Source organism: Clytia hemisphaerica, unplaced genomic scaffold (genome assembly GCF_902728285.1).
Source record: "Clytia hemisphaerica strain Z4C2 unplaced genomic scaffold, Clytia hemisphaerica genome assembly, whole genome shotgun sequence".
Lineage (NCBI taxonomy): Eukaryota > Metazoa > Cnidaria > Hydrozoa > Leptothecata > Clytiidae > Clytia > Clytia hemisphaerica.
The window spans coordinates 485,186-546,649 of record NW_027103510.1 but is presented as its reverse complement, the minus strand read 5'-3'; the positions used below and the strand labels follow the sequence as shown (position 1 = coordinate 546,649).

General features: G+C 35.8%; 3 protein-coding genes across 5 annotated transcripts; 2 read left to right on the top strand and 1 right to left on the bottom strand.

Annotated features, from left to right (window-relative positions):
• Positions 1-6,848: 6,848 nt before the first annotated feature.
• Positions 6,849-8,456, bottom strand: LOC136799076 (protein Tob1-like). The gene has a single exon (XM_067055758.1). The coding sequence runs from the start codon at positions 8,209-8,211 to the stop codon at positions 7,222-7,224; it is 990 nt and encodes a 329-aa protein (XP_066911859.1). The 5' UTR covers positions 8,212-8,456; the 3' UTR covers positions 6,849-7,221.
• A 234-nt stretch (positions 8,457-8,690) lies between these two features.
• On the top strand, positions 8,691-51,851 carry LOC136799075 (intraflagellar transport protein 46 homolog). Of its 3 annotated transcripts, none has more exons than XM_067055757.1 (11): positions 8,691-8,710; positions 20,247-20,376; positions 22,677-22,759; positions 23,748-23,932; positions 24,935-25,009; positions 26,463-26,556; positions 44,595-44,676; positions 47,992-48,044; positions 49,613-49,853; positions 50,413-50,498; positions 51,430-51,848. In XM_067055757.1, exons 2-11 carry the CDS (start codon positions 20,358-20,360, stop codon positions 51,526-51,528), a joined length of 1,017 nt encoding a protein of 338 aa, XP_066911858.1. In that variant the 5' UTR covers positions 8,691-8,710; positions 20,247-20,357; the 3' UTR covers positions 51,529-51,848. The 3 variants fall into 3 exon arrangements, with proteins under 3 accessions (XP_066911858.1, XP_066911855.1, XP_066911856.1); XM_067055754.1 differs by lacking the exon at positions 8,691-8,710 and adding an exon at positions 8,766-8,937 and having other exon boundaries at positions 51,430-51,851; XM_067055755.1 differs by lacking the exon at positions 8,691-8,710 and adding an exon at positions 8,910-9,012 and having other exon boundaries at positions 51,430-51,847.
• LOC136799074 (interaptin-like) lies at positions 27,728-32,142 on the top strand. The gene is made up of 3 exons (XM_067055753.1): positions 27,728-28,083; positions 28,492-30,860; positions 31,881-32,142. The coding sequence occupies exons 1-3, from the start codon at positions 27,901-27,903 to the stop codon at positions 32,107-32,109; spliced, it is 2,781 nt and encodes a 926-aa protein (XP_066911854.1). The 5' UTR covers positions 27,728-27,900; the 3' UTR covers positions 32,110-32,142.
• Positions 51,852-61,464: the final 9,613 nt, after the last annotated feature.

Here is a 61,464-nt window from a genome sequence, read left to right as displayed (position 1 = left end):
GATATCTTTCCTGTGTAGACACCCTATAAATAAATATGCTCATTTCTTATTTATATATCCTTTGATAAGCGACAGATTGCATTAAATTGATTTCTTTGATTTCACAGGCTGACCGACAAACGGGCAAATGACTTCCTGCTCTAAAAATTGTTGATGACCCTTTAGATCATTGACGATGAATCTAGAATCATCTGCGTTTCCGCTTTGTCCTTCCAATTGAATAAAAAATTGTTGTTGAACTGGAGAATTTTGTGTTTGTTGTCTGCTTTTCTTCTACGAACCTACACGGTTTAAGACCATGTCGAAATTATATCAGAGGAAGAAATTTGTTATTGTAATTTCATTGTCTTTTAACGCACGTTGCACTCCTTCGCATGTTTCCAACGTACTTGCTCTATTGTCTTAAACCCGCCAGTGATTGGTGGATAAAATACCATATAATTGCATTATTCAGTAATAATCTTTTGCCATTTTTCAGTAATGATTTTTTGGGCCATTTGGGGGGGGGGGGGGGTCGGGGGGGGGGGGGGGGGGGGGGGGGGGGGGGGGGGGGGGGGGGGGGGGGGGGGGGGGGGGGGGGGGGGGGGAATCAAGCCTATAAAAGGTGTAAAAGCTTCTCTTGTCCCAATTATTAAGTAATCACCTTTCAAAGCCTTCAAAAGTAAAAGAAAAAAAGTCTTCTTCTAAGAGTGACCCTGGAGAATAAGGGTCTATTTGTCAAACGGTCAACGGTGTACAGTAGTCACCAGAAAAATGAATTTGCCGGGCTGCTTAAAAATCAAGGGGAAATGCATCATTAAAGAATCGTAAACATACAGTTATCTGATATTCAAGAAATGGTCAATATAAATTTGTGGTCAATACGAAACTATAGGAAGTTATGCGGACTATTATTTATAAATCTCCTTGACTCAAGTGTTATGTTTCTATTCCTGTACCAAGCGACTAAAATATATGCAAGATTGCACCATCAATTTATATCCATCCAGATTTTTCTATTGGTCAGTAAAATATACGCGCTTGCTAGTATAAAACATCATTTCGAACATGATAAGGTTATGATCATATTGATAAGATGCGTGGGTGTTCCCGTTAACTACCCACAAAGTACAATTCTCCAGAGTTTCATGCATAACTTGATATGTAGGCAGAATTTTGTGCTTGAGAAGGGAAGTTTTTTACTCACTCAAACTATGCATTTCAAAACAACTACCGTTTGCAAAATTGCACCATTTTAGAATTTGCAAAAAAAAAGATGTAAGTGTGTGTGAAGTTACATGAAAATAAACATGCTTAACCAGCTATTTACAAAAGAATAGCGATGTTTGTAATTACCAGTGCAATTTAGTTTGTGTTTTTATTTTGATGCTCGAAACATCGCTACACAGAAATATAGTATCGAAAATATGAAAAATTACAAATTATGAATCTTGCTATTCCATTTACTTCCTTCGGTTCCTGCCTTGAAAATTTTGGCTAAAAATTGGGGAAAAAGGCTCTTACAGGGTCGTAATAACGTCAAAAAGGGGTAAATATTTTCGAAATTCGGTTTCTCACATTCTCAAACTTTGGCTTTGACATACCCTTCACCTCGCAAACCTGTTTTCCTCGGGTCGTTTTTTCACTCGACTAAGACAAGTACTTTGGGTCCCTTTTTTGGGTGTCTGGTTTTCCTTATCAGCTAATGATATTCTGTTCATTTTTCCTTAGCATTGGATAACTTTGTTCACGATTTTAAGGCACGTAACTCCTTTTCAGCAACACGAAGGAGAGTGCTAGCTTCTACATAAGGAACATAGAACAAAGCTCATTTACCTCTTCCATAGATTTTAAAATATCTATTTGTTAAGTATTGATACGACAAAATATGAAGGGTCATGTCAAAATAATAAACTTTTGGCACAAACAGATACCATTTGGTAATACGATCAAATAATTTTTTCGCACATAAAACCAAATATGGATTGTGTTATGAATCAGTACGTTAGAAATTTTATTTCAAGCTCTCTCTTATGTGTGTAGGGAACTCTTTTGTTATTGTGAAATTTGACTAGTTTTTTCCCTTATTCTTTTCAGCTCTCGCCAACACAGAAGCTTTGCTTTTTTTTCCTTTGCTTTTAAGAACTTTACTTGTAGAAACATCAACTTTAGGGTAACTGATTGCATTCTCAGAGCTAGATAGTTCATCCTAAGATCGCCATTATTATTTTTCGCCTTATTCTTAGTCATAACATATTTATAACAGACTTCTCCTAAAAACATTTAGCGAAATCTTACCATATCATCCCCCAACTTATACTAAATTCAAATAGTTCTTAAAACGTTACAAAAATGTACAATAAGGAAAACCTTCAATAACAGGAGATAACAGCTCAAGAGGATGACGTTTATCACAGCTCAATTTCTTGAGAAAAAAAAGGATCCTCAAGAAAAAGTAGGGAAACACTTGTTTTGACAGACAAAAAGTTCAAAATTTAAGGCAATGTACTAGCTTAGTTCGTCTATAAGGAGATATTTAATTTGCCTAATTCTATTTGTTATTAGAAGTTAAATCCGTGTCCCTCATCGCACCATCATACACCCCCTTCTCACAGACCTGCTATGACCCCTTCCCACTGGAAAAATTGGCCAAAAATATCGTCCCCTGCGGAAAATTATACTCAAATTTTTGTCCCCGCTGAAAATAATCAGATATGCAAATCCTCACTAAAAAATATTTGTTCTATTTTTTCTGTCCCCAATGAAATTTCTGGCTCGAAATCAATGGAATTCAAATCCCCAACCATTAAAAAATAGGAATATCAATCTTGTCCGTTGTTTTTACCCCAACTGGCGCTGAAGAAATCTCAACGGGTCTGTGAGAAGGGGGTGTCATCATACCCACAATGTCAACCACCTCCGTCACGAGCTTACCACCGCTTTCAAATTTATCTGGTTTCTTGAATTATTCCCTTTTTAGTAACCTTGTGTAGACCTTTCTTTCTTCACGATTACGAAAATGGAAAATATTGGCTCATCACACAAACATAGTGAAGAAATAGCACAAATCGTGCACCCTACCTCAAATTTCTCCGTATTGCGCGTAACGCCAAAAGTTGAAATCGCACCACGCGCAAGAAAAAACACCATATTCATGTAATCATGCAAACTGCTAGGATGGGACGTGAGTTCTGTCTGGAATAGCCAAACATTGGCTTTAATTAACAATCAAGTTAAAAGTTGTACCTGCAATAATAAATACCTTCCCAGTTGTCCTCTCGAAGGCCTCAAAGGCATATTTGTACATTATTTAGCACTGATAAATAGCATTAGCCGTTTGTTTACCTTTTGATTTCCTTTCACACTTTTATCGATATGCGTTGCTCAAATATCGGGTTTTTCCAATTTTTTCAAAGAACTTCAAAAGATAACGTTCTGATCTTAGGCTAATCAGGAAGTTTTGACTGTGTCCTTAAACTTCCGAGTTAAAAAATGAAATTCGTACATATATCTTCGAAATATACATTTCTACTTGCAGTACCTTATTGACTGCGGGGGTGTTATAATTTTTCAAAAGAGCTACGCATGTTTGTTTTGTCAATATTACTCAGGAAATATATTTACGTGGATCTAAACGGTTTTACACTAATCAAAACAAACTCTTCAGTCAAACCTTTTGCCCTATCTTCGACTTTCTCATGCTGTGAGATGACTTGACGAAATGAGAAATCTATAATCCTAAACAAGACAAAAATTTACCAAATCTTTGGTGTCACAATTAGCATCACAGTTCGTAATTCTTCATTGGCTGCACGGGATGGGGTACTAGGGTTGGTGGATTAGGGGTATGTGCGGATGGGACCTCCAAAAACCGACCCTTAGAGAGAAAAGCTGAAAAGTCGAGACTTTTTAGAGAGACTTTTAGAACAATTTTCTTCCATTTTTGATAAATAAGTCCTACCCTTAGGGAGATTTTGAAGGTTGAGAAAAACCCGACCGTTACCTTCCGCACATACCCAGCACCCATTTTTGCCTAAGTGTCCCCCCCCCCAGGATTGGCTACTCTTTGAATAGTAATAACATGTGCGGTAGAACATGCACTTTGTCCTCACAGGTTTGATATTCAAAGAAAGCCAAACTGTGGTGATGCTCACGGTAAGATGTTGGGTATGAGGGTTTTTTCTGGTAGAAACATCTTAGGCGAGTTTGCTGTTAGTGAGAATGAAGCTAGGTGGTAAGTAGCCTGTAGAGCCTAATCTAAAATCTAGAATGTTTTCAATATTTCCCCTGTTAGTTGTATTTTTCCCTCCGTGCGATGAGTAAGAGGATTTTCATCTGGTGTCTAATTATGTATAGATTTCAAGCTAAGTCATCAAAAATAAAAATCTAAAAATTCTTTAGGTCACATAGCGTTTGTCTAAATTTGGTATTTGATAAAAGGCATCCTGCTTTGATTGACAAATTGTTTTGATGAAAAATTACAGTATTCAGTCCTCTCTCATAAACTCTAGGCACACTAAGGGGTAGTCAACGAGCAACAAGCTGTGGGGGTACAAATGACATCTTTCGAGCTTTGTGAAGGAGATTGCTGATTACCTAAATAAGGTATATTATATTGGAGGGAAACCCTCCTTCGGGGATTCGGAATATACGTATTGTTGATCATGTGTGTCCGGTTATGACGCTGTTTCGACGTTATCCCGCAGCTTTACATTATTGTAAAATATTTTTATCATAGTACATACGTAGTATTTGATTATAGCCATTCATCGATTTTTGAAAATTACGTGCCTAAGAATCGCATTTTATTTTCATACGCCTACATTCTATAAATCAGTCAGTGTCATAAATTTTTCTCATCAAAGTTTTTTCTCTCTACTTTAGATACTTTACAGAAAAAAACTCAACCAACGGGATATCAAAAAGTCGAAACCTTCAGTAAAACCACAAATGACAGATTAAAAACAGTGACGTCACACACAAGTTTGAAGTGCATTTTGGCATGTCTTGTTGCGAATCGATCGCCCACTGTTGAATACAAACGGTGGAGTTCACTACTTTTGGACGGTGGAGTCCTCTCCCCATTATTTTATGATATTGACCACCAAAGCAAGCTATGTTTTGGCATGACATTTTTTTTGTAAAATGCTTTTTATATGTAATCTATATAGTAAAACTTACTTAGGAAAAAATCGTCTTGCCAAGTTTTTAGCCACCTATCTTGTGACGCCTGGCACTATAAGTTTTTAAGGCCAAAAAATGTTTCCGGCGGGAAAAATAATTATCCGTACTGATTACATATTACAGCAAAGCGCTCCTCAAAAGCGGACCCCCGAGCGGGGGCACTAGTTTTGCGAGATGATGGGTATGTCCTATATAGAGACTGTATTTTAGCATTTTTGCGACCCTTTGAGACTATTTCTCCAAAATTTCAGGCAAGATTTTCAAATTCTAGTCCAGTATTTCAACCTTGAGGGATTTCATTTTTGATTTTCGTAATTTTGGAACCCTTACTTTACAGAGAATGGATTGCTTCTTAATAGTTTTTGTACCCCTTTGAGGGACTTTTGAGAGTGTGGGACCCTTATGTGGATGGTAAACGCGGACGCAACTCCACAAAAGGCGACAAACTAATGAAAGGCCCGATGATGGGTCAACTTCTGGCAATGGTTATCATTCAAAAGATCTTTATCGAGAAGATTCTTTATAGAATAGAGTATACATTTTATCAAAGAAATAACTTCATAAGTTTTCCAATTTTTCATAGTTGTGTGCTTTATCTTTATGAATAATAACAGCAAATCTCTATCAAAATTGAATGCCTTTGAACAATGGGGAGAGGAAATAATATTACAGTAGATGCTAAAAACCAAAAAATGCCTCGTTTATTCAAAGTAATTTGACGACTAAGTTCATTTTTAATAACTTTGTAGTCAGGAAGCGAAACCGGAAGCATGAATAATCATCTTGCTTTTGTTAAATCGCTTTTGTTGACAGAAAAACAGGTATTAGTTGATAATACTGAACACTCCTTTAATTAGTAAGCAAAGGAATTTGAATGTTTTTGTTTCGTTAGTCTTTGCACAAATAGACCCGTTATCTCTGAAATTCTATTATCAATTTTGCTTATCTTAAAAAAAAACCGTTCACCAGCTACTGATGCAAATGAACTTGGCACTACCCCAGAAAAAGATTACTCCAAACTTTACTGTCACGTAGCATAGTCTTAAATCAACAAATTTGTATTTAGACCAGTGAAAAGGATAGGCAAGTACACTTCTAGTTTCATAACTAAGTCCCCTTATAATTTATTCCTGTATTTATACACGTAAAGCGATTTTGTCCGTCTATTTCATCACTATCGAGTATCGACAGCAATTTAATTAATCTCAGAGATCACAGTAAGACAAAATGGAAGCTGAGATAACTGAGAATAACATCTCTAAGAATACACACTGTATAAGAATATTAGAAGGATGATTTTTTTTGGAAAGTGTGTATCCAATCGAAATAATGAAACAAAAATGAAGTGACAATATAATAATTTTTTTTTTTTTGATTTAAAAATGGCATCTATTTCTTCTGTCCACCATAATGGGTAATCATTAAAATGTAATGATAAAACAAAAATATTATACAAAATAAATTGCAGACCCAGAAAATATATAAAAAGGAATAATATTACTACAAGTTACAATTTTTGATAAAAATTTTCAATTTTATTTGTGTTTTGCTGAGACACTTTTTTTAAACTTAAGCTTTACACAATACGATTTCAATTTTATATATTTTACTACTAAAAAGTGCCATATTTATACATATACATAATAGAACGGGGAAAATTAATATACTGTAAAGTCCAAAAAATAAAAAGCTATGTTAAATGTACAATTTGTTGAAAAAACGTTATATAATAAAATTTTGTTACATTCAAACACTATATAGATATGTTTATGTTATGTCTGTGACATTTTTTTTTAAATCCTATTTTAACAATATATACAAAATATAAACAAATTATACTTAATTGCTATCCTTTCAAAAAATGAAAGAGGTCAAACAATAATTATTTGAAAAGACTTTCAAAATTCATTTTTAGACTTGGTCTAATTTCAAGCTTGTTTAGAACACTTAAAAACAAAACGTTTCATGTACTGAATGAGATAGAGGATCAACCAATCTCGAGGCTTAAATTAAATCTAATGTAGATAAAAATTTCTATTTTGAGTGCTTACAGGCTCCTCAACATACTTCCTGCGCATGTCGGGAGTAGCTGCTGTAAGAGTTGAATGCATTAACTGGTGATGCATTACGTTCAGATCGCGACCAATGGTACTTGTTGTAAGTATCGTCATCTTGCCACATTTGTTTTTGCTGTTGTTGTTGTTGTTGTTGCTGCTGTTGTTTGTAATAAGCAGCAGTGTTATAGTTGCTGCTGCTGTTATTATATTTCTTCTTCATAGAAGTAGAGTTGTAAAAGGTACTGTATTGATTGAAGGAATAAACAGTATCCGGTCGTTTTTGTTGTTGCTGCCCATGGTAATGACGTGCAGTAGAAACAGCAGGTGCTTGGTAGATGGACGTGGATGGCACATAGCTGGTGGTGTTGGGAATGGTATCCCAAAGCTTGTGAAGGTTGTCCAAAGAGTGGTTCTTCTTCACTGTTTGCTGATACATTTGTCCAGCATTAGCTTTGGTAAATCCTGGGGGAGTTGTTGATCGTGGGCGTGTTAGTTGTTGGGGCTGGAAGGAGTTATATTGATTGGTACTGGAGAGGGGTGGTGAGATGGATCGTGGACGTTGTTGGGGTCTTCTTTGACCATTGAGAGGGGCAACATTTGGTGTTGGGCTGGCTGATTTTTGTTCAGCAATCTTTCGGAAAATTGGGAAAATAGCACCTTTACCTAGTCGACAACTGACGTCATTTGGGTCAATCCACAAAGCAAGTCCTTTTGGGAAAACAGCCATCATTCCACTTTTTGTGATTCCAATTTCTTCTCCAGCTTTTAGCAAGACAGAGTCGACAGATCCATCGTCAATACTGATGTTCAGACATCGATATGCACTGCCTTTGATTGGCTTGTTCGGGTACCAATGACCATCGATTCTTTCGATCAAGTGTTCTCTCAGACTTTTCTTCAAGGTTTCAGATGTCTCTTCTGGAAACTCTCCAAGCTTTTGTGCAAGTTCATTGACCAAAAATTTGATAGCAGAGTTGATTTCAGTAAACATTTTGATTTAGAATTTTTGAGTTCAACTTGTGTAGTTCTTTCGTGTTTGTTGTGTTTTTGTCTTCAGTGAACCTTCTCGATCTCTCAGCTGTTTTTATAAGTTTTACACAAAGGAAAATATATGAAATATTGCCGGGGGTATGAAAAATTACTATGTACTCAATAAACCTCTTTTCATGATTTTTGACTGTAATAGAATTCTTAATGTATCAAATAAATATTCAAAATTAGAAGAATTAAGCATTGAGTGAAAAAATATCATAAAAACTTTAATTTCTACACCTATTTAACGAAGTTAAACCCCCTGAATTAAATGTGATCTCTTTAATTTCACCATGATTTCATTCTCCACCAATCGCTGCGCGTCGACGTCAGGCCTCTTTTGTCCTTGAGGATCCAATAGATTTCGATTTACGTCATCAAAATAAACGAGAACCGAGTAGACACTCGCCCACGACAAACAATGGAAACTTTTCACAATATTATGAATGGAATGTTAAGTAATAAATTATTTTAATTTTCTATTTTTTCTTTTCAAGAGTCTTTCGTCACACGACCAAATCCATTTTAGGGTACAGAGTAAACTTTCGTAATTATGCAAAATTCGAATCCTACTGGGAGATTCTCTTTTGTTTGCTGTTGCGAAGCAATATTCTATGTGCCTAGAAAGTATAGCTTTTAGTATTCCATTTATCAAACATTCATGGCGGATGCTAGCAGCGACAAGGTTTGTTGATTTCTCAATTTTGCAGTATTTTCGTCTCTAAACCCAACTACTCTGTGCTCCAGATTTCGTCTATAAGTAAGTCCTTTTCAAATATTCTACTGACTCTGATGCTCATGACTGACGCACAAACCACACGTCCACACACTGTATCCATCTATGTCACACCATGATGGTATGGGGGTATGGCCCAAACATAGAGTCCCCTGCCCAGTTGGCGACTGCACCGGTCTAGTTGGCGACAGAACGTCTTTGAACCCAGAAAAGTCATACAAAAACAAACCTCTGAAGAATTTCTTTTGGTAGTTATCTGCCTTGACCTATTTCCCGTACTGTGTAAAAAAAGTTCCAGAAAAGAACAAGTAGAATCCGAAAGATCCAACTTTGCACGGAAGCACAAAAAAACCCGGACTTTTCGAAAAAAATAAAAAATGGCTACCTGTGGACAAAAAAGCTTCGTAAGAAAAAACGGCTTCAACTGCCACCCCAAAAAATACTTGTCCAAAACGATGAGTATGTTCAGAGGAATGTAAAGAGATGGAAAAACAGCTTTTCTGATTACTCAAAGTTCAACGATCACTTCTATTGAAAATTCTATTGTAAAAACGTTGATTCGGTCATTAAATGAAAGTCCAGAAAAGACGGCTCGCCATACAAATCGGACGGTTTCTACATGATTTGACGATAAAAATGAAAATTTGTTTTTCCTTTTTTGCCGATTACTATTTCAATTTTTAAGAATAAAGAGCAATATTTTTACCAATGTATAGCAAAAGAAATTCTTAACGCAATGATATTAAATTGGTTCTTGTAAAACTGTCAGAAGTCGAGTAAAATCAAGATTAAGTTATAATTTTCTCGAGCTCTAGCTTTCCATATTATGGTGCGGTCATGATGCGGTTATATCAGTCAGTAGAGTCGCTAGGAAATTCTGAGCAAGAAGATATAGGTACCTTTTCGTATAGGAGAGGTGTACCCAAAATATAAGCCCTAAAAGTTTGCGCATAATCAGGCTTGAAACAAAAGAGTTTTGTCACAACACGCTAATTATGCAGATTTTTTATAGCGACAACAAAAGAAACCTATTTACTCGACGTATACTCCCTTAAGGGCAAGAGACCTGGTATATGACGAGCCGTTTTTCCATTGTCTTCAAGAAGCTGTTTTTCCATCTCTTTACATTCCTCTGGTATGTTAGAAAGCATTTCTATAAAAATCAGCTCAATACAGTTTCCTTCCCTTCGTCTGAAATATTGATAAAAAAGTTGATGCAATCAGTTTCGAAATTAGACGTCCAGTCTGCGACCGACAAAATCAAAAGTAAGAAAAAGAAGACTCTACATTGCGATCAAAACATTCCAGACGCAGAGAAAAAAAGTCCGGGGTAGACATAGAAAATTCCCGCGTTTTTATCAAATGAAGACTCTCCATAGACCGCCACTTTCAAAACAAAACAAAAACAAACTTTAGAAAAAAATGGCAACTTGAAGAAAAATTCTGAAAAAACATGCCGAAGGGAAATGTAAGTGAGCTATTTTAAAACAAAAGAACGAGTGCAAATAAATTTAATACGCGAAAGCTTATGTGTTTTTTTTATCACCCTGATCAATTAATATGACCTTACCTGCAAGTAGAGCACTGATTTTCTCTTTTTAACAATCGGTCGCAGACTGGTACGTCGGTCGGGAACTGGGAACTAGTACCGCTCGCTTCGAAAGTTTTTTATTCTAAGAAGATCGTCTCAAATAAAAAATCAAAACAAACACAAAGAACATGTTAAAAGTTGTCTAACCGTTGGTTGAAAAGGATTTTCAAAAAAGTTAAAAGTAAGTGAAAAATTTGAATCCAAAAATTTCGGTCGCCAACTGGGCAGGGTACTCTACCCCAAACATTTTCAGGTCATTGAATTTTTGTCCTCGAAAACCCGGCCCAACAACCCATACACACCCACCCACACACAGTCCAGTTCATCATTCAGGTCATGTTCAGGACTTTTCAAGTTAAAAGAAGGGCCATTCCAGAAAGTTTTTGTTACCCCACCATACCAGACGGTACTAAACTAATCGATAAATTTGACAGTTACATCAATATGCCAAAAAAAATTTGTTCAACCACCTTCACTTCAAGATAGGCCACCATAGAATGAACTTCCTTTTATGGGATGAACCATATTCATGTGGCTTTCAGCCTTGCACTCCATCACAGAGCCTATTTGAGATATTTTCACGCGTGTTCCAAAAGACATACAAAACAATGGAAATGCGTCAATCCGTTCAGGTGACCAAAATGACACAAAAATGACAAAATGACCTGTCAAGACGTTCTAATATCTTTTTGTTTGGTAAAGCAACCAATTTCAAATAAAAAGTCTTGACAAGGAATAAATAAGCTTTTCATATAGCCAAACAGAATTACCATAGCTTTTACCAAAAAAAATATATCAAAGATTCAATTTCAGCCATTTTCAGCCAAATCCAACTTTTGTTCTTGCTGGGGCTTCGTGGAAACTTATCCTGTCCATGTGTAAACATTCCCGTATGTTTGTTATGTACTTGACTACCCGTTGTCAAACCGGGATAAGACGGGGGTACTGCAATAAAAAGTTATGCAAGAAAATGATGGCATTTCCACCTCAAAGGGTGACTTTCTTTGCCAATAACTTTTGATAGAATTGTTCCCCTAATTTCCCCTTTTCAGTAGGTTTTCCTCTATCTTATATCACAAGTGTTACGCGTAAGTCAAATCGCGTATTACGAACAACCTCTAAATTGCCGAGTACAGGAGAAAAAAATCGAAATTCAAAATGGCGGCCAAGCCCACGCTGATAACTATCAAAAATCTTCGTTTTTCAATCAGCTATTGCAGCTCAATAAATCAATGAAATAATTTGAAATAAGAAGTAAACAAACCTTGAACCTTTCATGAATCCAAATAAATAAAAGTATTCATCTAAAGTGAAGATTACATTTCAAAATAAAATGATTTCCAAACCAACCTAAAGTCAGTGTCTGCCAACTAAAAATTTCTCTGCGGGGTCACTGGCAAGGAGTTACGACTTCAGACTTTAGATTCCAATTCTTGTATAGGCTGCAACTACACTGCCAAATGATCTGTATTACAAAGACTTCCAAATGGGTCCATAAGTTAAGAAAATAAGATTATCATGTAGCACGGGGGTTTTGTTTTTAAAAACAAACTTCAAAATAAAATTGTTAATGAAATTCTTACTTAAAATATCACTTACTTGCATAATTTATTTATGATATAACACCCCTTTCTTAAATAAATGGCCTCTTTAAAAGTCTTTTATGTTTGCCGCAAGAAGGGAGAAACATTTAATTTGACCCCTGGTTTTTTCTCTCTTTTTCCAGCTAATTCCCGCGTGTTAGTGTAGACACAACTTTAATCCGGGGAATTGAAGCGTTTTCATCTAAAATCACGAATGGTCACGTGACCAGAATTTTTATCCAGGGAAATGCCGTGGCCGCAATGTTTTGCTTTAGTAAGATTGACCATTTTGCTGTTTAGATTTGAGCGGGCAAAATTTCTGTACAAACCAAAATATGGCTTCGTTGGAATACCGGTTGAAACACTCGTGATATGCTTCAGAAAAACCAAATTCTCCTCTAACTCTGAACCATAGTAACTCCCAACAGTACCCTTAAACTCCCTTACCCACAAAAAGAAAAGACACAGTGTTTTCTTTAAATGTTGGTGTTCGGGTTCTTTTGTCAGCACTGAGGATACTCTGGACAGCGAATAAAATACAAGGCGTTTGCACATGAAGTACAGTATAAAAATGTTCTAGCTTGAATGTCATTGTTGTTTCATCAAAATTAATAGTGATTGCAAACCGGCCGGATGCGCCACAAACCCCTTCATGAGAGGAAATACATATTCCTCGTCCCAATGCACGGTGGTGTCCTCGAGGGCTAAGGCACTATTCTTAAGTCTCTTGTTTGTAATTACCAATATCTCAATAGTTTGTTTAGTGGTAATATTGAACATCAATTGTCCACATTCCAGTATATTATTGTATCGTTTGGTTCTTTCCTGGAGTATAAGTTCCAGTGATGACTCACGTATTGTTTGGTCTCGTATATCCGGTTCGCCCAATTGATTGTTAGTCGTTTTCTGGATCGGCTATGGGATTCGTGTCACATCACATGAAAGAAATTATAAAGTATATGTAAGTAAAGTTAATGTCCAGAGTCCTCGACCCGAGATGTTGTTTTGGAAAAAATCTACCATTTTTAAAACCCCGTATGTCTCTTCTAAGCATGCGTACTCGGACCCAGATCTCTCAGACACCCAACCACCCGTTCTTTATCCCGCCCGACGCCCTACTAATTGAGTACGAGATCGAGGAGAAACTAATTTTTGCTCTATCTTCGACTGCGCGAAAATACGCAACATTGCCCTTAAAACTTAGCCTCACGAAGCCCCAGCTAATAATATAACCCCCTGGTTATATCTTTGTATTCTTATCCTATAAATGTAACGGAACAGCCATTCTACGGAAATTGCTGTCAAAATACGAAAATCACGTGACTTTTTTCTACCGCGTGATAGAAATCACGCATTTTCATTGGATGTTGAAAATTTATTTGTTACGTCACAAGAAGTTCCGACTTCACATTTTTAAAAAGCAAAATGGCGAAAGGACATTTTTTTATGTTTATGACTATTGAAAGAATTCAGTTGATTTTAAGGTTTTAATTATTTCTTTTTCTTTTGCCATGTGTACTAAAAGATTCTACAATGTTTGGGGAACTCAAATATCCAAAAGTTTTTCTATTTTTCATGGGAAAATGAGCTATAAAGGCAATTTCTTTGCTTAAGGTTTGTTTTTTCTTCGTGAATGTTCATTTTCAATCTTTCTTTAAAGATTTAATATTTTATCAATTATCTTGGGATTTTCAGGGTTTATTCTAACTATTTGGGAGTAGAGAGCTTTTTACAGATCTTAAAAAGGTTTACTAATTCTTTAGATATAGTCAAAAGTTTAGACATTGGTAAAACTTATTTCTCCGATCGAACTTTGACACACGCATTTCCAAATTAGACACGCGTGTTTTACTAACTAGCCCAGAGGAAAATTTTAAACCTTTATTATTTGAATGCATGCCTTTTTAATACTCAAATATAAAAAAATTAAAATTTTTTAACTTGGTCATTAGTCAAAAAAGTCATTAAAATTGATTAGCCTCTGCGATGGAGTGCAAGGCTGAAAGCCACATGAATATGGTTCATCCTATAAAAGGAAGTTCATTCTATGGTGGCCTATCTTGAAGTGAAGGTGGTTGAACAAAATATTTTTGGCATATTGATATAACTGTTTGTTTATCAAAGTAATCGATAATGATCGAAGTAATCGAACGACCATTTATCGAGTACCAAAATTTCAAATAAATTGTGAGTCTTCGATCACTTTCTTAACAACCCTTCGAAGACTCGATAACCGTCTGAGTACTTTGATTGTTATTGATTACTTTCGATAACTTTAACAACTTCGATAACCAATTGATTACTTTGATAACCAATTACTATGATCTATCTTCACAATCAAACGTTAGATTAGTACTGTCTGGTCCTGTCTGATCCATAGGCTGTCAACTCGCCTGCATTGGGCAGGAGACCCCCTGCATGCCAACGTTTTCCCCCGCGGGAAAAAAATTCAGGCAAATCTCCCGCATTTTCAGGATTTTCTCCCGCATCTCCCACATTTCCAAAAAATTTTCCGAATTCCTGAAAAAAAAAATTCCTGAAATTGGAAAATTGGGACAAAAAATTCCCCTATTTCACCTATTTCCCGAAAAAAATTTCCGATAAAATCGGATTTTGCGGGAAAATTCCCCTGAATTCCCGATTTTCTGATTTAGAAACTTGAAGCTCTCACGCATTTTTGTGAGGCAAAGTTGACAGATATGCCCCTCGTCAGACGACATGCATGTTTTAATTTTTTCTGGCCTCAGAAATAATTTCTTTTCCAGGGGTGGTCTGAAATTCTGATAAAAATCCATGTACTTTTACAAAATGCATAGGAAATTCCATTATTTTTTGCCTTTTTTAATTTTAATTCAATTGCCTTGAAAATTTCGAATTTTGGTGAAAACTTTTGCCCTCAGAAATCCTGTGTTGTCCGCCCCCTGTTACAGACAAATTCTGGAATGGCCCAAAATCTCCAAGTGGCCCAGAAAAGTATAGGCCATATTATGGGTTGTTGACTGACTTTTTCTGGAAAATTTCTGCTATAACCAGATGGAGTCAATGGAAAAACTTTTAAAAAGAGGCACAATCGAATCAATCTAGCATAATTGAACATGATGATCAAATAATTGCTATTAATATGTTTAATTGACTCAAATTGATATTCAATTACGTTTGATTGATTTGCACCCCTGTCAGTTTGAAGGGAGTTCTTTGTTGATTTTGTCTCATGAGCCAGTCGAGGATTATACCCTAAATAAGAGATATACTCTATTTAAGAGAAGGTCTCTTAAGTAGGAGATTTATTTCTCTTAACTAGGAGACTTTTCATTCTTCGTTAATTTTTGGCCTTCCATCATATTGCGCAAGTTTTGAACTTCATAGATCGACTCAGCACGTTTTTTTCTCCCTTCTAGCAAAATTTGGTTGAGTTCTGCTTATGTTTTGTGGACCTAAGATGGTTAGGGACATAGGGTCTATCAATCTTTTGTGAAAAGTAATAATATAGATTGGGCCAAGAAACGCGTTTAGCGCGGTCAATTACGTCATTAAAAATTACGTCAACACATGCAAATGAGGCTATTTATGGTTTTTCAAAGTTTGAAAAAGAATGAAAAGGTATTTTATTTTGGTTTTTGGGTCATCGGAATCACGGAAACATGATCTTTCACGTGATCTTATTTTCATATTGCGCAAATAGTCTGCTCTGAAGTAAATTGGTGAAAGGTACAGAATTCTTTTAGTTTGGGTAACGTTCTCTTAAATAAGAGACTGAAAATCTCCTAAATAAGGGAATACTCTAACTTGGGTATTCTCCTATTTAGGGTATAATCCTCGACTGTGAGCTCTTCTCTCCATCCAAGGGATGTCGTCAAACAAAATTTCTTAATCGAACCATTATCACAATCAATCAATAGGTGTTCAATTACCAAACCGAATTGAACAGTAAAACTTTACCGCGATATGTCTTTACCGTAAGTGGTCCTAAAATTCGACAGCCCTGCCTAAGAAAAAAATTTATGTTTACAAACATTCCCTCTCCAAGTTGAACAATAAACTATATTGCAAGAACTCTCAAAACAAAACATCTAACAAGATGACTAAAATGTCAAGATGTCAATTAATGTGAGGCCGACCCTAAAAAATTTTTTGTTTCCGATCCACCGGCGGGCGGCCGGGAAAAATTTTTTTTGGTCCTTTTCATGATTTCTAATGAAAAAAATTAGGAAGAAAAAAATCATCTCTCTGGCTACGTTAGTGTTGCCCCACATTCTGTCTTTACATTTTTTCTTTCTTTCACTGAAAGGACACTATTTATTTGATCTTTAACGTCGGGAAATCATGCTAAATAAACAAACTTTTTGAAGAGTGTTATATAGGAACGATGTAACAGTTTTGAATGAGTCATGAGTAAAGGTTTTTAAGAAGAAAGTTTCATCTGTTATCTATTCGGCTCTTATGAAAAAAAATGCAGCCGGGTGACGACAAAAAAAATTTCACCCGGTCGGTGGACCGGAAACTTTTTTTCTTTTAGGGTTGGCCTGATAAAAGTGCGATTTGTAAAAGTAATTACCTCTATTATTCTGAATTCGTTGCTCGTGTTTAAAACGTTAACAATTTTGTAATAAAGAATTATGTTTTGTATTAGAAGCAATTAATGTTTTGGTTCAATTGGTTCAGTGTATCAAATCTCTCAGTTTAGTTGACACTTTGGTATCTTCAAAATACAAAAATGAGTTCGATAAGTTTGGTTAGAATTATGTGGCTCGATGTTGTTTGATGTAAGTTTGATTACCGTAGATTTGTCTATTAATGCCATCATGCCTAATGTGTGTGTTTCAAAAGGCAAAACAATGGAAATGGGTCAATCCGTTCAGCTGACCAAAATGACGCAAAAATGACAAAATGGCCCGTCATAACTTTTTGTTTGGTAAAGCAATCAATCTCAAATAAAGAAGTATCTTGACAAGGAATAGATAAGCTTTTCATATAGCCAAATAGAATTACCATAGCTTTTACCAAAAAATTATATTGAAGGTCCAATTTCATCCATTTTCAGCCAAATCCAACTTTAGTTTTTGCTGGTGCTTTGTGGAAACTTATCCTGTCCATGTGTGAACATTCCCGTATGTTTCTGATGTACTTGACTACTGGTTGTCAAACTGGGATAAGACGGGGGTACTGCAATAAAAAGTTATGCAAGAAAATGATGGCATTTCCACCTCAAAGGGTGACTTTCTTTGCCAATAACTTTTGATAGAATTGCTCCCCTAATTTCCCCTTTTCAGTAGGTCTTCCTTTATCTTATTTGCTTTAGAAAAACTAAAAACATTGCCCTAAAAGCTTAGCCTCGTGAAGCCCCAGCTAATAATATAACCCCCTGGTTGAATCTTTGTATTCTTATCCTATGATAGTTGAAGTAGTGAAAATTATTGTTACAATACTGACAGTTTCATGTCTTATTCAAATAATCCTCAGTTGAAAATAAAATTTTTAAAAACTAGAGTTCCGTTGCTCTTACAAAAAATAACATTGCAGGGTCTTCGTCAAAAATTGACGTCATTTTAGTCCTTGGTGTTGTGACTTTTAAAGTGAATTTGTTCACGTGATGGCATTTTGAAATCAGTTCATTCCTAGAATTCAAAAGCTTGTCAGGGTTTGGAAATGTAGCGATTTCAAGTTTCTCCGCGAGACAAAGTGAGCATTTCAGTGACGAACGGTTGAACGGTTTCTTGTTGCATTCAATCACAATTTCCAGTCCGTCCCCGTATTCACGGAACTTCGACTGCAGATCCTTTTTGATTCGTTCGGATTTGTTGCCATTATTCTTATCCTATAAATATAACGAACGGCCATTCTACGGAAATTGCTGTCAAGTGACTTTTTTCTACCACGTGATACAAATGTGCTATAAAGGCAATTTCTTTGCTTAAGTTTGCTTTTTCTTCGTGAATTTTATCTTCAATCTTTATTTAAAGATTGGATATTTGATCAATTATCTTGTTTTTTTCAGGGTTTATTCTAGAACTATTTGGGTATTAAACAGAGCTAAATGCAAAAAAGGGTGTTTTATTTGAGTACAAGTTCTAATTCGCTCCTTCCAGATGTGCCTCGATTGCAAAGTACTTTAGATTGCGAATTTTGAACTTAAATCCCTGCCGAAATTTCAAAAACCGACCATTCACCAAATTAAATCCTCACCAAATTTAACAAAAAGAATATTATGTAAAAGATAACAACTTTTCAGTATATTTTATAGTAATTTTTACCCATTTAAGTGTCTCAAAATTTGCATTTTACCAAATTAAATCCACGTCGAAATTTATCCACTTAAGGTAGTTGTTTGAGGCTGAAGAAATAGTCAAAACACTTTGGGAAGAAGAGTAAAGAGAATTCTTTATTAATATTCACTTTCTTTAAAACGTTCTAAATAAACACTATTATATGGGTGGGTGAGGTTTTGGGGTTTCGATGTAATCCAGAAAGGGGAGGGGGTGTTAAAAGTTTGAATTTTCTAAGGGGTTGCCAGGGGAGGGGGGTTTTCTTACCTAAGGGAGGGAAGTTCTTCATAAAATTATATACAAAATTCTCAAAACTGATTCTTTTTGAAAAAAATTAACCCCAGCGCTATAAAATTGGCTTTTGTTTCCTATAGAATTTCCTAAGGGGTGGTCTGAATTTTCAAATGTATTATTTTCTAAGGAGGGGGGTCTTCCTGCCTAACATGCTCAGGATGAATGTTTATAGAATGGAAATATTTTGTATGATTATGAACAAACGTTCTTGTATATTTGTTTTGTATAAAATTTGTGACATATTTATAACATAACACATGTATAACTTTTGTATTTCTGCTTAAAAAGAAAAATCAAGAGTGTAAGAAATTCTAAAAAATTTTTTAAAAAAATTTGCGAATGGCTGGGTGAGTTTTTTTTTGTCACCCACATTGGCGGAAACAAGCCTTATGGAAGTGTACTTTTTAAGAAATCTTTGTAATTCATTGTTTCTCCACTGTTTCTTTTCTTCTATCACTTTCATTTGCATTGGGTTTTCTTTCACATTTCAAATTCCCTTTGACTTTTTGCTAAATTTCCCTCTGTTTCCGAATGATTCAATAATTAAAAAAATATCAGATTGTCATAAATGTACATAATTACTTTCTTCACTCTTTTCGTTTACATCAGTTTTTAAAAGTCTTTCATATATCAATACTTTTCTTTTCTGCAATGACATATATTACATTTCAATCATTTAATTTTGCTATGCAAAGAGATCTAGTGCAAAACTCAACTTTCAATAAATCGTGGTAAATAGAGTGAAATCCGCCATGTCAGCATATGCTGTCATAAATAAATGGAAAGTGCTCATGCTGGCATATTCATGCCAACATTGACATGCAAAGTCAACCTTAGAAATCGCCATGTCAATTCATGACAGACTTAAGTCCATTTTTTCGAAAACTGACTTACTAGGACCATAACCCCTTATTTCAGCATGCACCCTTTCCAAAAATGGCCTCAAATCCATTGAATTCTTATAGGAAAGTGGTTTATTTTACAATTAAATTTTTTTTTGAATGTTCCATAATATCAACCATAAACAGCCTCAAGTCCTGAATTTTAGGGCAAAAAGTCTTGAGAAGCCTTATGTCCAAATTTTATTTTTCTATGAAGCATTGACATAAAATGTGTAGCCTTAAGCCCAACACATCTGGTTGATGGGCTTAAGGCATTTTAAAGCTCGATTTTAGCTTGAAACTTGCTGAGTATGAAGATTTGAAGTTCAATTCAATACAGCCTTATGTCCAATAAAAGCCATTTTAAAGCCTCTGAAGCAAGCTATTAAAACCTCTTTTTAACCACAAAAAGATAACTATAATACCCACATAATATCAAAAGTATGGCTCTTTGCATTATATATTTCTTAGTTATCAGCAAATGAAACCTTTAAAGTCAATTATCTCAAAATGGAAGAAAATGGACTTTAATAAGGCTGTCTTGATTTGACACGACCATATTCTTTTACTATCACTTCCCATTTTCTTGAAATTAATAAATTCAATATTTATTTATTTAAAAATTTTTGAATTTTATTCTTTTTAGACCCGTTTAATTGTCAACCAACCGTATGACGAAAGTGTATCAATTTATGACGATGAAGAAGTAGCTAGTGATCTCATTCCAACACCACGTGGCAATCGTGATTCCAATAACATGAGTAAAGGAAACACAGGTGACTTTCTTTATTAGCTTAAACTTTTGACCTTTGTTTTTTTATGTACAGATACTGTACTGGGTACGTACCACCAAAACATTGGAAAAATGAAAAAGTTTAGCAAGATTTGTGCAAAATGTCCGTTGTCATCTGCAGATTGAGAATTTGAAACCTGATTAAAACCATCACCCTGGCGAGCACCTCACTAAAAACCGGGATTTTTCATCTCGTTTCTTAGTGAGTTCCACTTTGATGATTTTCGAAAAATAGAAGCCTTTCAAGTGTTTTGACGCAAATTCGATTATTTTGCTACTGCAGGAGCTTCGAAAGTTACAAGTGACGTCAAAAAATCGAATGTTTAGAGCCCGAAAACCTGGGCTCAAAACATTCGAAAAAGTCGCAAAGTGGAATAGACGTTAATTGCGTCTGACGCGGGTGACGTCTAGTATAGGCTACCATCACCCAAGAACTTCCAATTTTCAAAAAAAATGTTGTTTTCAAATGCGCATCTACAACCAATTAAAAGAACGATACAATAAACACGTCTTAGTTTTTTCAGGTAAGGTAAAAAAACAAAACAGGGTAGAATAAGTTGAGGCACTACTAGATCCACCTACTTTTACAGGAGAAAAAATCTAGCGTTCTCTTATGATAGTTAAGGTATTTCTTCCCTGTCAACCCTTGATAATGCAAATTAATCTGGATTTAAGAAACTTTATTGATATTAATATTAATATTTATAAGAGTGACAGGTAAAAGGGTCCTAAAATACCTTAGTTCGAGGGAACTTCAACCTAATTTAGACCTACACATTCTAAGATTATAACTATTTTGGTAGCTATGAAGTTTAGTAATTACAATTTTAGTTTTATTTCTTCTATCCTCTCCCAGTCTAAAAGATTTTCTTCAAACTTGTAAACCAGAAAAAAGACAATGCTTCCCATACCTTCCCATTACTCTCAGTTAAATCTCAGTTTCTTTTAAGTTTTGATTTTTTGATTATTTTACATCATGACGAAAATTTTAAACTTTTTAGAAGTGTCTATCGGTTAAATTGAGAAAATATATAGAATTAATTACATTTTAATAAATACCTTTTATTGCTGTCTCCCCAAGTATCAGAATATAACCTACCGTTACATAAACTTGAGCCCCTCTTCCTTTATTTTGGAGCCGGGGGGGGGGGGGCATTTTTGGGTTTGGAGAGGGGCACTTAAGGAATGGAAACATTTATGAAAGTAAATCAAACTCTTCCTGCACTATTGCCTTACTTATGCTACCAAAACAATTTGACCAGCAAAAATATCCTTATTTTACATAACCTAGCAATTGTTTTTAAACCTTCTTGATTATTTGTAACATGTTTTGTTTCTTTATACAGTTTTTCTTGTAAAAAGTTTCTTCCCTTTTCCCCTCGGATAGATTTTTTTAAAATCTTTTGTTGTTGTTTCTTCATATATAGTTTTAATCACAGAAGTTTAGTGTTTTGTTTTCATCTTTTCCCTATTCTCTATGTTTTAAATCTTATTTCTCATTATATCTTCATTTCACCTTCAATGTGTTAAAATTCCAGGGTTTCATTTCTTAATTTTTGCATGAAATTTTTAAGATTTATCGAAGATCGTAACATTTTTTTTGAGTAATAAAAGCTCCCTACAATGTCTCTATTTTGTAAGGACTTTTTTTTCCTTTTTTTTGATTCTATATTTGTCGATATGAAGAAGTATTTTGCATATAATATATAGCTACCAGAAAAACATTTGTGTTTCTTGTAACTTTTAACTTGGATATATTAAATGATATTTCTACCAGATACATGAAATTAATAATTTCCTTTACAAAATTGGAGTGTTTACTACTTTATTTTGTAGTATGTTTGTAGAGCGACAAAAGGGGTCTTGAAAACTAGTAATGATACGAGCGTATTGACTATAACCAAGACATGTTGAGACAAAGAAAAAAGCAAGACCCGAACAGACTAGAGCTGACCTCATTTTTAATCGTTTTAATTTTCACGTTGTAAACTAAAAATAATACGAGCGTATTGACCAAAATATGTTGAGACAAAGAGAAAAGCAAGACCAGACCAAACCAGACCAGACCTGTCCAGTCCAACCTCATTTTAATCATTTAATTTTCACATTGTTTATCAAAGTTAAAAATTACAATAAACACAAATTTTACTTCAGTAGATTATATGCAACATACAACTTCAGAAAGTAATAATTACCAATATATTTTGAGACAAAGAGAAAAGTAAGACCCAAACTGACCAACTTCTTTTAATCATTACTATTTTCACATTGTGTATTTTACAGACCAGATGAAACAGCCACTTGTATCAGATGATGATGAAGATGAGTTTGAGCATGATGATGACTATGAAGCAAATAATAAAAAGGTAATCAAATTATTGATGAACTAAGTGAAGCCACTTTTCGTTTTGGGAGGAGAAGAGTTGTTGATATTGCACCTCATAAAATCATGGCACCTACTGTAAATGTGATACTTCTATTTAGTATTGAATCTTCACCTAGTCTTGTAAATTGTTTCTTCACAATTAGAATGCTTGGATTAAAAGAAACAGTATGGATTTCTAAAAATCCAACTGATGATTGCATGAACGATGCTTAAACAACAGCGGTATTGGTCAAGAAAAAGTACTGTTTCTTTTAATGAATGAATTTTGACTGACTCTCAATTTTTTATTGAGAATGGGTTCGAAAAAGCCTTAGGAATTTATTTGACTTTCAAAACTGCAGGTCAGTTTGCTTAGTTTGCTGAGACCTGTAAGCAAAGCGCTGTTGTTTTTTGGAGAAGTCTCACACTAGGAGATTTAGTCAGAAGACGGAATCAAGCAGTTGTACTGAATTACGACAAGTCATGTCTTTTGTATGACTATTCCCTGTCAGCTGAAAAAGCTGCTTGTAGTACACGTCTTTTTTATTTAAGAAACACACACTTTTAAGAAACATGAGGCTCAGAATGCTTAAAAACTAAGAAACATCTAAGAAACATGCTGAGGCTGAGAATGAGAAAACAACATTTTTTAATTCGTTTTGTTTTAAAGAACCCTCCAATCAAGGCAAAGTTCCAGAAAAATACTTACATAACAGTTAAGAAAGTCAGAAAATCAATATAGAAGATAGGAAAGTACCGTAGATTAGTCTATTAGACTATTGTACTATCGACATGTGTCCTTTAAGCTTGACAAAGTTTAGAAACATGTAAGAAACATTTCAGACTCAAAAGGCCGATTTCTTAAGAAACATAGAGGCTGCTTGGTTTAACTAGTTTCTTAAAAATAAAAAAACGTGTAGTATAGATAAATCAGTTTAGTCTACTTTTATCTTCAAAAATCCAATAATATCTTTCTATTCAAAATTCAGCCTGCATCTGGTGGAGCCAAGCCACCAGCTGGAGGTATGGGTCCGCTGAGTGGTGGTAGCCGGCCACCACCAGGAGGTCATGTGATCCAGGCTAGTGATGACGATGACGAGGAAGATGATGACGAAGAGGAAGATGAAGATGAGAGCAGCGATGATGATGGAAAAGGTGGCAAGAATCATGAAGGGTAATTCGTTGTTTATACCATCGATATTTTAATTTTTGAATAGTACTTAAGCTCATAGAGGGTTCTCTCTCAAGAAAAACAACATTAAGCTCCTGCTATTATATATTGTACATTCAATACGTTTTTTTTCATACACGGGTTTCGCTTGTTTTTGATGAACGGCAAGAGCCGTTAGTTTACCGTCGTACGTTTCCTAGTTACCATCGGTACTATTAATCTTAAAAATACGTTTTATATGTAAGAAAAAACTATGTAAGTAAGATATAAGAATATCCGAAGGCTTCAAATGTTTTGAGTTGTTATCATAAAAACACGTCGTAAGCTCATAGAAGTCTCCCTAAAAAAGAAGTTTAAGCGACTGTTATATTTCATTTTGTACAATTAATACTTTTGATCCTTACGGTACTCGTTTTTTAAACAAGAACACAATATATAAGAACAACAGGCTTCGGGACCTAGAAACTGGAAGATATTTTAAGCAAATTTCAAGTCTTTGTAGGCTCTATAACATAGGGTAAAGAACCATGAAGGCTCTCTAAAGCAATACTGTTGTTAAAAACACTTAAAAATCAGACATACTTTCGAGGACTCAGTCAATAGCTATAAGATATATAAGTGAAATTAAGCCCTTCTCCCTCACTCCCAGTTGCTGCATGACGGCCGTACAAACTGAATATTTTAATTCGAGGATTATGACGTGGTCCTAATCTACTACATGTTATTCGAATGCTTTAACAGTGACACTTGAACTATATTACGCTTAAATGGTGTCACGTCAAACACGAAGCACTGATTTTTTTCAAAATTCTCAAGCTATGGGTTTTAAATCGACCGTGCACACACTTTATCAAACGAGGCACACTATGCGCGCAATTGTTAGAACACACAAGTTTTCTAGCATCTAAATGGTATTTTTATCTCGATCCTTCATCCAATATATATATAAGTTTTACTATATATTTACTGTATTTTAATTGTTTTGTGACTTCTTCTTTTTTTCAGTACTTATGATCCAGCAGAGTACGAACATTTACCGGTCAGTCAAGAAATCCGTGAACTTTTCCAATACATCACAAGGTAAGAATTCAATGGATCTTCCTCACAGATTTCTGCAAGGTCTGAAGGGCTTTTCCAATCAAAAAAAAGTGAACATCGCAAATATATTTTGTTGCTTTTGTTTTAAAAAACCCGCGAAGCTTCTGATTGGTCATGTGACCTAGGTAGGATCTCCTACTTAACCACAGCACACTTTCAGCCAAAGCACTATATTATCTAGCCCTTCGGGCTTTACAGAAATCTGTGGTCTTCCCAAAAACTCGTTGTGGCGAAACTTCAATTTGAATATTTGATAAAAATGTTCCGGCATAGAAAAAGTCTGCGGTGGAAACTCTGATTACTTCTATCGAATGAATTTTCGCGGATTTATTTTTGCGTTTTCGTGAAAAATTTGTCATTTTCGCGAAAATAAAACTAGAAAAATCACATGAGATCCCTAACTCGCGAAATTAAATCCATGCAAAATTTCCAAAATGCTGACTCACGAAAATAAATCCATAAATTTCGCATTGATTGGCTTACGAAATTGAACATCGCGAAAATTAATCCGAATCAAGGTGAGAATCGTCAGGAAAACAGGCTACTTTCTATCTGCTGATCAGAGACGCCTGCCTTTAAGAGCGTTCACTAATAAGTCCAGTAAATCAGAGATTTGTATCAATATTGGAGGTCTAGAGTTGAAGTTGAAAAGTTTGGTTCGAAAATTCCTTTAAGAAGTGTCTTTAAATCCCCTTAAACTTTCTTTGTGCAATCAACAGGGATAATTTTTTTCAATTCTTTTCCAAGTCCTTCTTCTCTTAGTTATTACTTCCAAGTCCTCTTCCTTCGAGCTCTTCTTTCCAAGTGTGGAATCGGCAAACATGTTTTGAAAAAATATCGAATTTGAAGGAAATAGTCCTGAATGAAGTCAAGTGATCTTTCCAAAATGCGAAACTTTTATCCTGGCATTTGAAATTCCCAAAAATTTCTGCTCACTTCGCTCACAACCAATTCTGTTAATCATGTTCATTCTGAGATTTGACATTCTGATGAATTCATCAATCTGGCCTTTCAAATGACCGTTAAGGAAAAACCAAAAATCTTCCTAATGGTTAAAATGTCTGGGAAATATTGCGTATTTTAGCTAAATTTTCAGGAAAAGTTTTGACATTTTCAGGTAAAAAATCTGGAAAATATGCCTTTTGAGACTAAAAGTCTGGAATTTTCAACTTGGCAAACCTGTAGCAAACCCTGCTTTCCTCACTCATATTTTCTTGCCCTATTCAGGGGTCTGGGCTCCAGGGCCTGAGCTCCACTCTGTTGATTTCTATTCATCTTTCAGTTCATTAACATCGTGTTGGCTCAGTCCCAGTCTCTGTTTTCATTATTTATCAACGATTAGTTTCACAATAAAATCACGCAAAAGATGACGAACATTTCAACTTCAGCAGTCGCTAAGTTTACACTTTTAAGTTTTCTTTCTTTTCTTGTATAGGTACACACCTCAATCGATTGATTTAGATTACAAAATGAAACCGTTTATACCGGATTACATTCCCGCCGTCGGAGATATCGATGCTTTCTTAAAGGTATGTATCCGTCCATCATGAGTTGAATCGCATGAACCTCTCCCGGGGATACTAGAGCGAGTTTATGTAATTGCACTTTTGAGGACAGTAGAGTGACTGAAGCGATTTGGAATAACCTGCAGTTCTGACCCGCAAAATCGAGGACGGTAAAAGTGCTGATTTACCGTCCTCAGCCGGTCAGGATCTAGTCAAATTAGAACCTTACCGTCTCCGACGCAGAAAAACACACTTACATAAACTCGGTTAGGTTTGCGAGATAACGGGTTAATCTGAGGCAAAGTTCCGGGAATGAGAGATAGTGTCTATTTCTCACAATTTTCAGGCGAAATTTTTTTCCAAATTACAAGAAGTTATGACTCTTTGATGGAGTCCATTTTAGGTAATTTGTTTTTTGGGACCTTATAAAAGCTCCCTGATTACCCCCCCCCCAACCTCTCTGTAACTGACCGCAAAAGATTTTGCTACGCCAGAGGTTACCATGTTCTAATTCAATTACATGGTTGCAATGTCTGCCAGAAATGTCTGGAATTAGGTTAAAGTCTGGAAAGTCTGGAATTGGCATACCCGTCTAGAAAAGTCTAGAATTGGCATACATGTCTGGAAAAGAATATAATTTGAAGGAAATAGTCCTGAATGAAGTCTAGTAAACTTTCCGGTTAAAGGAAACTTTTACCCTGGCATTTGAAATTACTAAAAATTTCTGCTCGTTACGCTCGTAATCAAATCTTTAAATCGTGTTCATTCTTAAATTTCTCATTACGTTGTATTCCTCAATCTGGCCTTTCAAATGACGTTAAGAAAAGACTGAAAACCTTCCTAATGGATAAAATGTCTGGAAAATATTGGGTTTTTTGTCAAAATATCTGGAAATTCTCTGATATTTTCAGGTAAAAAATCTGGAAAAACATGGCTTTTTAGACTAAAAGTCTGGAATTTTGAACTTGGTAAACCTGTAGCAACCCTGAATTATATCTTCATAAATATATCACAAAACTTTCCGCGCTGGAAAGGTAAATATATCGGGTACAAGTCGGGAAAACGGGATGAATTGATAAGTTCATACCTTGTTTTTTTCTCATTATTACAACAAAAACAATTCACGTCAGACTAAAAAAAATATTTGACGTCAATTTTTTTTCAAAGAACATTAAATTTATAATAAGCCAAGACGAAAAATGAAAACTTAGAAATTCAGGTTCGATTTGAAAATGGCTTGTGGCGAGATTATGTATTCATAGCAATTGATAATTCTACAAATATTATTGCATTTTGGTTATCAAGAATTAATTGTGAATAATAATAGCTGGTAGTTTTCCATTGGTTTTTACGGAGCGCTGAAGTAATATGGAGCTCACTGCGAGCTCTGGTACAACGCACCAGTCGCAATCTATCTCTGTGGAGGCTTTAGAGGAACAGATGCGTATGGTTCTTTCAAAATATACTACTGGACTTGAGAAACATTTGTCCAGTGAAACATTTGAAGATTCGAACGAGAAAAGTTTGATGTCGGTTGATTCTTTTAAAGAGGTAAGGTTGTTTCGTTTCTTCTTGGTTTTTCTTATTTCTAGTATTCCGTTTTTCATTATTTGATTTATTGGTGTTAGTAATTTGCCACTTACTATCTCTTACTATTACACTACTAAATTTAATTTGATTTAATTGTGTAATCATAGTTTGACTTGCCATTTCTCAACCAATATGCTTCCTAAATCCTAACATATTATAATATATACCGTTGAAAAGATAATTCAGAACACTAATAATTCTCTGGGCAAAAACTAAATTCTAAAAATTTGGAAAAAAATTAAGATGAAATTTGATTTTTGTCTTTTAGAGCGCTACGAACTTCATTTTTGGTATGGTGCTTTAAAGCCTCTTTCCTTACTATATTATGCAATATTATCATTATGTATTAAACAACAATTCTGATTTTAGATTGATATCGAGGAAGTTGACAATACCATCATCAGATTACAAAAGAAGTTTGGCGTGACTGATCAGTCTGTTGACGAGTGTTTTCAACCTCGTGAACTCTCCGAGCAGGAGAGTAGTCCAGTTGATAATGCTCGGATCCAGAAATTAGAGCAACAATTACACGATTCGAGAAAGATAATCGCTATAAAAAATAAACAGTACAATAGAATTGACAAGGATGCTAAAGAAATTGTGCGAGACTATGAAAATCTGAAGAAAAAGATGGTAGCTTATGAAGAGAGACATTGTGTTGTCGAACTTGAGGAGAGAGTGAAAGTTTTGCAGAAAAATCTTCAACTCAAAATCAATGAAGTTAAAAGTCTAGAAAGTGGAATGCAAGATCTACAAAGATTAACTGATAAAGATAGGAATGAACTCACGTCTGTTCAAAAACGTTTACAAGATAAAGAGAGCCAAGTTTCCAGTCTAGTGGCTGCAATGCAGAAACAAAACAAAGATTCCGTACAGCTTTTTCTCAAACAAACCACATTCTTAAATGATCGGAAGACAGCTCTTGGAAACATGGTCATTGAGAGAGAATCCCGTATAAAGGAGTTGGAAGAAGCTTCTGAAAAGCATGAAGCCGAGTTATTCAATCTTATGAAACGCTTAGCAACAGAAACGGAACTCCATAAGAAAGGTCTACAGAAACAACAACAAGATTCATCAGAGTTGATACTTCGGCAAACCACTTTCTTGAATGATCAAAAGTTAGCTCTTGAGAGTGTCATAGAAAAACAAGAAGTTGAACTCACCAAACTTCGCAAGAATTCAGCCATTGTTTCGGATAGAGATGCTCGAATTAAAGAATTGGAAGATATTTTAGGGCAACAGAAAGTCGAATTAGGGAATCTCCAGAAGGTTGACGCTCAAAAGGATGACAAATTTGCAGATGTGGAGAAAATCTCTGAGCAAAGGAAGATCGATATTGAAAAATTGCAGAAGCAAATATCGGAACAAGCAGAACCCAATAAGGATGATCAACAAAAAGTTGAGACGTTAGTAAAGACTTCAGAGCAACAAAAAGTAGCTTTGGCAAATCTCCAGAAACGTTTGAATGAAGCGGTCGAATCTAAAAAGACTTTGATGATGCAAAAAGATCTGAAGATCGCCAACTTGAACAAGACTTTTCAAAGTCAATCGGAAGAGTTGGAAACTATCCGTGACGAGTTTCAAAAAATTATTGACGAGAAAGAAAATAAAGTTGTCAGTTTAGAGAATGCACTTGAAGAACAAAAACAAGATTCAGCGCATTTAGTGCTTCGACATACCACATTGTTCAATAACCAAAAAATGTCTTTGGAGACGACTATCGAAAAACAAAATCAGGATCTTTCCAAGCTTCGGAAAAGTTTAGAGGAAAAATTAGATTGCCAAGATGTCACAGTTAAAGAAAATGATCGTGTTAAAGAATTGCAAAAATTTTCAGAACAGAAGATCGAATTAGCGGAACTTCAAGATTTACTGGTAAAAGAGAAAGGTTCACGTGAGGACGCAGAGGTACTTTCAGAGCGCCACAAAGTGGAAATTGAGAATTTACAAAAGCAGCTAGAAGAAAAAGCAGATCCTCAAAAAGACTTGAAAATCGAAACGTTAGTAAAAACTTCAGAGCAACAAAAAGTAGCTTTGGCAAATCTCCAGAAACGTTTGAATCAAGAAGTTGAATCTAAAAAGACTTTGATGATGCAAAAAGACCTGAAGATCGCCAACTTGAACAAGACTTCTCAAAGCCAATCGGAAAAGCTGGAAACTATCCGTGATGAGTTTCAAAAGATTATTGACGAGAAAGAAAATAAAGTTGTCAGTTTAGAGAATACACTTGAACAACAGAAACAAGATTCAGCGCATTTGGTGCTTCGACATACAACATTGTTCAATAACCAAAAAATGTCTTTGGAGACGACTATCGAAAAACAAAATCAAGATCTTTTCAAACTTCGGAAAAGTTTGGAGGAAAAATCAGATTGCCATAAGGAACTTACCAATACATTAGACGAGAGAGATTCTAAGATTAGACACCTTCAAGGAAACCAGACGCTTATACAAGAACAAATAGACTCCAGCAAAGATTTGTCAAAAAAGTTAGCTTTGTTAGATACTGAGAATGTCCAGCTAAAAGCTGATAAAAAAGCTCTCCAGGAACAACTGAAGAAGTTAAGTTTCCACAGAATGAGTTATAGTGGAGATAGTGGAATTTGTTTGCCCTCCAGACCAAGAGAATCTTCTGGTGAAATGTTGATGAATGGACCGTCACTAGATGTCTTACCGAATGATCATTCGTCTGGTAAAGACATGACTGAAGGATCTTGCCTTGGCTGCGTGGAAATCGTGTAAGTCATTTTATTCTCTTATACTTTCTTTAAAATGTCTAGCAATATGCAGCTTTCAGATTCTGATCTGCGTAATAGGCTAGTGAGGTTAAACGAGACTTTTCTTTTTTTAGCAACAAAAAAAGTAGTAATGGGAGTTCTGAAATCTTGACTCGTTTTGAAACTTGTTTTTAAAGGTTTTGTTTAACCCTTTGAGTGCCAGGGTCTTTTTTTCTAAGTTTTTTTTAAAAAATCGCTAGTTCAAACTTTAAGGGCTTATATCTCCTGATCTAGAAAGAATTAGAAGCTCGTATATAGCTCGTTGGATAGCTTAGAGTCTCCTCTTTCTTTTGGGCGCCTTCGGCGCCGCCCGATTGAGGAAGGGCGTGGTGGGCGGCGGCCAAGGGGGGGGGTTCGTTAGGGGAATTAAAGCAGTCCGCTGCGCGGACCTGACTGAACTGATGGAAAGGTGCCCAGTGGTAAAACTTCAAATCAATTCACTAGAAGACAGAATAAAGTAAAACAGGGCCAAATTTGGAGGTTCTTGGATCACTCGTTGACCAAAAATAGTCAAAAAACGGTCAGAATCTCAAAAAAGTGAATTTTTGTCAATTTTTTGCAATTTTTTGACTTTTTTGCTTAAAATTTCGCTGGAAAGACTCACTTTTGAATTTTTTTTTGCTTGACCATAAAGGACAATCTAATTCCTACGAGTTCGACCAAAAATAACGATTTCTAACTCAAACTGGGCATTACAGGAGGGCTTCGCCCTCCTATATAGCCCATGTCGTATATATACGACATCGGCACTTAAAGGGTTAATATCGTTTGCTTTCTCACCATTTTTAAATTACAAACTTTTTCACATTGAATTGACACGGATGTGGAGCAAGATTGGTTAAAAAGAGAAGGAAAAAAAACAATTTTTTGCTTATTCAGCACGACGAAATCGAACACAAATAACAATAGGAGACAATGGACTGATATATGACATTTGTCGGATATCAAACTCTATATCTTCTGTTTTTTTTTTCTGTTCAGATCTGCAAATACCGATTCCCGCGTTACGCTCAACTCAACCATAATTGAGAATCACAAATCCGGCCCTACAAATCAAGCAAAGAGAGAGGTGGAGGTCAATAACGGTATTGGTCGAAAGATACCACCTCCAGTTGCCGCCCGTCACGGCGCCTCTGCCAAGAAACACTATAAAGCAGATGAAAGCAAAGAACATCGTCCAGCTGTGAAAGAAAGTGAAATCATAGAATAAACATAGAAACAATAAAATTAGCAATTTTTTAACTTAAGCCAGATAATTTTTTATTATATTTAAATTTTATTCTAACATTTTCTTTATTTATATAATAATAAACTGATTCTTATAAAAAAAGCGTGTCTCGTTTGTTTTCCCATGGCTTCCCGTATTAATGCGTAATGTTCTGGAAGCGTAATGACCTTTTTTTTATATTCAATCTATACAAGACGTAGTAGTGTAGTGGTTATAAACCTTGATTACCGTCTGGAAGGTCAGGGTTCGATTCTCACTCGGTGCTATGATCCACTTGGCAAGTGAATGTACCTTCGCCTGGGTCGACCCATGCCTTGTGCGGGGAATAGGGTACCATCACTCTGCATGTGTTGTGGTGACGATACTCATAGGTTCGAAACCTGCGAAATGTATGAGTATGTGTGGTTCGAATATCGTCGTCTATACACCAATAACTCTGTCGTGTCGCGAGCGCAAGGTTAGCAGTGTCTGGTAAGCGTGGTAATTTCCCTATCCTAGGGTAGGTATCTATCCAGGGATAGGGCCCATCCCGGATGATTCGGAGGGTTCACTTCTATCTTTTTTTCTTCTTCTATACAATTTAGTGTATTTGTATATTTTCACCGTCCAACACACAATTTAGTGTATATGGGTTTTAATTTTATTTTGTCATTATATGAAAAACAAAGACTCTATAGAGCATTGAAGGGAGTAAAGTCAATAGGCTTATAGACCTTTAGAAATATAGACCCTTGTGCAAATTTGCAAAAAAAACGAAAAATTAGAACGATTTCGAAGATTTGCAAGCGTTTTCAAAAAGATCGCAAGTCATACAGAATATTTGTTGACATTTCAAAACTAGCATTACCATCATGAGATATAATGGTAGGACTTTTTCACAAGAACATCCAAATTTTTGGATTCTTTCGGATGACTTTTAATATTATGCTCTCATTTTTTGTCCATTTTATTAGGAAATTGGGTGTTTTTAGGGTCCGCAAAGCCTTAAAATATTCTTAACTTGTTCTTAACATTTTTGCCATCGATAGTTTGTTCTTATTAAAAAACGTGAGGCAGGCTTGATGTGAACCAAACAAAATACAAGCACCAAAAATAAAATGTATACCATGTTTATCGTTCTACATCTGCAATTTGAGCTTTACTAAGCTCATTTGACGTCAATCGATTATCAGTCGGATTGAGAGAGAATGACATGTGAGTGAAGGTAGAGAGTTTCTCTAACACCAAACAAATAAACCAAAAACAAAGGTTTGTTTTTCTTTCAGATTCCCATTGCTAACACTAAATTCTTTGGACGTACAGCTGAGTTAACCACTATTCACCAAAGCTTAATGACATCCAACAAACTAGCGGTTTTGATTACTGGGTTTCCAAGACTAGGTAAATCAGAACTCGCTAAAAAATACATTGTAGATTATGGAGATCAGTATGATAATATCCTTTGGATCAATGCTGACAATGTCGGAACAAATTTCACAAGTTTAGCAAACATTCTCAATCTACCAGAGAAAGTTGACTCGAAAATTATTGCACAATCACTTCAAGATTATTTCAAGAACGTGAAAACGCCTTTCGTCTGGGATAATTGCACTGATGTCAGCCAATTATCTGGCGTTCTTAAATATCCTGAATATAACATCATCACAACACCAATAGAACATCGGGCAAATAATTATGAAATCATTCAACTCGATGTTTGGCCAAAGACGGTCGCTTGCAACTTTGTCGATAACGTTACAGATGAGGAAAAATATTTGATTGATAATTTAATCGAACATCTTGACTACCACCCTCTCGCCATCAATCATGCTTTATCTTACATCCAACAATCAAATATTTCCTTGAGACAGTATCTAGATCTGTTAAAGAATCACCAAGCAGATCTCTATATAAAAGATATAAAAGTGTGGTTCTACATCATGGTCTCCAGTCATCTGTCTTTGATTCAATTATACTGACCATACAAAGTATCGAGAAAGATCATCCTACGGCGATGAAACTTCTCAAAGTTCTCGGGATCCTCGATGGTACCTCCATGCATGAGGAAATCGTTAAACGTATTTGCGAAAACCATTTAGAATACGTAGAAGCCGTGAAATCATTGCGCGGTTACTCCATCATCAAAAGTCGATCAAAACAAAGATATGTCTGAAGTCGAGGCTACTTTCTTCACTATGCATTCACTTTACCAGCTTTCCATCAGACACCATATACAACAAAGAAACTTAGAAAGAGAGGTCATTCACCAATGTTACCATATGATCATAGTGTCCTAGTAGGTTGGTCCCCCCCTAGAAAATGGAAAAAAATCCCTCTCCCCCCCTTTTAAATCTCCCCCCTGAGATTTGAAAAAAAAATCCCCTCCCCTAGAAATTTCTTTTTTCAATTTGCTCTTGATGCTTCTGTTCACGTTATCTCTGTTATTACAATGAAAAATTGAAAAAAAGTCTCCACAGAGTGAAATGAAAAGTTAAAAATAAACTGCTAGTGAAAGATAACTTCTAATCAATTTATTTACAAAGCGATAGGCCACACCAGAAAGATTTCCACAGTAGAAAAAAATAATGTCCCCAGATTTTTTCTCCCCCCCTAGACTTTTTGGGGCCATTTTTTTTTTCTCCCCCCCCCTTTGATTACCCCCCCCCCCTAGATTTTTGAAAACCATTTTGCCCCCCCCCCGCTTTTCCTATTTTCTGAAAAAAATGGGCACTATGAGATGGTATCAGGTGGTGAAAATACTCTAGAATACCAGCTTCAATATCAAGAAGGGATGTTTTGGGGTCATCAACTGAAATATCTTTGGCAACAAGAGAAGTATAAGGAATTTTTCATTAAATCGATTGATCATAGAGTCGTATTCATGGAACTATGTCTCAGAAGTGTTGGATATTACAGTTTCACAGATCAAATGTTGGAAGACTGTGACAATGTTTTGAACCTGCAAATAGACAACAATACCCGGTATTGGGTGTATACTTTCGCCATTCGATGGTAAAGAAATATACTTACAGCTCTTGGATGATCTTCGTGACAGAGAATCCTTACAAAGACAATATGGCGGATTTGATACGTAGTGCTATTTATGATATGAAGTAGTATAATACAATATATGATATGATGGCTCAGTCTTACGTTGAAGATCGTTTTAAAGGATTGTTGAGTTATTGTGAAAACACTTCTCATCGGGCGCCAGAAACACAAGCACTTTGTTACAAAGAGAACGGAAGATACGAAGACGCTATTTGTCTACTGAAGCAATTCCCAAAAAATGTTGTTTTTTGTAGCAGTAAAACGCAATTAGCTTGTGCATACATTTTAATCGGATTAGATGACGAAGCATCGAAAATAATCGAAACAATCGAATTCGAGGGTGATCGGATTACTGGGTTATCGTTATCGGAAATCGGCCGTGCGTATTTCGATGTAGGATCATATTATTAATGTCGCATCTTTTTCAGACGGTTATGGGATCGTAAATTTGCACTCCCGTGCTTTACATTTTTTGATAGTATCTGCAAAATGTTGATTTTGAACGATGTTGAAGAAATAGATGACTTAAAAGACTTTTTGTTACACCTCTTAACAATGTGCGACAGTTGGTACACAGGGCACGTGCAATTTCGTATGAGAATATTGTTCCTATGTTGTCTTATTAGGGAAGAAGAACATGGAAAGGCTAATTCGTATGGAAAGGTGATTTGTAAAAATCAAAAGAAAAACCCATCACACAACCACTGTTTCCAAGAGCTTTTACTTTTTGCTAAACATTTGAAGCTGAGTTGGTCACATTGAAAATAGTGGAATTTTACGACAAGGGCTGAATATAGATGAGCAGGGGTTTTTCCAAGCACTAAGCAATGCCTCCGTTTGTACTTGCAAATTGAGTTTTCATCAAAGGCGTAAGCTGTGATATCCAGCCAAATGCTGGATAATAAAGGCTGGGGGTCTGGGGGGCGCCTTGAGCCCCCCATTGGGTCCAGGGCTAGCCCTGGTGGGGGTTCAGGGGGCGAAGCCCCCGTAAGCTGAGCATAATTTGGCCTTAACTGGCACTTTAAAACGGTTAAAAGTGAATGAATTTCTAGAATTTAGCGATGAACAAAATGAATTTTAACAAATTTAATAAAACTGTATAAAATGGTGTAACTAATGGTACAGAACTGCCCAAATGATAAAAAAACTCTACTAGAATTAGAAAAAAGTTACAAAAATAAAGAAGAAGAAGTGGATGTATTTTTTATGTATTTTGCACTTTTAGCATTATAGAACTAAGTTCTTTACCTTCAAAAAAGTTTTTCAAAAGAAACTCAAAAGGTCTCACTATCCAGCTCTTAAGTGAGGAGGATGATGAACTAATTTCATCTTTTAAAAAAATAAAAAATAAAACAACAAATGATATATATCTAGAGCTAATTTTAGCAAAATGGGGGATAAAAGAAATGCCAAAAAAGGAAGTGGTGCCTCTAAACCAGAACACTACTTTACTTGAACGTACTAATGAAAAATATAGATATGTACAAATGAAAAACGATAAGAAACTTTCAGACTAGAAAATAAGTTCCAATTTAACTTTCTATTTTTTACTCCTGGAACGCTGCGGGCAGAACGGATGGCCCAGAAGTAGGTGAACGATAAGGGAAACCAGTGTATTAAGTTTTGGCATTTGTTTATTGGCTAACCACTCCTATACAAGTAATTTTGGGGATAAAATATTTCCCATATTTGACAATAATTATAATGTATAAGATGGCCGCCTGCAACCACGCTCGCAAGCCTTGAAGGGAGGGAGGGAGGTAAAAAAAATAATTTTCTCTGTCTTCACTGTAAGATGAGCTTCTTTGCGAATGGAAGACCAGTGCTCGAAGTCATAGCTCTAAACCACCTATAGATTCTACCGAAAGGAGCAAAAGCGACGGTGGCGTACTATGGGCGGACGGCCCACCAAACCACTCTAGCTAGATACGCTAAAGGGCGTGGCGTCGTAACAAAATAAAAGTTAAACTAAAACTTAACCTCTTAAATTACCATTTAACTTTCTATTTTTTACTCCTGGAACGCTGCGGGCAGAACGGATGGCCCAGAAGTAGGTGAACGATAAGGGAAACCAGTGTATTAAGTTTTGGCATTTGTTTATTGGCTAACCACTCCTATACAAGTAATTTTGGGGATAAAATATTTCCCAACCGAAGGTATCCCCAAATTATACTTTCGTCGCGCCTTAACGGTTGCAGGAAGACGCGCGTACCTACAAATTTAAAAATTTTCTATTAGTAAAAGTAGATAAGCCTATAAAAGGTATATCGTAACAATATAAAATATCAACCAGTAGAAAACTCACTAAATATAAACATAAGATGGAATGTGATAACAAATTCAATTATCTTAACTATTTCACGTCTACATCACACAAAGAAAAATAAGACAACAATGTGCACCCGACAGGAAGCCCACCACCAGCCGGGTAAGTGCCGGACTGTGTACCGGATCCGACTTCCTAAACGATGAATAAACCCAGAATCGGCGGGTTTTCGCAACCAGCCGGGTTGCCCAGACTCAAGGCCTGGCCCCTCATCACCGTGCACAGCCTAATAGCTACAGGAAACTGTCCATCGCGCGTAATTCGTGTGGGACAAAATCTCTTGCTGTATGAAATGGAAAACACAAAGCCTAAAACAACGCTATGGACAGTTTCCCGACCGTATCATCCTCGCAGCTGAGAAACTCCTGTCCGTACAGCCGGTCCGGCAGGAGAATCTATCACAACCTTGTGCATACTGAAACTTAAGAGAGATCCGCCACCAGCCGGGAAGGAGCCGGACTTTGTTCCGAATCTGATCTCCTTATCACGATGGGTTTGCTTCAGAATCAGCGGATTTTCGCAACCAGCCGGGTTGCCCAGACAGCCGGCCTGGATCCTCACAACTTGCACTACGAACACTTACACTAACATCCTCGCTGCTGAGAGACTCCTAACCGTACAGCCGGTTCGGTAGGAGAATCTATCACAACCGTGTGCGCCCGAAAACTGAGGAGGTCCGCCACCAGCCGGGATAAAGCCGGACTTTGTTCCGAATCTGACCTCCCTATCGAGATGAATTGCCTAGAATCGTCGGATTTTCGCAACCAGCCGGGTTGCCCAGACAGCCGGTCTGGATCCTCACAACTTGCACTACGAACATTTACACTAACATCCTCGCTGCTGAGAGACTCCTAGCCGTACAGCCGGTCCGGTAGGAGAATCTATCACAACTGCAATTACGAGCCCTTTATTGAAAGGGAAAACGGAATATTTGGATACCCAAAGTTGCTCATTGTTATCAATTCTAGCCATTAATTATGAAAAACTTGTTATTGGTAGTACCTCCTTTACAGTTCACTCCATCCTTGCCCATTCTACAACATGCTAGCCAATTGAGGGGTACCAAATATCTTTTCTTCATAACTTAAAAATTCTTGCCTTCTTCCCAAGTCTTGACCAACCATCTGTACAACTGATGCTCTACGTGTGATAATGACTCAATGTAAACATAACTCTTTCTTGGAAAATTTTGTAGCAAAAGAACATGTAATAGAAAATGAATTATTATTTTATATACCGATTTTATATTAAACCTAAATCTATCAAAGGCCATGAAAAAACTATATTAAACTTGCCCTTATCTGCAGCATGAGCCGTTTATAACTTTACAGTCTTGTTATAACAGGCTATTCAAGTCATCTAATCAATGCCCTTCAATGATCCTACTTTGTATTACTCCAAATCTACCTTTGTCAGCCGACTAACAGAGACACTTCAGTCTATAATAGTTATGTGAAATAATATTTTAAACTCAAATTAGAAAAAGCTAGTGTAAATCAATATAAATGCCGCAGAGACAGACTTTTTTGACGTGCACCATCTGTGTACCACCTTGCCTAGGTGTATTATTGACAGGAAGAACTTTAAAATGTTCAGGTTTCGTGCTTGATTACTACATCCAGCTGGGATCTGCGGGATTGAATTAATGCTTATAAAAAGTAAAATCTTTGTTTGTAAACTACCTGAGATAAAAGAAATTTGTTCTCTTTTTTATATAATGTTTTTATAAGCACTGTCCAAGACAGAAAGATTTACCATTTTACCACGGAAATATATCTTATAAAAGAAAGCCTCTGTGCCTTTAGAAGCGTAACTTATATCGACTAAATAGGCCTTTTGTTTGAAAGAAATTTTAAAAGCTAAAGGAGAAAAAGAGAGAATTTTCAAATAATCGATGTTACGTTTCGTAGAGAAAAAATTATGTTTTAATGGTGTATTAATTTTTGTTTCGGTTTGGCCAGAAATATAATAAAATTGTTCCCATTTTTGCGAGCCCCTTGCGTAACACCCAAAATTAGGTAAAACCTAATTCCAAATAAAAATGTTAAATATCACACAATAAAACATCTGTTAGAGTTCACACCAATCATATTGAAAGCTTTTTATCCATATGGCTTCTTCTTGTTCCACCTTGTTCCAAGCAACTGAACTTTAGCATTCTCTTAAAGTATGTAAATAAAATGATAACCTGGGACAATATAAAGCTATGTCAGCCTCCCCAATGGTCCCAATCCTCCAATCGACCAGCGAGCATCACCTTGTTGGCCAACATCTCCCAATACAAACGACAATCCCCTTGGCCAACATCTCCCAATACCAACGACAATCCCCTTGGCCAACATCTCCCAATACCAGCGACAATCACCTTGGCCAACATCTCCCAATACCAGCGACAATCACCATGGCCAACATCTCCCAATACCAACGACAATCCCCTTGGCCATCATCTCCAAAAACCAGCGACAATCACCTCGGCCCAACATCTCATCACCGCCCATCTCCTTTGCCAAATTTAGTTGCAGATATTGTTATATACTTGATAATATCTTGATGGTTTGTTTCATACAGTTTTTCCAAAAAAAAGTTACTGTTTGAATGTTGTCTCCTTTCGTTTCGTGTGCTACGAAAATTGTACGCTTCACTGCACAAACTACATTTATATCCATGAATGTGCATACTCTATATCTCTTTACGTTTAGTAACACTGATAGTTATAGACCTGCCTTGAGAGATATTGGAAGATTCAACAACAACAAAAAAAAAATAATTTTCTCTGTCTTCACTGTAAGATGAGCTTCTTTGCGAATGGAAGACCAGTGCTCGAAGTCATAGCTCTAAACCACCTATAGATTCTACCGAAAGGAGCAAAAGCGACGGTGGCGTACTATGGGCGGACGGCCCACCAAACCACTCTAGCTAGATACGCTAAAGGGCGTGGCGTCGTAACAAAATAAAAGTTAAACTAAAACTTAACCTCTTAAATTACCAAACATGTTTGTTTCAAAAAATAGTCAAAAGAATGTAATGTGATGTATGTTGAACTGTTAAAAAGTGATTTCAAAGCAAACTTTAGAGTTTGACAGCAACTTTACGTTGTTTGCTTTTTGTATCCTCTGATCGGTACCACTTTTTCAAGATTTCATTAAAGTCAGAATCTGTCAATTCTCTGAATTTACAGATTCTCATACAGTTTGCAAGTGTCTGTGTGGTCATGGACTTGCGTAATTTAGTGCATATAAGTTTCATCAACGAGAAAGAGCGTTCAACTTCTGCTGTTGATGGTGGGATAAGCCCAGCTAGCTCTGATATGGCTGAAATTTGCTTGTGTTGAACGGACAAGTTTGATTCGAACCAATTTTTTGAGGCGATCTCAAAAGTGTACTTTAGATTTTTTTTAAGAGTTTCAATTTCTTTTTTTGAGTTTTTTAACATTTTTTTGAATATTTATGCGTCGCCTGTCACTCAACATTGATTTCATTGTGGTCAATGTATTTTCATTATTCAACAGATTCACCTCAGCCTTTGAAAGTTTAGAGCGCTGCTTGTTTTCAAATTCTAGTTTGCCTTCCAAGACAAAACGCTTGTATACTTCATAGTCTGATTTCAATGTCTCAACATCAACTAAAGCAGGAATTTGAGTGCTTGGAAAACCCACTGATGAGAAACTGACTTCAAATGGTGTCGAGATCGATATTCGATAAGACATGGAGTTTTGTGCGAAACGATTAGGTTGCGATTTAAAGGAAGAAATTTCAAAGTCAAAGAGATGCGATTTAATGTAGATTTTTCTTAAATTGATACAATACAATTTATGAAGTTCTAAATATTTATTATAACTTCTACTGATAGCTTTTGAAATTAAAGTCATGTGCGCCTTTAGACCATGACGAACTTATCAGAGAAAGAGACTTGTAATTGTAATTATACACGTTTTTTTTAAAGAAAGTAGTTTTACCAAGCAGCCAATGTTTCTTAAGAAACCGGCCTTTTGAGCCTTAAATGTTTCTTACATGCTTCTAAACTTTTTAACATAATCAGCCTATTTTTTCATGCAAAGAAAAAAAACATTTGTTTTGATTGGAAGGTTCTTAAAAAACCGAATTAAAAAATGTTATTTTTTTCTTTCTCAGCCTCTCTTAGTTTTTAAGCATTCTGAGCCTCATGTTTCTTCAAAGTGTGTTTCTTAAAAAAAGTGTATTGTTTTTAACGAGCGTTGCACTCCTTCGCATGTTTCCGGCGTACTTGCTCTATTAGTGAATTTATGTATTCGAGATAAATCGAGGGGGACGGTATAAAGCAAAGTTGACTCGTCTCCAAAATTACTGTCCACTTTGCTCGACGGCGTTAAAAACACCAAAATACCGTCGTCTGTTTAGGTGAACAAAGGTGATATAGAGCCGTACATCAACTATCGACTTTGTTTTGCATCGATTTCACTTACCGTTGCCCTCGATATCCTCCGATACATAAACTCGGTTTTGTTTTAAATCGACAATGAAAGTAGACTGTCAAAGTAGTCAAAGTCGGAGGATGACGGGTAATCGACACATGACTTTTCAAAACCAAGGAAAATTTTAAGAACTTCAGAAGCCCCGGGGTCGAAAAAAATTACACCTTTTCGACCGTTGTCGCGCGGTCAGGCACGTGCCACTTTATTATCTAATTAACCACCCTAAAGTCGATCCAATCCTTTTTTTACACTTTTTTTGTATTGTCTTTAAGTGCGAAAAAAAGACTGGGACGGTTCTAGGGTTGTAAAACAGACAAAAAAATGCCCGTGCGGCAATTGGCGGCTACGGTCGAAAAGGTCTATTATAAAAGAATCATATAGCAGTACATTTCATACGGTAAAGAATTTATAAATAAAGTGACAAGTTTTAATCATTTAAATTGAATCATTTTTATTATTTTTCTTGTTTTCGTTGATTTTAGTTTTTTTTGTAAAAGTTGAACTTGATACTCTTGTAAAATTGTTCTTATATAAAAAAAAGAGTTTATTTCTTCTAGAGATGAAAAATACTGCAGATTGCGAAATCCTCGAGACATAGGATGTTAGACTAGTCTAGACATTACCATGTTAGTGGACTTCGTTTTTTTCCGACCAGATGTTGTTTTTCAAAATCGAAATTGGAAAAATTCATCTTAAAAAAAGTGGACCTTGTTCATCATGATTGCGAAATATGTGTACTTCTTATATCCTCCACAAAGGGCTCTTATTTTGTCGAATCGTACATTGGTGCATTTATGTTATGAAAATCATTTTCACCTTCGGTCGATCACATACTTTGATGTCCCCTTTCAACTTTAAGAAAAATACAATTTCCTGTCTCATCTAGGGTCATTCCCTCCCCCCTAATTGGCAAAAAAGTCTTCAAGAATTATACTAGTGCCTAATGACTGTGCACTTTTTTCAAATTTCGCGCTTGTAAGCATACTCTCGGGTACCTAATAGCCGCCCCCCCCGCTAATTAATTTGTCGAAAATTTTCCATCCAGGACATTCTTATTCCAACCCCCCCCCCGCTTATTAATTTTTGGGAAAATGTTTTAGAAAGTTCCCTCTTTTGTCCTAATTCTGCTGTATTAGCCTCCTTTTCAAAAAATTTCCACCCAGGACATTTTTATTCCAACCCCCCCCCCCCGCTTATTAAGTTTTGAGATTTTTTCCAACCCCCCCCCCCCCCCGCTTATTCCAAACCCCCTGGCTATTAGGTACCCGAGAGTACTCTTTACCGAGAGTAAGAATTAAACAGTCTAGCAGTATTTTTGTTAGAGTCGTCTTATGCTGTAATTCAAGGCCGGTCTCCACTTGCGCGTGCTGCGATCGCACTTTTTGGCTTCAATCCTTTTTGCTTGGAAAAAAGATTACGTCATAAAAATGAAACGCGCGCTTGAAGAAAAAGTTGACCACATTTCAACTATTTTTAACCGTTAAGTCAGATCGCGCCAATGGAGTTGCTTCATTTTTCTTTTGACCAATAGCGAGGAAGCTTTAATCGAAAAAGTGCGATTGAAGCGCGCGCGCAAGTGTAGACCGGCCTTTATACTGTTTGTCAGCTTGCGAGACATTGACACGCAGTTCTTGGATCGAGTACGTTTAATCCGATGTAAACACAAGGCCAGCTCACTTCCACACCTCATCCATGGCGTATTGTGGAACCAATGTATAGCACAGTCACTGAAACACTCATTGAGTTTCTGCTTATCTAATACCACCCCTCACATGACATGGCGTGGGTTTTCCCGGGCGAAGGTACGTTCATTTGCCAAGTGAATTACAGCTTCGATTGGGAATAGATCTCCGACCTCTTGGGCGGCCTTGAAGATTAATAGCGAGTTTATGTATGTGTGTTTTTCAGCGATGGAGACGGTAAGGTTCTAATTTGAGTAGATCCTGACCAGCCGAGGACGACGGTAAATCAGCACTTTTACCGTCCTCGATAATCGCTTCAGTCACTCTACCGTCCTCAAAAGTGCAAATACATAAACTCGGTAATAAACACTACACGACTGCACCACATGAAAGAAACATGTAGTAGTTCCCGCTGATATGGAAGATGATTAATCAATCTCTATAACTCGAATGTCTCCTTAACTCGAACAAATTCGTTGAAGTTGATATTGCCTCATAGACCTTACTCTCTCCAGTGCGTTTTCGAGTTACACGCTTTTTTTTATAAGAAGACACTTTACAAGAATGTCCATGATGAAAATGGCCAAAAAATAAGAATATGTTAAGAATATCACCATCATGGAATTTTGCTTCTAAAGCTAAGAATGCCATTTTAAGAGCATTTTCAATAATAAATTATCAATTATCCCCAAGTTAGGCCCAAGTTAGGCTCACTGCTTTTACAAAGGTGCCATTTTATGGTTGAGACGTATGTACTAAATGTTAAATCTATTATCAATTAAGATCCTAACCTAAGAATGTGCTGTAAGAATATTTTAGGATGATTTTCCCAAAAAAGTTAAGAATATCCATGATGAAATGGATTCACACCATTTCTAGAAAAAAAGCGTGTATGGAGACCCCACTGTATTAAAGACGACTCGATCATCCTCTGTTGTTAAAAATTCTTCTCTCAAACTTTCTATCATTTCTTACATAGGTTATGCGGCCAGATGGAAAGGCTGAAACACTCGGTCTACAAATTCTCGATGAGCCAGCAGCCAAACAATCAGATCCTACCGGTAAGGAAACCTTGTCATTTTTGCGAGAAATTCCGAAATTTCGCTTTTTTAAAGTTATTAAACGATTTCGCAGTCTAATTTTCTGTTTTTGATGAAGTTTTGATTTCTTTAGAGCGTTCGAATTTCCTTTCGAAATCGAATGTTTTGCAAATAAAAATTGCCATTCCATGTTTGATTTCCATTTTATTATTAGGTTTTATAAGTGTTTTAACGCTTGAAAGATTATAAAATTTGATAAAGTTAAATTTAAACTCCTACCCATTTCATTCGAACCCCCTCCCCTCGTTTACTCGGAACCCTCCCTGCCCCCCTCCCCCCAATAGCTTTTGGGACCTTAGATTATATAACTCTAGTAGTACACGCTTTTTTTATAAGAAACTTGTAAATCCATTTCATCATGGATATTCTTAATTTTTTTGGGATCAATCATCAAATTATCCTAAAATATTCTTACAACATTCTTAGGTTAGGATCCTAATTCAGACTAGAATTAACATTTAGTACATACGTCTCAAGCATAAAATGGCATTTTTGTGAAAGGAGTGAGCCTTAACTGGGGATAATTGGCAATTTATAATTGAAAATGCTCTAAAAATGGTAAGCTAATTCTTAGCTTGAGTAGCAAAATTCCATGATTGTGATATTCTTAGCTTAGTTTTAATTTTTTGGTCATTTTTATCACGGACATTCTTATAAAGTGTATTCTTTAATTCTTAAAAAAAGAGTGTAGTTTTAGCTACGCGTCTGCTTCTGTGAGTTAGATACAAAAAATGATTTATCATAAAGAGCAAAACATATACGATACGAAATTTTTTTTAAGCTGACAAGAATGGAATAACATATTGAGAAGACCAACGCCCTTTTTTCCAACCTGAAAGGGATTATCATTATAGTTCGAAAGGAGAAAACATTCCTCCCTTTTTGACGATTTTTTTTTAAGGAGCAGCTTGTTTTTCCGTCGTTTATATTTTGCTTACTTACTTCTTAGAATCTAGAGTTATGTTTCCCCTGATTTTCTTATGTAACGGTCTGCTTTACTTCCTTTACCTGCATTTTGTTTGCATAACTTGCCTTTGTCAAAAACATTATATCACCATTATAAGTTCCTGACCGGAGCCTTACTAAATGTCCGGAGGGGAAGTAACTGGGGGGGGGGGGCAACACGTCCTGTCATCTATATGGTCAATGACTAAAAATAAGCTTTGCTAATATCATTTACACAACCCTTCCTACCCGAGGGCTTCCTATATTCTTGGGATATTTCAAATTGACCTTACAATATATTACGGAAACCTTTTCAATATAGTGCCGGAATTTATTGTCAATACTTTAAGGGCATAAACTTTCGCGGGCAGAAAGTTTCGCGAGACCGAAAAGTCGATTTTTACTTTTTGAAGAAAATTCACGGAAGAAACTTTCGTGGTTTTTTGTGAATGTTCAATTTTAAGCAATAACTTTCGCGAGTGGCTAGGGAGAGTGAATAAAAAATTATTTCAAATCTCATTTTTTTCTTCAATCGAAAGAGTGATATGCTAATAAATGAAAAATAAACTATTTGCACTTCTTCCTCCCCTTCCGAATCCTAGTCACTGCGATAATATCGATAATATCGACTATCCTCGGCTTTTAAAACTTGGAAAAAACTTTCGCGATTTTAAGGAAAATTTAATTTTTCGCGAAATTAACTTTTGCGAATTTCTTGTTTAATTTCTTACCTGGCAGAAACTTTCGCGAAAAAATGCCAAAAACGCGAAAGTTTCTGCCCGCGAAAGTTTCTGCCCTTAAAGTATATTATTGGCTGACGAAACATAGTGTAGATCAGATAGTTCAGTCGGTAGAGCATTCGCCTTACAATCCCGCTTACAATCCAAGGGTTGTGGGTAGAATGAGTAGCTTAAATTGGGTAATCTGATATAGGCGGTAAGTTACGGGGATCTGAGATTGAGTGTGGCTCTCCACCATTTGATAAAAATTCAAAGCATTTTTAGACCGCCGTTTTTAGTAAATACAAGTCAATTTTTGGACCTACCCCGTTGGAGGTCCTATAAATTAACCTGTGTCTGTTCGTCCGTCTGTTCGTTCGTCTGTTACCAACTTTTCTCAGGATTGAGTCATAGGAATCTTTTGATTTTTGGTACAAAGGTGCAAAATGGTGGTGGCCAAAATGTGACGGAGCCCGATTTTCGAAAAAAAAAATTTTGGGCAAATTTGGGCCGAAAAAAGCTAAAAAAACGGTTTTTTTGGACTTTGTGAAAAATTGGATCATTAATTTTTCTGATTTTTTGCATGAAAGTAGGGTACCATCAAAGGTAAAAGATGGCTCAAGCAGATTTTTGTAAAAAAAATTTTTTGGCTCAAAAAACGCATGTTTATCTATAAGAATCACTATTAATTAGCATACATCGATGTTCTTAGTCAAATTACTCAATTTTTTAATGAGATAGATGTTTTTTTTGCTCATGAGGGCTTACTTTTGAAGAATATGTGTGTTTAGACAGGAAATTTTGGTTGCTTGGCGTGTTCTTATAGAAAAACTGGCCAAATTCGATATTTTTTTATAAGCACATTATCAATTACTTAGGTATTAGCTTTTCTCGAGATTGGCTCTTTCATTCTTTATGATATTTTGCATAAAAATGCATAACAATAAACCTTCGAATGTGACGGAGCCCGATTTTTGAAAAAATTTGTTTTTGGGCAAATTTGTGAAATATTGGATCATTGTTTTTTTTTCTGATTTTTCGCATAAAAGATGGCTCAAGCAGATTTTTGTAAAAAAAGAATTTTTTGGCTCGAAAAACGCATCTTTATCTATAAGAATCACTATTAATAAGCATACATCAATGTTCTTAGCCGAATTACTCAATTTTTTGATGAGATAGATGTTTTTTTTGCTCACAAAGTCTTAAATATGAAAGAATATTTCAAGAGCATGAAATTTTGGTTTCTAAACGTTTTTTTATAAGAAAGAAACGACTAATTTTAATAGATCGTCACTATTTGTGTTCTGAATGATTGTTTAATGGTCACGTCACGTAGATATCAATTATAAATGTGTTAAATGCATAACCAGGTAGGTCCATAAAATTATCACTTGTTTAGCTTTTAAAGCGCGATTCTGACTTTTGCATATTCATGATATGCACCATTGTAATGTCTTTCCACCAACAGCTGGTTGGTTGAAAGTGGCGTATTGACTGATTTTACGTTACTTGCAATCAATCAGCTATTGGGTCCGTGATGTAATGTCAGAAGACTCCGTAGAGTTTTCCATGTGTCTATCTCTACTTTATTTCACTTCTCTTCTTTTTTCAGTACTGGATCTTCAACTACGTGCCATTGCAAAACAACCAAGCACCAAACAAATGGTAATTGAATTATTTATTAAATAGCTTGCAAAACACTTTTTTTCTTGTCTGATGGTATTAGGATGAAATTTGTTTTCTTCGATTTATAATTAGAAATAATTCAACAAGCTGCTCTTCATCGCCAGTCTGGACTAAGTATTAAATCCTAGAGGCTAGAGAGGAATCTTCAACATTCCCTAAGCTCAGATTGGTCTAATATCATGAAGATGAGAAGTTGACCATTCAAACCTGAATTTTGTGTTTTTATGGTCCTTTTTTGTAATCATGGTAAATAATATATATCCATTGTTCACAGAAAGGATATGAATTAGCTGTTAATTGGCCTAGTAGTCCAATCTGCCAACTCTTTAATTCTTGGTGGCCTAGATTCTATTTTAAAGGGAGGGAAGTGAATGAATGAAACTCTCACTCTCCTGTCGAGGCGGAATCTTTTTTCAAAATATTCATTTTATTCTAATGGAATTTTAATGCAAGAAAGTATTTTCGAATCTATATTTAAGTGTAGAAAAGCTAGTTTTTGGAATTGAACTTTCTAACAATAAACCTTTTATAAGATTTAACTCTCAATAAATTCAGAATATAAAATCCATAAAAAGGGTCTAAATGGCTGGGACATTATATTAAAACTTAACTTAAGCTAAAAAAAAACCTCGACAAAGGGACCATTATACAATATCTTTCGAAAGCTCATTTATTTTTGGGAGTTATACCCAACCCACTTTTTATATCTAGTGCCTACGTGTCTTGTGTCCTTTTTCAAATCATATATGATATACCAGTAACCTTGCTTATGTTTTCTTACGTAATATAAATGCAGGAGTACAGTAGTACACTCTTTGTTTATAGGCATACGGGAAAATCAGGTCGAGGCACAATATGTTTATCAAAATTTCATTTTCAGCCTTAATTTATGCTTATTTATGTGCTTGACTTCGATGTGCTTGATTTCTTTGGGTTCATGAAAATTATCATTTTAAATTTTCATGAAAAGAAAATCCTCTCGCCTTTATAAACCCTGGACAAAATTATATCCTTTGATCGGAGTTTTTTTCGAAAGTGCTTTTCATAAGGAAGCCATTGCAGTGCTGAAAATTATCGTCGAACGGCGCTACATCATCCCAAATATAGGCCATTTCACAGTCAAAATGAATCGTGGGTAATCAAGACCACCGCGCTTATAAAAACTTTCTTGTTGGTCTAAATTTTCGGACGTTTTTGCGTCTAACCAACAGGAAGCCGTTATGGAGGCGCAAAATCAATCCTAATTACCCATGATTCATTTTGACTGTAAAATTTTACGTATTATCGATACATTTACACCGCTATTGAGTAGTGCTTTTATTAGGGTACCACTATCAAAGAATTTCGGATCAACAATACCCTACAAAATTTATGAGAGAGTGCAGACGTTTATGACATATTCATTATCTTTTGATAAAACAAAGACAATAGTTACAGTGTCGTAAAAACCGCTCTCATCCATAAATTTTGCAGGGTATCTCGCTACGCCTCTGCAGGTTCTATATAAAGTTAAGTGAATCCAACTCTCATTGTTCATCCCCACTTAGATTGTTCGCAGCATCGAGGAACCTGAAAAGAAACCGAAAGAAATTGATAGTTGGATCTCAAGCATTGCCGATTTACACCGTCAAAAACCACCGCAGAGTGTTCACTATACCAAGACCATGCCAGATATTGAATCGTTGATGCAAGAATGGCCACCGGAGTTTGAAGAGATTTTGAAGAGGACTAATTTACCGTCAGCCGAGCTTGATTGTGACCTCTCCGAATATGTTGACGTCATCTGTTGTAAGAAACATTTTTTTCGTTTTTTTTTGTTGTGTTCGAAATTTGATTTCGATTAGTGCTAATTGGGATTTAATCTAATCGATTTTTGAATTGTTTAGAGTCCTTTTGAAAGAAAGCCCAGAAATTTGAAAGTGGAAAATTTAAGTAAAGATTCTTTTTGATTAACTTACTATGGATAGAAAAGTTAAGGAAAGTGATAAAACTTTTTGGGAAGTGATTATAGTTGGCTTCGAAAAAAATTTATTCCTTTAAAAACTTCCCTCGTCAATGTTCTTGTATACTTTGTTCATATAAAAAATAATGAGGATGATATACATTTCTTTGTCCCTTTTACCACCCTAAAACCGTCCCAGTCTTTTTTTCGCACCTAAAGACAATAGAAAAAAGTGTAAAAAAGGATTTGATCGAATTAAATAATGAAGTGGCACGCGCCTGACCGCGCGACTACGGTCGAAAAGGTGTATTGCTCAATAATATTTTCTAAACACCTTTGCAGTAGAACTGCCATCTGGTAATTGAAAAATGAATATTTTCAAAACTACTCTTCCTTTGTTTTCAGCTATACTCGACATTCCTGTATACAAAGATCGCATCCAATCACTGCACGTCCTTTTCACTCTTTATTCAGAATTCAAAAACTCACAGGTAAGCCTGTTTTCTCTTCACTTGAATTGGAGGTTTTTAATCAATTTCTTATTTTTTTTGGCCACTCTCTACTTCGCAATACTGAGTTTATGTATCGGAGGATATCGAGGGCGACGGTAAGTGAAATCGATACAAAACAAAGTCGATAGTTGATGTACGGCTCTATATCGCCTTTGCTCACCTAAACAGACAACGGTATCTTGGTGTTTTTACCGTCGTCGAGCAAAGTGGACGGTGATTTCGGCCCCATGTCAGCTTTGCTTTATACCGCCCCCCCCCTCGATTTACATTTTTTTTTTATAAGCATAACGCTTATAAGCATATGAAGGCTCAGATTTGCAGAATTCCTAAGCATAACATGAGCATATATGTCAGCCTAAAATATTTTTCAAGTGGTCATTTTTATCTGTTTTTGTTTCATTTTTATCTGGTTTGGTAGAGGTCAAGTAAAAAATAAGACATTTCACGGCTAGCTACATTCCACTGCTCCCAAAATCTGAACAAATTTTTTACAAAATTTCTGAAATTTCATTAAAAAACTTAGCTCAGGGTGAATCATAAGCATAATTCTTAAGCATATAATAAGCATAAACTATGCCTGGATGCTTTGAGAACTTAAGCATACACGAGCCTGACCAAGGGGCATACACTTGCTTATAAAAAAAAAACATGTATCTCGAATACATAAACTCGCTAACATAGACAAAGAAGCTAGATATCAGACAATGCGCAGTGTTAAAGGTTATTATTTTTACGAATCGAATCTTTCTATGATCCGATCTTATTATTAATCCCTTTCAAGGAGAAAACAGTATAAAATACGACTTTCTATAATTCGAATCTCTCTGTAATTCGAACAAATTAGACTTTCGAATTATGTAGGGAGAGTCAATTATACGATGTTTTTTTCTCATTTCTTTTTTGTTTACAGCACTTCAACCAACTGGCACAAGACAACCTACTGTCAAACGAACTTAAAAATCAACCGGACAAATCAATGGGTGGTGCTGAAACTCTGTCGTTTGATTGATGACAAACTAAATGGGAAAGTAATCAAAACCGTTAAGGGTGTAGTACGGATGTTCTGTTTTACTTGGGATTATTTGAAAAATTATACCAAAGTTCATAATAATTTTTTTGGAGAAAACGATTTTTTCTATGTTTTTTGTCACCTTTTTCGTCGTTTTTAAAGGCTGAATGAGCATGTAGACTTCATCAGTGTTTTTAAAGATTAGGAAACAAGGCTAAGTGTATCATTAGGATGAAACTACACGTTTTTTTTATATAAGGAACACGTTTATAAGGAACTCGAGGCTGAAAATGGTTCAAAAAATAAGGAATTGTCAAGGAACTGCTCAGGCTGAGAATAAGTGGATTTGAAAATAATGTACCTTATTGGGACTAATTTGACCAAATTTTGATCTTTCAAGGGGCAAAAAGTTCAAAATTTCCCATGCAGTAAGGAACTCGATAAGGAACTTTGAGACTGAAATTCACTGTAAAAATAAGGAACTCCAGGCTCAGAGCAAAGTTAAGGTTCCTTATAAAAAAAAAAAACGTGTATTGGATGCCGTCGAATTAATCTCTCTTTTATTAAAATACCAAAATCATTATTGGGACCCAAGGAGAGTAACGTGTCAATTGTCGTTCAAATGGAAGCTGGTTGACTTCTTTAACTGAAAAAATGAACCGATCTGAAGTTTGCCACTTTTGTATATCCAGTCCACCCGAATGCTCTGAATGTTCTGACCAGGCGAAAGAAAAATGTAACATGTCTACCATTGTGCCAAAGTCTCTGAGAATTGTTCCAGATGTAGCTTTTTTTCCTATTTCACGTTCCCCAATGACTGTTTTTTAATCTGTTCCATTTTTCGCTCCGCCTGCACAAACCCCTTCTATTGTTTTCTAAGCCATCTTAGTGCCATCTTAACTCAAAATATGGAGCAATTTCTTCGCCTAAAACCATGATAGAAATATCCTTTGGTATTACACGCTTTTTTTATATGAACAAGTAAATTTTTTGCTGGCTGGGTTGTTAATATTTTCCATGCATTTCAGGCTTAAATGTACTTTAAAACTTTAAAGGTATAATGAAGTAACTTTTTGACTTAAAAGGAGTTTAACTTCAATACTTTTTGAAATCTTGGACTGGAATTGTTCTTTGGTTTTACTCCTAATCGAGGCCCGTGTTCTTATAAAATTGTCCTAAAATTGTTACTGTGACCACCCACTCGAGAAAACCTTTTTAACTTTATTTTTCATATTTCGAGGTTTCAGTGTCAGAGAGAGGTAGGAGTGTTGCGAAATTTAAGACACCAATAATCTTTATACTTTCCTATTTTCGTCTTTCGCCTTCTTCTTCAATTATAAGATCTCTGGATTTCTTCTCAATGGTTTAAAAAGCTATTCCCCTAAGTTTCTGAGAACTTTGGTCTTCGAAACCAACCAATTTTTCGACTTTTTGACTTTTTTGTGAGTCCATAAAACTAGTATAATCGAATCAACACATCTATCAATCAACCGTAACACAAACACAAGGATTGATTTCGAATCATTCCAGAATTTTTTAGAATGTAAATATAATGAATTCAGATATCTAACCTCGTTGCATTTAGCTTTCTATACATGCTCGATTGGTCTATTGGCGTTTTTTTGCCTATCATTCTCTCCGACAGTTCTTTTTTTTCCATAGTTTCTTAATCTAAATGTTTTTTGATGCTTTGTATTATATTTCATTTCATTGTAAATATATGAAGAGGCCATTATAATGATAATATATAATAATATGTACAAATGAAGCAAAAATGTCTCTCTTTCATTGTTCTTCTTCCTCGGCCAGATTCTGAAAATTGAGATGTGTCTTAATAGGTAAAAATTTGTGATATTCATGACGTTAAGTTTTAAACGAAAGCATAAAAAAATCGGCCGTTTGCAACTAATTTTTAACTTTAACAATATAAAATTAGTGGCAAACGCCCGGGCTATTTTGGGTGCGTCCGTGTGAATGAAACATCACGCCATGAATATCGTGAATTTCTCAATTTAAGTCCAATGCACAATCAATTATAATGAGTTTCTTAAGCCATAATTATTGAACTTTGCTCTCCCACACGGTAAAAAAAATGAATATCGTCTGTATTTCTAGACTAAATTATAGTCTAAGACGAATCACTATCTAAGAAAAAAGCCCAAAGCCGAAGAAAATTCGTAAACGGTTTTTTTTTGCCGAAAAGAGTTTACAGTCGGTAGAGTTTTGCCAGTCTTCGAAACTCTCCCGCCGAATTTTTTCCGTATACCGCCATTTTTCCCGCCTTTACTATCACTGTAGCGGACGAAAACATCGTCTACTGTAATTCTGAAACTAGAAAGTTCGTTCGTTCTCAGCTCGTTTTGTTGTGATCTGTTAATAGATACACGTTTTTTATTCTAAGAACAAACTATATAAGAACATAATGCTTCGATGGCCAAAATGTTAAGACCATTTTTTAAGGCTTTGCAGATTCTGAATGGCTATATTTCTTAAGAGAACGGACAAAAAGGCATACAATATGGTGAAAATAAGAACACGTTAAGAACATTTTTAAAGTTAAATCTATAAAAAAAGTACATCCTTAATGCTTCAATCGAGGCTTCAATGTTATCCTTTTGATCCTACATTGTTGTGCTTTTCTCTCCCGGGGCTTTTCTCCACCCGCTCGGCTCCGTGCACCCTTTCTCCGCCTTTCTTATTTCCGCCCTTCACCCTTGTATTTCATAATGGTAGCACAAGCTACGGCAACCGGCACCAGAAGATTTTGTCAAATTGCAAGAAATCCATTTCATAAACATTTGATTTTTGTGTAATGTAATGATACAGGTAAACGGTCACTCACATATCTACGTTTCCCATACAACTCAATTTAGCAGTACATGATGTTTTTTTGAAGGAAACAGTGAAAGTGTTAGTAATTTATTTTGGGCAGTTCTCCATCATCCATCCAGCCATCCTCCGCCATCCTCCACCAAAAGTAATTACCGCCTTCGCCGAATCTATTTGGGGTATTGTGCACAATTTTGGACTGGATTACTTACTTCGTGATACTTCGTTATTGATTATGTACTTTATGGTACTCATCCAATTCGTTTAATCCGATGATTGATCATTACTGTTGTACTGTTAGTTAGAGTCAGCTCTCCTTAAAGTTGAAATAATTAGGAAGCAGCGGTTCGTCTGGCAGTGTACTGAGGAATTGGTCAAGATGCTGTTTAAAAGTTTGTTTGGCACAGTTTGTGAGGTTTCTAAGGGATTTTGGCAGAGCATTGAAGAGCCTTGGTCCTTCTTTGTGAGAGACAACCTCTCCAGATATTTTTATGTTTGACATTTATAGCTTTCAAATTGCATTTTCTACCCAGTCTCTGATTTGTGTAAGAATGCACGCCGCCTGCCTCGTCATTGTAGTTGAAATTGGGGCAATGTCTTCTAGTATCCAGGCGTACCGTAGAGTCGTTTAATCTCGACATACGTCTTGCAATCTCGACATAGCTGTAGGCTGGTCTTCGAAATAAAAAATCAAACATAAACAAATACATACCAAAGTTATCAATCAATCACTAAAATGTACTCTCTCTCTATCACGTCACAGATTGTTAATATAATATGAGAAATGTGAAGTGTTATTACTTATACTTATATTTGAAAAGAAAACTTTAACGATGTAGTAATCGCTAAAAACAAATTAGCATGCTTTCAACGAAGATGTCTAAATCACAACAACACAACATTTTGCACACGAGGAATTTTTTAGTAGACATTTTTACCGTGAACCGAAAATAATAAAAAGAACCCGGTTTCCTTTTGAATTTAATGTGACCGCCATACTGGCCATCACGGCGTGCGGCCTGTTAGCGCCTAGAGCGTGTGTTTTTATATATAAGGAAAGGGAAACCAGGCTAAGCGCGCGAATTATTTTTATCACTTGACTTGAAGCGTAATAAAGTTGTAAAATTTTAATGATGGACACGAGAAAGTTACGAGGAAGTTTGCATGCGTTTCGTGTGTTGTGTAAAACTGCTTATAATTTGGCTTTCTTTTTAATTGAAAGGATTGCAATGTTTACTGAACTTCTAGTTTGATGGATGAACTTGTTCGATAAGAATGATACCAAGAATTTCATTCAAGGTTTGTTTTGATTATTCTACAGATCCGGTGTCGAGATTGCAAGACGTATGTCGAGATTAAACGACTCTACGGTAGTTAATCGATATAATCGATAATCTTGAGTAATCGATAAATAAACGATAAGTAATCGATGGATTAGATATCGATTAACCGATAGAATCGATAGGTAATCGATACTCAAGATTTTTTCAAAGCTCGATTATTTATCGATCAATTTTGTCATCGATTGTTTATCGATTATAGATCGATTATACTTCGATTAAATTAAGTATCGATTAAAAATCGATCAACTTTCGATCACAGCTTTTGATCGATTACATATCAATCAAAAATTGATTAATCATCGATCAAATAGTTAATCGATCAACTATCGATTCGTGATCGATTATTTATCAGATTTTAGGGAGTGGTATATACTTTAATTGGATTAACTTTCGCCCTCGCGAGATTAAATTTCTCGATTTCTCGAATTTTCGCCATTTTCGCGAAATTTAAGAAAAAGGCACAGGTTTTGCACTTTTATCCGCAGGAGCCTGCGGAGTACCTCGTTTCTCTTTAAAGATAATAATGATTTCCTTGTTTCAGAAATATAATGATAACAGCCCCTGAAATCATGTTCCGCCGCCGCCTGCGGAATTGCGGATATTCGCGGATATCCTGCGGATTTCCTCGTTTCAGAAATATAATGATAACAGCCCCTGAAATCATGTTCAGCCGCCGCCTGCGGAATTGCGGATATTCGCGGATATCCTGCAGATTTCCTTGTTTCAGAAATATAATGATAACAGCCCCTGAAATCATGTTCCGCCGCCGCCTGCGGAATCGCGGATATTCGCGGATATCCTGCGGATTTCCTTGTTTCAGAAATATAATGATAACAGCCCCTGAAATCATGTTCCGCCGCCGCCTGCGGAATCGCGGATATTCGCGGATATCCTGCGGATTTCCTCGTTTCAGAAATATAATGATAACAGCCCCTGAAATCATGTTCCACCGCCGCCTGCGGAATCGCGGATATTCGCGGATTTCCTCGTTTCAGAAATATAATGATAACAGCCCCTGAAATCATGTTCCGCCGCCGCCTGCGGAATCGCGGATATTCGCGGATATCCTGCGGATTTCCTTGTTTCAGAAATGTAATGATAACAGCCTCTTAAGTCGTGTTCCGCCGCCGTCTGCGGAATCGCGGATATTCGCGGATATCCTGCGGATTTCCTCGTCTCAGAAATGTAATGATAACAGCCCCTGAAATCATGTTCCGCCGCCGCCTCATGTCAAAAGTCTTGATATTATTTCAAATTTGAATTTGTACAAAAATTATTTGAATGAAGGTAAGCCATTTTTGATTTTATAACTTCTTGATACGAAGTTTCTCTAATTAAAAATTGCATAAATTTATCATCCTTCATTATCCTTACTCCAGATATGAATTATAGAAAAGATTTAATACAACTTAAGTTATATTTCCAAGTAATCTTTTAATGTTTTTTCATAACAAGATATATTGATCAAAGCTATTTTTATAAATCATAAATCACAAACATTCAATAATTAAAGAAACTCTACAAAACCAACGTACAACCGAAAGTTTAAAGTTTCAGAATGCATACAACTAAACTGGAAAAGAATAGAAAAAGGAAACCTAAAAATCACAAAAATTCTTAAAAACTTTAATTAGAAAGTCTCATTTCAAAATAAACCATTGTTCAAATGACATATCTAATTTATCATAAACATATTTATAAATCAATATTTAACAGTCTATATTTCTTTCTGAGGTTCTCCTTATCGGGACATGTTTCATCGTCCAACGAATAACGTTTGAATGATTTCGATTGAGGGGACACTCTTCCAAATCCCAGATACTCTAGTCCGGCAACAAATTTCTTTCCGATATGTGACCCAGACTCGTTGTTTATTTGAGGGTACGCTTTATCCCTGGATATGTGTGCAAGAGGGATTGATTCGTCTCGTAAAACTCTTTTCACTTGCTTGTGGAATGGCTTTAAGAAATCAATCGTCATGTTTTCACCTTCAGGTACTGGCTGTGATCGAATAATTTTGTTCGGATGTGTTGTCTTGGAGGTACTTTTTGTAGGCAGAAGAGCAAATGACGTCTTTACTGATAGATCTACGATATTTTGTGCCATTTCCCAATCCTGTTGAGTCACAACATTTTCGTGGACGTGTGAACTATCGTTTAGTTTGGCGAGTGAGTTTCTTAAATTGTTGATTATCGCGGAGATTCTCATCGTCAAACCCAAAGACTTGCTCTTAACACTCAACTTACATTCCTCAAAGCGATCACTTTTACGATATTCTAGGATCTCTAACTGGTAATTATCATACAGCTTAGATGCCTCTTCATCCAATGTATATGTATTGATCTTACCAAAGTTATAATTGTAGATGTACTGGAGCAATTTTTCCATCTCGACAATTTGTACATTTTTGGATAGATACTCCTTCTTCTCGGCCATGTTGATGAAAACTTCATCAGGAAGAGCAATCAAAAATCTTTGCATAAACCCGTCATATTTACTATTATGCGAAAACTGGACTGCATAGTATGGCTGGGTGAACGCAATCAAATTAAATCTTGGGTCGGACATTTGGGTGCTTCCGCATGTTTTAGTGTCCTTCTGCCAGTCCGTAGCTGAAAGAGAAAGTATAAGATTAACTTGTTATCCTTTCGAAGGAAAAGATAAAATATTTAAGGCGTAAAATCCGTGTTATAACATCATCCATTTTAAACTATTACCTTCTAAAAATCATAGAGATGAAATTGATTTCAGATATCTACAAATAATTATCGCTTCAATGGAATTAAACACAGTTTACATGGTTTAAAAGATTGCTTACCTGAAAACAAAGAAAGAAATCTTGATCTTTCACTGGAGCCGGAAATTCCCTTGTCTATAGAGTCGTTGAATGGCGTTTGAGAAGACCGTCCATCGTCCCTGAGTCGAATGTGTGTGTGTGGTCACCAGATTGGTTTTGTACGTTGGATAATAGATTCATGACCGTTTTTAAAGCAGACGATTTATTCGTTCCGGAACGGCCAATTACGAGTCCATATAAAAGTACCGGTTCGCTATGAGTACCCTCATATTGTACTACCGAATGCTGCATACAATACGATACTGCGGTTAGTAGCGGGATTGAAATGTATGAATTTGGTACACCTTGAATCATACACTGATGATTGATCCATTTCGAAATGTCAACGGGGAAGGACGGCTTGTCACTTCTGAGCTTCCATGCGGAGAGTAATATTTTCTCGTAAACGTCATTTTCGATTGGAGGGTATTTCGACATCCTGTAAAAATGTTAAAAGAAATTATTAAGAATAGAAATGATGTTGCTAACATAAGTAACTAAGTATTAAAAAAATAATTATTTGAATATTATTTTACAGACGCATACACATTTTTTATTAGTTCACTTACGTTAAAAGCAAAACCAATCCAACCTGATCCAACGAAAAATATCAAGTCAAACGTCTTTCCACAAAGACTGCCAAAATCAAAATGAACTCAATCTAGTGCAACCGACGTTTAAAAGCAGAGAAAATGACGTCAATTAACGAAGACACTCCATTGACAGTGGAAAAAAAATCAAAATGAACTCAATCTAGTGCAACCGACGTTTAAAAGCAGAGAAAATGACTTCAATTAACGAAGATACTCCATTGAGAGTGGAAAATAAAGTGACGTCATTTTCTATCATTTTAAATGTCGGTTGCATTATATTGAAGTTCATTTAAAAAAAAGTGTGTACAAGATGAAGATCAGCAATAATATATTATACAATATTCTTAGTTTTAGTGAGAAAGTTCCCATGAGAACTCCTCATCGCTTTCAAATAATATTAGAATACACTCACCTTTTATGGAGTATGTATGAGCAAGACCAAAAGAGTGACTTGATAGACATACTAGATGTTGAACCTGATGTCTTTTTTTCACCATGTGAATCAATGTTATCAAAAATTATCGAGAAATCGCATTTGTTATTGGGACAATTAATGAAGGTGGTGGACTATGATTTGATTCTTATACCTACCAAAGACTATTGTTGTGGAAAACTGGTAAAAATCGATGGTAGACACTTTTCATCAGCCACAATATATACTGAAGATGGTGTATTGATAGCACGATCATTCAGAGGTTATTGCAAATGTGGCAAGATATTTCACCACGGCTACGAAGAAAATAAAAAAGGTGATACCAGAATTTACAATGATAATTGGCAGTACTTCATGGTCAGTAGTGTTACAGGATTTTCAAAGAAGGTGTTGCATACCACCGATATGCAGATTTCTATTGGAGTGGTTTCGTTTGAAAGTGCATCATCTATATACAACAATGTCAATGATGTTAAAGAAAAACCTTTAATGCCTGACAGGTAAATGTTACTTTTTAAATGCCTGCCATGTAATACTTTATTTACACCTCTCATAGACTTGAGCAATTTGTAATAACATGGTGAATTATGTGTTTTGTCACGGTTCTCAATTGTTGATTTATTCCACTATTTAGGCTTGAAACTGGATGGTTTGTATATAAAGCATCGACTTATTGTAAAGAGTTCAATACTTGGCCACGAAAACCTAAGACTAAGGAATTCGACTTGGAGAAATTTTGTGCAGATAATTACGGACAAATTCGTAGAATCGTTGACTCCAAATGGTTGAAGCATGTTTGTAATGAGACAGGCTGTAAGGAACGTCTCATAGTGATAGATGGGAATGAAAAATGTTACCGAATGATTTGTTCTGCGAAGAAAGAAAGAGTAGAATCCGCTAAAGGTGAGGTCAATTCTTACAAGGTTTGCATTAAAAATCCAAAAAGAGGCAACCAATACACTAAGGCATCGAAATATTGCGAATTACATCAAAATGGGCAATCAGCTGTACTTGACGATGTTGTATTAGATTTACGTCCTCGCACTCGGTTATTTTGTAAGACCTTTCATGAAACTGTGACGTCCAATGAAGGTTGCAAAAAGGAAGAAAGTATCGATATGTTTTATGATCGCACAGCAGGCTTGTTTTATGTCTTCCGATCGCGTGGGATAAGACTTTCACACTGGGAAATGTATACACATGAAAGTTTGAGTAGTGTTTTTACGTATCTCGTCGATCTATTTGGCAATGAGCCTTCGGATCATATTTCTGGTGTTGTTTATGATCGTGCGTGCGACTTACATCCGTTCATCCTTCGATTGGCAACCGAAGGTAATCAACACGCAAAAGTTTACGAGTTACTCAATTATGTTGTGGACATTTTTCATGCTGAGAAACATACCCAACCTAAGTGTGTTCTTGGAAATGAGCAATGCTTTTATCATCCGCACCTTGAGAAATTTGAACATTTTCGTAAAATGAACACAGAGATTGCCGAACAATCATTTGCAAGGATAAATCCATTTAAATATATCACGAGAAAAATGTCTTACGCAAAACGACTAATGTTTTTGAAATTTATAGACGATAATTCTAATGAATTTAGGGTTATGAATTGTTCTATCTGAACACATGATTCCAGCTGGTTTTGGATTTTATAATTTCCGTTTAATTAAAATGTAAAATTTTTTATTATTGTTAATAGATTTAAATTTTTTATAGTAAGTTTTAAATTTAAATTTTATTATTTTAAGTTTATCAAATGAAATTGAAATTGTCAAATAATTAGTTGAAAGAATTTTATTAACTCGAATTTAGAATTGCAAGTTATGATTTGAGTACCTATGTAATTCAAAATTCATGAATTGTAAAGTTTGGAAACCCTACCTCGGCCAGCCTCGG

Coding starts and splice junctions, on each gene's coding strand:
- LOC136799074 (XM_067055753.1), top strand. CDS start 27,901: ATGGAGCTCACTGCGAGCTCTGGTACAACGCACCAGTCGCAATCTATC. Junction 28,084..28,491: donor CGGTTGATTCTTTTAAAGAG/GTAAGGTTGTTT, acceptor TTCTGATTTTAG/ATTGATATCGAGGAAGTTGA. Junction 30,861..31,880: donor CTTGGCTGCGTGGAAATCGT/GTAAGTCATTTT, acceptor TTTTCTGTTCAG/ATCTGCAAATACCGATTCCC.
- LOC136799075 (XM_067055754.1), top strand. CDS start 8,914: ATGGCGGATGCTAGCAGCGACAAG. Junction 26,557..44,594: donor ATATCGATGCTTTCTTAAAG/GTATGTATCCGT, acceptor TTTCTTACATAG/GTTATGCGGCCAGATGGAAA. Junction 50,499..51,429: donor CAGAATTCAAAAACTCACAG/GTAAGCCTGTTT, acceptor TTTTGTTTACAG/CACTTCAACCAACTGGCACA.
- LOC136799076 (XM_067055758.1), bottom strand. CDS start 8,211: ATGTTTACTGAAATCAACTCTGCTATCAAATTTTTGGTCAATGAACTT.